General features: G+C 47.2%; 2 protein-coding genes and 1 long non-coding RNA gene across 3 annotated transcripts; 1 reads left to right on the top strand and 2 right to left on the bottom strand.

The window, feature by feature from the left end:
- Positions 1-16747: 16747 nt before the first annotated feature.
- Positions 16748-18242, bottom strand: LOC102715529. The gene is made up of 4 exons (XM_006663945.3): positions 18200-18242; positions 17917-18111; positions 17191-17364; positions 16748-16994 (listed from the first exon to the last, which is right to left on the bottom strand). Exons 1-4 carry the CDS (start codon positions 18203-18205, stop codon positions 16938-16940), a joined length of 432 nt encoding a protein of 143 aa, XP_006664008.1. The 5' UTR covers positions 18206-18242; the 3' UTR covers positions 16748-16937.
- Positions 18243-50759: 32517 nt separating this feature from the next.
- LOC121056042 lies at positions 50760-52212 on the top strand. Its single transcript, XR_005812963.1, has 3 exons — positions 50760-51047; positions 51515-51758; positions 51865-52212. It is a non-coding gene; the product is annotated as an uncharacterized LOC121056042 (long non-coding RNA).
- Positions 52213-52532: 320 nt separating this feature from the next.
- LOC102716094 (max-binding protein MNT-like) lies at positions 52533-54182 on the bottom strand. Its single transcript, XM_040529404.1, has 2 exons — positions 53553-54182; positions 52533-53282 (listed from the first exon to the last, which is right to left on the bottom strand). The coding sequence occupies exons 1-2, from the start codon at positions 54180-54182 to the stop codon at positions 52533-52535; spliced, it is 1380 nt and encodes a 459-aa protein (XP_040385338.1).
- Positions 54183-72089: the final 17907 nt, after the last annotated feature.

Here is a 72089-nt window from a genome sequence, read left to right as displayed (position 1 = left end):
ACTGCCTCGTGCCCGTATACTAGTTGATAAGGTGGGACCTGGATGGATCCGTGCCATGACATCCGATAAGCCCAAAGCGACTCGGCTAGCAAAGTATGCCATCTCCTAGGTTGCTCGGCTATCTTTCTTTTTATCAGCTTGATCAAACTCTTGTTTAAAGCTTCTGCCTGTCCATTAGCCTGAGCGTAGTAGGGAGATGAATTAAGTAGTTTGATTCCCATACCAGTGACGAATTGTTGGAACTCCTCTGAGATAAATACCGATCCTTGGTCTGTGGTTATTGCCTGAGGAATCCCGAATCAGTATATGATGTGTTCTTTTATAAAATTTATCACATCGGCCGAAGTTACCCTCTTCAATGGTATGGCTTCGACCCACTTGGTAAAATAATCCGTCGCAGCCAGTATGAACTTATGCCCTTTGCTAGACAGGGGATATATTTGTCCGATCGTATCGATGCCCTAGCCTCTGAACGGCCAAAGTTTGATGATTGGGTTCATAGCCGATGCTGGGGATCTCTGTATGTTTCCGAATCTTTGATAGTCTTGACAACTCTTGTAGTATGTGAAGCAGTCCTCCAGCATAGTTGGCCAATAGTACGCCACTCTCCGCAGCAACCACTTCATCTTGTAGGCCGATTGATGAGTGCCGCATATGCCATCGTGCACCTCGCACATTACCACTTTGGCCTCTTCTTTGTTTAGGCATCTCAGCAACACGCCATCAATCGTCTTGTAATATAGCAGATATTCGAGTAGTACATATTTGAGCGCTTTATACTTAACTTTTCGGTTGGCCGATGACGACGGCTCTTTCAGATAATCGATAATTACTTGTCGCCAGTCATCGGCCTCTGCGCACGATATGCTTGCTTCTTCTACCAGCTCTATTTGTGTTATTTCTGCTTCGGTTTCTAAATTCATTGGCTGGTTACCCGATGCCCATTGCGCGAGGGAGTTTTCTTCAGTGTTTTGCTCTCGAGGAATATGGGTCAATGTGATTTGCTTGAAATCTTCTAGTAGTTCCTTAGCTGCTTCATGGTAGGTTTTAAAGACGTCATCTCTGTACTCGTATTCCCTAGATAGTTGTTTGATTACCAACTGGGAATCTCCCATGACTTCGACTGCCTCGGCACCTATTTCTTTCAGCAGCTTCAGCCCTTTGATTAGTGCTTCATTTGTCCGATATGGGAATCTCCCATGACTTCGAATGCCTCGTCCTGGTTATTTGTCCGATATGGCTTGATTCTGTACACAAACTCGAAGCATGCCCCCTGAGGCGAGATTATCATCAGGCTGATGCAGCATCCAGGCCTGCAAACCAATCCTTCGAAGAATACCATCCAAGGCGCGACTTTGACGTAATTGGCTTCCTTGTGGTGCTCGACTATGAAGTCGGCCATTAAATGTCCTTTTACTGCCTTGGCCGACTCGTATTTTAGGTCATATTCTGTTAGTGCCAAGATCCATTTACCCATCCTTCCTTTTAGGACCGGGGCCGCTAGCATGTATTTTATCACGTCGGCTTTACACACGACTGTGCATTCGGCCGCCGGCAGATAATGCCTTAGCTTGGTGCATGAAAAATACAAGCACAAGCATAGTCTCTCGACTTCTGGGTATCTGGTTTCGGCATCCAACAACTTTCTGCTCAAGTAATATACCACTCTTTCTCTGCCCTCTACCTCTTGGATCAGTACCGAGTCGATAGTTCTGTGATCGGCTGACAAATAAAGCTTGAAGGGTACCCTTTTTTGGGTGGCATAATAACTGGAGGGTTCTTCAAGTATTCTTTGATCTTGTCGAACACCTTCTGGTGACTCTCCCCCCACGAGAATTCTTGATCGGCTTTTAATTTTAGCAAAGGAGAGAAGGGTTCGATTCTTCCGGACAGATGTGATATGAATCTCCGGATGAAATTAATCTTGTCGATCAAGGATTGTAATTTTGTTTTGTTTTTCAGGGTTGAGTGTCGTTTATCCCTTGGAGGCATCCTTGGGTTATCTCGATTCCTTTCTCGTGTACCATGAACCCTAGCAATTCTCCTGCCGAGACGGCAAAGGCACACTTGGTAGGATTCATCTTCAGCGCGTATTGCCTTGTTCTTTCTACCACGCGCCGAAGGTTGCCCAGGTGTTCTTCCACTGTTCCGGATTTGACCACGACATCGTCTATGTAGATTTCTACTAGGGAACTGATCAGATCATGGAAGATGTAGTTCATGGCTCTCTGGTAGGTTGCTCCGGCGCTCTTAAGTCCAAACGTCATTACGACCCATTCGAATAAGCCGATTGCCCTCGGGCATCTGAAGGCTGTCCTATGGATGTCTTCTTTTGTCATGAATAATATATGGTTATAGCCAGCGTTGTCATCCATAATGCTTATCATCTTGTGCCCTGAGGCTACGTCCACCAATTGATCGGCCACCAGCATCGGGTATTTGTCCTTTGGGGTCGCTTTGTTCAGATCTCTGAAATCCACGCAGACCTGTAGTTTGCCGTTTTTCTTGAGTACTGGGACGATGTTGGATACTCATTCTGCATACCAACAAGGCCGGATGAATTTGGCATCATATAGCCTAGTGATTTATGCCTTGATCGGTTCATACATGTCGGGTTTAAACCTTCTCGGTGGTTGGTTGAAGGGCCGATAACTTGGATTAATCGGCAGCCGATGTTCAACGATCAATCAGTTTAGACCTGGCATCTCATGATACTCCCATGCAAAACAATCCACGTACTCTTTCAATAATTTTATTAGTTCTTCCGGGAATTCTGGGGTCAGGTTTGCACTTATGTATGTCGGCCTCGGCCTGTCTCCAGGTCCTATGTCTATTTCTTCTAACTTATCGGCCGACATAAATCCCTGGCCTAGCTTGCCATCTAGGTCATCAACCAAACCAGTTAGGGTGTTCACTGGGACTCCTGATCGCGTATCGGTTGGATCCCAGTGTCCGATATGCTCAGGAATTCCCCCGACCAGGGCTTTCCGGAGATGCATTCATAGCCTTCGGCTTCCCATGTGGGAAGTTCTGTTGTGGCTATGTTCACCGATCGATCAGCTGTGACTGTTTCCACTTGATCTCCATGCCATTCTATTAGCCTTTGGTGCATGGTAGAGGGAATGCAGCAGTTGGCGTGGATCCAATGCCGGCCGAGCAGCAGACTATAAGATCTTTTTCCGTCGATGACGAAGAACATAGTCGGCAGGGTTTTGCTTCCGACTGTAAGTTCCACGTTAAGGCACCCCTTGGCCTCTGAAGAATTGCCCCTGAAGTCTTTGAGCGTCATGTTAGTTTTGACAAGATCTTCGGGGGTCTTGCCCAGCTTTCTATAGGTAGAGTACGGCATTAAATTCACCGTCGTGCCGCCATCGACTAGCATCTTTGCCATCGGCTTTCCATCGACATGCCCTTGGATATAGAGCGATCGAAGGTGCGGATGGTCCTTCTCTACCGGCTTCTCGAAGACAGTTGGTTGTGAGGGTAGTATGAGCTGGGCTGTTACTTCTTCTACTTCTTCATCAGACCAATTAGCCCTGAACTCTGCTGGTAGGATAACCACCATGTTTACGTTGGCCGATGGTTTGTGGACCTCCAAGTTGATGTGCCACTCTTTGCGTGTCTTCTTGGGTGCCGGCGGCTGCTCTTCATCTTGCTGCTGTTGAAGCTCGCGTTGGTGGAGAAGCTGCAGCCGTCTTTTCTGATTCTTCGTGAACAGGCCGCTGGGACACCATTGGTTAGGCCTCATCGGTGGTGGCTGCTCTTGATCATCGTAGTACTGGCCGATGTCCTCTTCATCATAATTCTCGTAGTTCTGTTCTTGAGGACCCAGCCTATCATGCATTGGTATGTGGCATCGTGGTTGTGTTCTTGATCTCCTGGGGCGCGACTGTCGGCTGGTGTAGTCTTGTTCCTCTGGGTTGCATTCAGGGCAGTCTTCTTTGGATGGCAGTCGTATCCTTTCCTCCCAGCAGTACTGGAAGAACGGACAGTTCCAATGATCATCATATAGGGACGGCCTGTCACGCCTCAGGCTCCTCTCGAAGCGGTGGTGGTACCTATTCATCATCGAGGTGGAGGTAATGTTATTCGTATCTGGACGCCTCCTTGAACTGCTACCTGTCCTATAGCCGATGTCAGGGTAGACCATGTTGACGGGAAACAGATGTTTGTCAATCTTCATAGGCTTCTTGGTTTCTTCAAACTTGATGCGGCCATGCTCGACTGCCACTTGGATTTGCTGTCGGAAGATCTGGCAGTCGTTCGTGTGGTGAGAGACAGAGTTATTCCATTTGCAGTACTTCTACTTTTTTAGTTCTTCGGTTGATGGTATGACATGTCCCGCTGGTAGCTGGATGTGCTTTTCTTGTAGCAAGATGTCGAAGATTTTATCGACCTTGTTGACGTCGAAGTCAAAATTCTCTGTCTCCTTTGCCCTCTTGACCAAAGGGCAATTCACCGGCTTTTTGTTCCTGGTCCACTATGCCCGTCCTATGTCAGATTCTTCAACATCAGAGTCCGATGATTCTTCCGCCAGGTTGGCGACGCGGCATTGGAACTTATCCTTCCTGGCCTCTTGGTATTGGACCTCATGGGCCGACACTTTCTGCATGAGATGAGCTAAACTCTCGAATTCTTGTGTCAAGAATTTCTCCCTGATTTGGCCGAGCAAGCCCTGAATGCTAGCTCGGCGAGCTGTTGATCGCTTAAGTTTAGCTGATAGCATCGGCTTCTCACGTTGCGGAATCTCTGGACGTAATCATGGACCGATTCGTCTATCTTCTGTCTAACTGTGGTGAGATCGGTCAGCGTCATCTCCTACACCCCCGGAAAGAAATACTTGTGGAACTATTTCTCGAGATCGACCCAGTTCCTGACTGAATTGGGTGGTATGGATTAGAACCAGGTGAAGGCCGACCCGAACGGCGAGAGTGGAAAGAAGCGCACTTTCAGCGCATCTTTAGCCGATGCTTCGCCACACTAGGCTAGAAATCGGCTAACATGCTCAATAGTTGATGTGTTGTCTTGTCCCAAAAATTTGGAGAAAACCGGTAGCCTGTACCGGTGCGGCAACGGCACCCTCTCAAACCACTCTAGGTATGGGCGTCGATACATAGTTTTTTATTCTTTCGGCCTTAGGCCGAAGCGCTCCTGCATGACCTCTGCTATGTGGTTATCCCGATAGTATGGATCGGCGTGCCGAGCGTTCCTTGGTGGAGTCCTCTCCTGTTAGGGTTGCCTTGGCCTCTCTGGTATGTATCTCTTCCAAGTGAACACGGGGATGTTGCGATATCGGCTCTTCCTCCCTCGGATCTCTTTCATCTCTGTTTTTGCCGATACTTAGGCCTTTCCCCATCTGGGAAGTATCTAGGCCCCCTCTGGTGTGATTCTCCATCGAGAGCTCCATCGGCTACCTGCCAAATCAATCCCGATAGAGTATTCACTAGCACCCCCGATTGGTTGATGAGTGCATGGTGTACTGCCGAATCCACCATGTCCTGTAGGTTCGGCTGGTTTTCTAGGAGAGTATCGCTGCCTTTTCCCGTGTCACCTCCTTTTCGTCACTCTAAACTCGGCGTCGGAAGCTAAGATTTCTGCACCGGGCAGCCCCGAGTCATGTTGAAGGACTCGATGCATAGCTTCTGGAACTTGTCCATGTGGCGCTGCACCAGAGCCCGTTGTTCGTCGGTGAGGCTCTCCCAGGTGATGGGGAGAATATTCTCAGCGCTGACTTCCTTGCGGCCATTGATGTTGTCTCGTCCTGTCGTGCGCTTGGATGGCTTGCTGCTGAGCTGGGTTCTTGACACTGACCCACTAGGCATGCCAAAAATGTGCTGACGCTGAAAATAACAATCAATGATCACACACGTAGGCCTGGGAAATCAATCTTAGACTATTCTAGTGCAGGACCTAATTCTTAGAAATACTAGGCGTGGCAGTCAATTTGATCATGTAATACAAGATATAACATAGAAAATGGTTAACCCCAAAATCGTTATCGGCCGTACAGCCGATACTGTTCCAGGACCCTAGCTGATAGACTGAACGATCGGCTTTACAGGAATTTCACGATCTCAATTATAAACATGTCCAATCGGCTAGGTCAGAGGAAGGATAAACACTAAATAATCCAACCAGCCAATTAATCTTAAACGATCAGACCTAACCGAGACAGACTTAAGATTAATCAGCCAAACGGACTGCTCCAGTACTCATCCCAGGCGAAATTATTAGCTGACATTAGACTAATCATGGAATAATACGTATACTGGAATGCTACACTAATTAGTAGCATAAAACAATAAACACTAATAACATACGTGCCCAATCCAGATATAGAAGATCGAATCTGACCAAGATAGTACATACCTAAATATAACCACGCATGATGTCACGCATGATGTCAGATGAATATTATAGCGTGCAAATAACGAGATAGCACAGCTGCGTAATCCACCAACAAAGTCATTAACCTCAGCCGATCGGACATACTCCTATGGACAGATCGCACCAAACATAAATAGATCAGACCTAACCGAGACAGTATGCAATCTAGTACAATATGACCACAAGAATATGAAGATCGATGAGGCTAATAAAGTAATCAATAGACTACTTGAGATAATGCCGGCTAGAACTCCAACAATAAACCCTAACAAGCCCTCCAATCCAATCTGATAACATGAACTTAGCAAACCCAATTGCTCGGACCGAACCAAGACAGAATCAGATCAACCAAGCTCGTGTGAATAGATTGGACAGAAGAACTCATGAGAACTTGATCGAGAACTACTATTGCCTTAAACTAAAACAGATTAAAACAATGATAGAGCTCATCCCGCCGATCAACCAGGCAGAAGATCGAACTTAACCGAGATAATTCTGTCTTAGTTGATCAACGGGTTTTGACGAACTAGAACTTACATTGCGAAGCTGACAAACTCCGCACCGAAAGCTCAAGCAAGTCGAAGATTTGAGGCGATGCGCCAAGTTGAATTGATCTTGAGATCATTTACAAGGACCTCAGGCACTTATATTTATAGCCTCGAGAAATAACTAATCCGGATAAGAATCCGCTACTACCTAACTTTACACTGTTCGGACTCTAATTAAATAATAGAATCCTAAACAAACTCCAAGATAAATCCTAACTAACCTACACGGACTCACGGTTAGATACCGAACCTATCTTCACGTTTTGGGCCCAATCGGACTTCCGACCTTGTCCAATCTAGACTCTATCGGCTGCAACCACATCGCACCCAGTTCCCTGTCTCTAGCCGATTCGAGCCTTATTATCTGATTCGGTCTTCAACCGTGTTTCAATCCATAACGACTATTTGCCAAAATCTGCCCAGATTGCTAAGAATAATCATAGAAGATCGAACCCAATCGAGACAGTTCAAGATTAAACCTAGCATTGTTAGGACAGATACTAAACAGATCTAGATTGCTATCAGGCCAATGAGCCGATGACTGGTAACTTATCGGCTGGTACTCCGATAAAACAATGAATAAAATACATTGATCTGATATAACCATATGACAAACGCAATCTACTAGATCAGACCGAACCGAGACAGTACTAGATTAAATATGTTAACCAGCAAATATCAAACCCACGTAGATCGCCCATAATGGTCTACCAAATCAACTCAAAATACGAAAGTGATCTAAGTTAAAACTGATACGATAACTAGCAATCGCATAACTAGATTAGAACATCGGATCTAACCGAGAGTCATAATCTAGCCGATGCGATTACCGTGGTCCGGCGGAACGTAGGACTTACCCCTCCGCCGAAAATCGAAGCAATGTGAGCCCGCGGCAGGTGCCAAGTTCCGTCGAAATTGAAAACCTTGGACAAGAGGGTGGCGATGCGCCGAAATTTGGTTGATCTGATTGTAGATGAGTTACAATAACCCCGGGCATACATATTTATACCCTCAGGTGGATGCTAATCTGTGTCGAACATGACTCCTAATAGATAAAAAATATAAAAAACTCTATCTATAACACGACACAGTTTCTAATAGATTAAAGAAAACAAACCAGTCTCGATCGGACTCTAATCTCTTGGAGATAAAATCCTAACTAGCTCTAACTAGTAGATAAAATTACACCGCCAAGCCTTGGTCTTCACGATTCCCGGTTGAATTCCAACTCTTCCGGATAAAATTTTTTATCGGTGATTGTACCTTTTCTTATCCGAATCCGATAAGGAAATTTACCAAATTTTGGTGTTAACATGAAGATGCTCTAAGGCCTTGTTTAGTTGCCAAAAATTTTTGGCAAAAGGGTCACATCGAGTGTTTGACCGGATGTCGGAGGGGTTTTTAGACACGAATGAAAAAACGAATTTCAGATTCTACCTGAAAACCGCAAAACGAATCTTTTGAGTCAAATTATTCCGTCATTAGCACATGTTAGTTACTGTAGTACTTATGGCTAATCATATACTAATTAGGCTCAAAAGATTCGTCTTTCGATTTCCCATAATTATATAATTAGTTTTAATGTTCATTTATATTATTGCTTTATTTAAATATCTAATATTCGATTTGATGTTTTTGAAAATTTTTGGAACTAAACGGGACTTAAACAAGGCCAAAGTCACATCTCGTTTTCGTCTACGTCGTTTTCATAGACTCGTAGTGCTTCCCAGGACGCTGGGACGCTGCGACTTGTGATTTGATGCGATATTCGTAGACTTTATTTTCTTTGATTTGATGTAAATTTGCAGACCTTTTTGTTTTTCCAGGACTAACCCAGCAAAACAATTCGTAGGAGTTAGACCCTTTTTAGTCCTAAAAATTTTCCCAAAAACATTACATCGAGTATTTAGACATCTAAATAAAGCATTAAATATATATGAACATTAAAAATAATTACACAATTATGAGAGAAATCATGAGACGAATCTTTTGAGCCTAATCAGAACATGATTAGTCATAAGTGCTACAGTAACCCACATGTATTAATGACGGATTAATTAGACTCAAAAGATTCGTCTCGCGGTTTCTAAGTGAAATCTGAAATTTGGGTTATAATTAGACTATGTTTAATACTTTAAATGTGTGTCCAAAAACTTAATGTGATGTTTTTGTAAAAATTTTTTGCAAACCAAACAACTTACTATCTAGACGATCTCATTTGATATATTTAAATTGGATGACAAAAGAAAAGCTAAAATCAACCCCAGAAAACATTACTCGGTAATTTTAATTTTTGACTTACAACCAATGAGGCCTCAGCAGAGTAATTAACTAGCTCTGCAACCGCAAACATTCAATCTCACAAAGTCATTGCAACCCCTGTACTTCAATTTGGAATTTCCAAAGTTTAATAGAAGAAACCCAAAGTCAGATCAGTGAACAGGCCCAATCCTGGGCAAAAGCACTTCAATGCCCTCCCTCATTTATGACGACCTTGGCCTGCAGTAGCAAGTATGGCAGCGTGCATGCCACCACGACTACGAACAACGACGGTTGCTGCAGCACCAGCAACAACACTACTAATACAGTAAGATGATCAGACTTTGCTAAATTTTAAATTTTAAATATGAAGTTGATTTTATTGTTTATTCACTGCAGATTATTTTTGAGAATTAAATCACTGAAAATACATATATATAAAAAATTTATTAACAAATTATTTTTCTCTTATAAGTATGTCGTTTTTTTTATAAAACGCCAAAAGATCACCGTTGATGCTTGGATGGATCGGCTTGCCATGTGCTGCATGCAGTTACAGCACAGTAGCCCTGCATGGGCCGGCCGGCCAGGACGTACGTGAGCTCGCCGGCCAGGTCGCTGTTCACTTGCTAGCTCCGGTACATCCGGCCGGACGGCCATGGACTGCGGCGATCAGAACGGAACGAGAGACCAGAGGTCGTGCGCGTCCACAGCGAGCGAGCGATCGATCGATCAGTGTGTCCTTTCCCATTTGGATGGAGGATTTATGGCCGGCCTGCCTGCCATTCTGCCCCTCTCTCTCTCGCTCGCAAGCATCCATCGATCGCAAGCAGCATGGCAGCTAGCGCGGCACGCGAGGCCATTAACTTCTTCTTCTTCTTCTTCTTCTCTCGATCTGCACGCGCTGCAGCGGCGTGGCACTGTGGGTGAGTGCATGCATGCATTGCAGTAGTAGATCTCCCAGTGCTAGAAGCTGTAGAGCTCTGCATGCGGCCATACATGCTTTGTTTTTCTCTTTTTGTTTTTTTTACCCCTTATAATAGTGGTTACATTTACTCTCACCGTTTTACACGATAGGTCTTTTTAAGATTTATCTATTTATTAACACATATATATATATATATTAGTAATCTATATGAATCTAGCTAATTTTAGAAAGTCTTATGTTATGAATATGAAAATAAAATATGTTAGCTCTCATGTCAGGACTAGCTCTATACCTGTTCTAAGATATATGCATTAAATAAATAAACGAAAGAAAGAGAAATAAAAAAATATTAGAGTTAATCTTATTGGGTATCTTTTGGGTTTTTAAAAGAAAAAGATAAACGACATATTTGCAAAGAGAAAATAATTTACGAATAAAACTTTTATTTATATATTCGTAGCGATCTAAAAGTCAACGCTGTAAAATAAACTATAATAAAAAAACCTCAAAATTGATTCTAAATTTAAAATTAAAAATTTAAATTCTGGCTTTTAAGCATAAACAAAAGGAAAAAATAGGAGTGATAACTAACTATTGTATATGTTATTTCTACTATAAACGTATGTCTAATAGTTGGCTCTTCTGTTAAATTCGCTCTCGGCCAATCGATCGATGGCTGTACTAATGTCTGATGATCCGTGTGCAACGCTACATGCATGCCTTGACTTGTGGAAAGTTTGTAGGGCAAGACGATCGAGATGGGCTCGTAATTCCGTCTGGTTGAGGCAGGAGGCCGGGCTAGCTAGCTGGGCATAGGTTGCACTGACGAGCAAAAAGAAGATGCAGGGCTCGGACCATGATACAGTGTGTAGGGGCCGGTGTGTGTGTGTGCACAATACTACTACACTTTCTACTGTAATTCAATGGCAGCACATGAAACAGTTAATGCAGCTCGTTTTATTTTTATTTTCTTTCGGTTAGGACCACACGCACCGGCACGGCCGGCGCCATGGCCGTGCTGGACGTCATACCATCGTGTAGGAAGGAACAAGAAACTGGACAGCCTTCGTGATATGCTAATCATAGGCAGCCTCCAAGAGTAATCGATGTTCCTCGTACTTTCGCTCGTGCTTATGATAAATATGGTAAATTTAAATTTAAAATATAACTTTAAGTTGATTTTAGGTTTTCTAGTTTAGTTTATTTTCTAGCATATATATATATATGTAAATATATATATATATATATAAACATGTGTGTAAAAGCTTTACGTACGAATCATTTATTACTTGTTAATAAGTTATTTTGCTTATATGCTCAAAAAAGAATTAAAAGATGAGGCCAAACACATTTCTGAAGGCTACCCAGTATGAAAGACCACATCAACAGAATCATCAACTGTTTTAGCTTTGATAATACTTCCATGAGATCTGAATCCTGCAAGGGCGCGTTAGACACTAGCTGGACTGTTTTGATGTCGCTCACCCGGTACTGCCAATTGCCATATCTCTCGATCGGCGACATCGATCCTTCTTTTTTGCCATTGGGTTCACACTTACGTACTTTAGTCACAGTGTAAATGTGTAATTGGCACTAATTGCCACTGTACTTTGTAAGAATCATCTCATCAATCACTGTTCTTGCTGCAAAAGTCAGGAACACGTACGGAACGATCGAATGCAAATGAATTCTGCCACTACGACCGATACATGCATCCATGTGTTAGCTTGATGCTCCGATCCAACTATGGGCGTGTTGGTTTGTGGGGAGGAGTGTTAGTCATCCGGCACGGAAGACGTACTAATAGATTAGTATGCGATTAATTAATTAAAAAATATATAATAGATTACTATGATTTTTTAAAACAACTTTCCTATAGATAATTTTCGTAAAAATACACCGTTTAGTAAAGCGTGCGTGCGAAAAACGAGAGGTATAAGATAACTTAGCGACCTTACCGAACACCTATATTTAGGGAAGGAGTGAGTATTACATATAGGGTCATCCAAAGTTACAATGATATGCCACTGTATATCTTAATAGATGACAACTTAACTTTTTGCCATACAGTTTTATCATTTCTTTTATTAAAAAACTTACTAATAACTATTCATTTTATTGTTATTGGATTTACTACTAAGTTATCTTAACTATGCATTATATTTTTCATATAAAATTAAATAAGACCAACAATCGGACTTTTTAAAAAAAGTCAAAGGCATCATCACTTAAAATACTACCCCTGTCCCTGAATGTTTGACGCTGTTGATTTTTTTATACACGTCATCTATTCGTCTTATTAAAAAAATTTACATAAGTATTAATTATTTTATATTATTTTATTTATTATTAAATATACTTTTATGCATATCTATAGCTTTACATATTTGATAAATAAAATTAAATAAAACGAATTGTTAAAAAAAAAGTAACGGCGTCCGTCGAACAGGGAGTATATACCGACCGGTGGAGCAGTAATTTTGAAGGTGGCGACATGAATGCGTGCACGATCCTGTGTGACTGTGACTGCGTCGATCGGCCTCCGCGTGCAGTGCAGGGCCATAAATTCTGGCATGGAACCGGCCGCATGCATCACGCACCATGCACCGCCCGTGACCGTCGTCCGTCGTACGCGCGTCGTCCATCCCAACGCAGGTCAGAAAAGAGACCACATGTGAAGAGAAGTCGTCATGTATATGTCCGTCTCCCCAGCGACCGAATGTGTTGTATGGATCGGCTGCGTCAGTGCGTTCTTCTGCACAACTCTTTTGCACAGCTTTTATGAATAAATTTCCTGTATTTTTTTTAAAAAATGTTTCTATAAAAAATTCAACAACGAGCATTTTAAAAGTATACTTTTAACTTTATTATAGCCAATTTTATTGTTTATATTATTAAATAGCGATTAAAAACTTAAATAAAATCTCATTTTTCATTTTTATCTACGAAATGAGTGTAGTTGCAAACGCATTGCCTGCACCGCTAACATATACATTATGGAGTACTCCTACGCTAGGGATGAAAACGGTCAGAACCGGTCAGAAACGATATCATATTTTAATAATATTTTTGGAAACGGTATTGGTACAGTCAGAAAATTTTCATATTTATAAAAATTTATGAATTGCACTACTTAGTGTGAAATTCAATAAAGTTTAGATAGAAATTGAAAATGTTAAATTTTAAAAATAGTAATGGTCAATAAGATTCCATATTTATATTATTATTTTCGGAAACGCTACGTCAGTATCGGTACATTTTCATCCTATTTTCACCCTATCCTGCGCTGCTAGAGCAAACCGCTCTCTCTTGTGGGCGGAAGGCATGCATGGGCCGGGACGAATGCAGTCAAAACAACCCTTTTGCTTTTTGTCTGGGCTTGTGTTTGACCTCTCTGACGAGCAGTAGAGAGTAGTACACCACGTGCTACTGGGCGATCCATCGAGATGGGGTGGGCAGGGCATGCTGTAACTGCATACCGGAAAGGGACAAAAAAGACATACTCATGCCGCTCATCAGCGACCGTGGACATGCGCCCAGCATGAGTTTTTTTTAGACTCTCCCTGGCGTACGAGAGTAGTAAGCGTGAATTCTAATGTGGCAGATCCAACTCTCTATCTGCAGGGCCAAATCAATAATTCAAGTAACACACTCCCATAATTCGCCTTATTTTCTTTCGTAAAATTCACTTCAACTATTTGTATTATTTGTATCAAAATAGTTCAGAGTTGAAGAGAAGTCTCTAAATGACATGTCTTATTTTACAATAACCCATGTTTGTAGCAATGAAATAACACAACCTACCCGATATGATATATGAGAATTAGAATTCTATATGATATGCCTTCCCTATAAAGGGCCCGAAATACCTTGCTTATGTATCATTAGAAAGTGCATTAGCATATTTTAAAGAGATAAAAGAAGAGAAGAGAGATGTGCTACTAATTTGTAGCCAGCTACACACGAGTTCTACGACAAAATATATATATGACATATGAGACCATGTATTGATGTTTTATAGATAACTATTGTATGAGTTAGATATTAGATTGACTATAGATGAATTAAAGCTAGTAGTTGGCTATACTATTTAACTTGCTCTAATACGTATACCACGCACGCCGGTAAATAGGTAGGATACCATTTTTTTGGTTACTGGACCTTTGGATTTTCTGCCTTAACTGATTTTATAATAGCTATTTAAGTTTATCAATAGTTCAATTAACTAATACAAAATGAAATGTTGGCTTTATACAGGTTAGGTGAGGAGTCTGTCTTATATATGAATTTCTGAACAAAGCAAATTGTTTACCAGCTTAGAAAACAAAAGAACATGGTCTAATAGTCAAAACATATTTAGCCCGCCTTCGTTCGTATGGGGATGGGGATAAGTTAACTTACCCCGGTAGATTAGTACATGATTTATTAATTATTAAAAAATATAAAATAGATTAATATGATTTTTTAAAACAACTTTTCTATAAAAATATTTTGCAAAAAATGTTTAGTAGTTCGGAAAGCGTGCGTACGGAAAACAAGACGGATAAGTTAACTTAGGCATGTGAACGAACGGCGACTTAGTATACTGCATTACGTCTCATCTCAGTAACTTTCTAAGTACTCTTCTGTCCATTGAAAACATACACCCCACCTCTTTTTTTTTCTATTTATATTTATAAGCCAAAATTTAAATTTTAAACATTTGACTTATAGTTGATTTAAGTGTTTTTTCACTGAAGTTTGTTTTCTAGTCTTGTCTTTTAGATTACTAAAAATACATATATAAAAATTTTATTCATAGATTATTTGTTTATTTATAAATTTGGTGTTTGACTTTTTTCAAAAAAGAAATAAAAAATCACAGTAAACTAAGGTGGTGTTTAAGGTAGCTAAGATTAAAGATCAAATAATTATCTATTTTTTATATCTGTTTGAGGATATAAACAAATGATTTAACTACTGCAAATCTAAAAGTTTGCTATACAAGATGAGGTGAGAAACTACAGAAATTTTTTACATGAAACATATCATCTAGAAGCATGTTAAGCATGCTACCGAAATCCAAAGTCCAAAATTGAAACTAAAGAGGCCTCAAAGAGAAAGAAAACTACAATGGCCGTGTTCGGCATAGAGAATATGTGGCCAGTTATCCCGACATGTAAAATATAGTAATAGATTAGTATATAATTAATTAATTATTAATTATTAAAAAAATTATAAAATAGATTAATATGATTTTTTAAAACAACTTTCTATATAAAAAATTTTGTAAAAAATAAACCGTTTTAACAATTTTGAAAGTGTGCACGTGGAAAAAGAGATAATCTGTGGTAAATAAGGATGGTGGCGAACACAGCCAAAGATGAAGGAGAAAACTCAACCGTCATCTCCCATCGCGATCAACACCCGAGAAATAGATGCGTTTTCCTTTCCATTCATTCAACAAAAATCACTCTCAGATATATACTCCATGGTCAGACCTCAGTACCGCCGGTACTCTACAATCCTCGACTTAAGTGGACGTCCATACGTATGCAGGCAGGTGTGGCTTCAACGGCCCAGCATACTATCTGGGCCACGCTAGCCCGCCACAGTAGCCAGCAGAGAGAATAGCTGGTTCAGCCCAAACATGAAAGCAGCCCACCGCGAAACAAATACTCCTACTGACAAAGCTTTGGCTAGGTACGTATGCTGTGTTCTGCTACCTCCGTCTAAGTATTACTTATAAATTTTTATATTTGCACTAAATTTTTGAATAAGACGAATAGTTTAAAAATTACAAGTGAATAGTTCGAATCCCATATAATATGGGACTGAGGGAGAATTTTGGGCGAGAAGATAGAAAGATTATCTGATTCTTTGATAGTTAATGGTATAAGTGATGAATTAATTAGTACAAAGTTAAAAATCTACTCTAAAAATATGAGACGACGAATTTCTATGAAATTTTTCAAAAAACACACATTGTTTAGCAATTTGGTAAGTGTGAGTGCAGAATCCGATGAATAATCTGGGAATAATCTGAGAGAAGCGACAACCATAGTCCCTCTATTTTTTTTATTTAACGCATTTGACTTTTAAATCTACATTTGATTATTTATTTTATTAATTTTTTTTGCAAATAAGCAAAATTATAAGTTATGCTTAAAGTATATTTATTAATTAATCAAATCATAGCCAAATCTATACTGCACTCATTGGCACTTTGTAGGAGCTTCTACGTTACCCAGAAAAATCTAACCGTTAATTAGATGCTTCCTCTAGTTTTTTATTTAAAATTCACTTGAATATGAATACGTGTTACTTAGAGCATATATATTATGTATATAGAATCATGTTATTAATTTTATAGTTATTACCGATTTACTAAAATAGTTTTATCAAATTGTATATGATAATTTTTAGACGAACATAGCATTAGTTAAAATCCGAGATTCGTCACTGGGTGCATTGCCGTCGCACAAGCCTGAGAGAGTGGAACAGGAGCTGCAACAAGATGGGCAGCAGGGCTCTACCACGGCTGATGAAGGTCCATGTCGGTATTCGAGAAAGAGAGAGATAGAGGTAAAGAAACTTCCAAATTAAGATTAGGATAATATCATCTACCATAATTCATTTCCTAGATAATTTACATATATGGTGGGTAGCACAATGCAAGTAGGTGCATGCAAATGCAACAGATGCTTTGCAGTTAGCGCCGCAGATATATAGACCACAAAACAAAAGGCAATTTGTTCCTCATATCTTCAGGCTTCTCGGAACAAACCAAGCCATGTTTCCATGCGTGGCCTTCTAGATTTCCTCTTCTTGCAATTTCAGGCGACGCAATTGAGCCCTACACAGCCCATCCATAAGCTTCTCACATGCTTCCTCTGATACATTAAAAAAAGGTACATATAGTGAGTAACAACGATTATTAGGAGTCAAAATTTTCCTAGTGAAAACATGAAAGAATTAAACATCTTAAATTACTCCAAGGATCAACACAATTAAAATGGTTTGTCAATGATCCTTTGGAAGCTACTCAGTAGATAGTTAAAATTAATTAGGGAAATTGCAGTGTAGTACCCCTTTTGCCTTCTTGCGGAGGAGTTCAGAGGGGACTTTGTACAAGTCCTCGTCTACTGCCCTAACAACCCTAGGCCTCCTCGATCCATGGACAACTACACAGCCATCACACACAACAGATGGCCCTTCCCTCCTCCCTGCTTGGTTCTCCATCCCGTTTCTTGTGCTCCTCACCTGAGAAACGCAGAAATGGAAACCACCATCACGTCAAAGAATAAAACAAGATAGAGATATTTTCTATTGTCTTTGTGCATCCGGCCGGTGTGGTGCCTCATATTAATATTTCTCATTAACTAAAAAAATTTCTACATATGATATTTTACTTGCGAGTTACGGAGCATAAGAAATTTTAAAATCTCTGATAAAGTACTTAAATATACTTAGAATTTCACACTAAATATTTTTAAAGGTACCTAGTTTTCTCAGGATCTTCTCAATAATGGTAAAAATTCCCATGAAGTATATAGCATCATATCAGAGGTTACAAAATATTAACGATTATTAAGATGTTCCATACAAACTGCAAATTAAATGTACTGAAGATACTTCACTTTAAGGAGGTCAACAACTGGCATCTTTTTAAGGCAGTGGACGTATCTTTATTAATTGTTACTACCATGATCACTGGAGTTATGTTTATTCAGTGAATAAGCACAATTTTTTAAAAGTATTTTTCAGATAGTGAGCAAGTAGTGCAGGCCTAACAAAGAATATACATATGCTTGCCTTCTTGGGTGGCTTCTGCGGCGGCGGCGACCCGGCGGCCTTGAAGAGCAAGTCGCCGGCGGCGGCGTGGTAGTAGTGCCCGGCCCTGACGAGTCCGGCGTGCATCGCCGACTCGAAATACTGCGTGATTGGCAGCTCCTCGTACTGCTGGTTCCACTCGCCGAACGCCGGGACAATGTGCCGCCTCCTCCCCTTCTGCAGCATCACAGAGAGCATCGATTAATCAACTACTCATGCATTAGTCATTAACTAAAAAAATCACTACATATGCTGGTTTATTTACCTCCATTTTGACCTGTAGACGAGCTGTATGTATGGTCAGCAGCCGATCTAGATGAGGAGGAGGATATGATGTGCACCGAGAAGAAGAATTAGGTGCTTCTACAAGACAAGAAGTGTGCTTCTGATGGTAAAATCGAAGAAGCAGGAGGAAACCTGAGCAGAAAGGCCCCTTTTTGGGTGCCTTTTTATTGGGTCACACTCTTGTTTGCATGCATCAGGACCGAGGCATCAAGCATCTATTAATTACAGACATGACAGTTTTTTTATTTTTCCAAGTCTGTCCTTTTTTTTTTTCAGAACCAACTCTGTCCTTTTAAAAAAAACGTATCAGTTTCATGTGTCGGCTATGTTCCAGGGGTTATTGAGATGAGGGTAAATTTAGCTCCATATCACATCATAGGCACTAATTTGAAGCAGTAAACATAGACTAATAAAAAAACTAATTTTATAAATGAGAGCTAATCTGCGAGACGATTTTTTTAACCTAATTAATCCATAATTAGTAAATGTATACTATAGCATCACATATACTAATTATGGATTAATTAGGCTCATTAGATTCGTTTCGTGAATTAGTCTAAGATTATGGATGAGTTTTATTAATAGTCTATGTTTACTATTTATAATAAGTGTTCAAACATCCGAATGACTAGGAACTAAACTTTAGTCTCAGTTTTTAAAAAAATTCACGTTCATCTGTCACATTGAATCTTTGGAGACATGTATAAAATATTTAATATAGTTTTTTTTAAAAATAATTGATTGCATAGTTTTAAAAGAAATTTACGAGACGAACCTTTTGAGCATAATTAGTCCACGATTAGTCATAACTGTTACAGTACCTCACATATACTAATGATGGATTAATTAGACTAAAAAATTTAACTCCTGGTTTCATGACACCCTAAGTAATTACTTTTTTAATTAGTCGCCGAAATAGGCTTCCGACGTTCGGTCAAATATTCGATGTGATACCAACACAAAAATTTTTACGAACTAAACAAGCCCTTAGGGCATGCACAATGCATGGATCTTCATGGAGTGGCTCAAGAGAAAAAAATACATGCCATATAGGATGAAGCTACATATAGGACACTATCCTTACCGTGCATGGTGCTTCACATGGGTCCCAAGAAAAAATTTTCTTTTCTTTTTACTCCTTTTCCTTTCCTTCTCTCTCCCTCTCCTTGTTCTCTCTCCTCTACCTCTTCTCGCCCGGTTTTCTCTCCCTCTCTCTTCGCTCTCCTATCCGGCGTCTCCTCTCCCTCTCCGGTACGGCTGCAGAGCTCGGCGTCCGTGGTGGCCACGTCATAGGCGGTGCGGAAGAGCTTGGCGCTGGCGGCGGCGCGTCGGAGGCTGTCTTCGGCCTCGCAGATCTGGTGGCTGGGGGCGGGCCTTGACGACCGGCGGATCTAGGCGGCGACGCTCGTCGGGGCGGCGGCACGCGTCGGGGCGACGGAGCTCGCCGGTGACCGCGTCCGGGGCGGCAGATCTCGACGCGGACGACGCTCAGGAGCGGCGCGACAGCGCTCCACGTGGATCTGGCCGGCTTTTTTCAATAGAAAAGCTTGGTCTCTCTCCTCCCTCTCTCCTTTTTTGGTAGAGCACCCGTGCCCTCTGCAAGTTACATGGAGCTTCATGAGGGCACGGTGCATGTGTATGTGGCAAGGAAGCGCCAACGTGTTGAGCTAGAGTTCCTCGCCACGTCAGCGCACTATGCGTGCCCTTACTCCCCCGCTCCCGCTCATGCGCAGCACAAGTGACAAGTGCATCGAAAACAGTGGACCACTAAGTACATAACGATTCCGAGAGAAAAAAAACTAACTGTGATAAACTATACTCCCCCGTCCCAAAAAAGATAATCTTTAGGTTTCCGTGTTGAGTGTTTGACCATCCGTTTTATTTAAAAAATTTAAAAGAATTTTAAAAAAATTAGTCATACATAAAGTGTTGTTCATGTTTTATCATCTAATAAAAAACAAAAGTATTAATCATGATTTTTTAAATAAGATGAAGAGTGAAACATTGTATCCAAATGCTGAAAAAAATGATTTGTCGTGACACGGAGGGAGTATACAAGTACCTCGCTATATGATATTTTCCCTCGGTGATGCACACATACTAATAGCGAGGAGAACATGAAGTCCAAACTTCAAAAGAACAGTTAGTTTTTAAGAGGGGCGTGGAATGTAAAATATCCAAGTTTAGAAAATAAATTGGTGATAAAAATCAAGTTTAGAAAATAAATTTGTATTAATAAGCAAGTTCAGAAAATAAAGGGTAAATAAAAGGTCTAGTAAATGAAAGGGTAAATACAGAGATGCAAGATATCGGATGTTTAGATACTTATTATAAATAGTAAACGTACTCTATTAGTAAAACTCATTCATAATCTTAGACTAATTCGCGAGACGAATCTAATGAGCCTAATTAATTTATAATTAGCCTATATGATGCTACAGTAAACATTTGCTAATTATGGATTAACTAGGCTCAAAAAATTCGTCTTGCGGATTAGCTCTCATTTATAAAATTAGTTTTTTTATTAGTCTATGTTTAATACATCAAATTAGTGTCAAACATCCGATGTGGCATGAGTTTAGCCCCATCTAAACAACCCCTAATATATTTGTAGTAATAGCTATTTGAGAGAGTATGAATGAATGAATTCACTAATAGGAAGTTTTCACGCAAACTCATAACTATCATGATGTGGGTGGATTCATTTATACGTATTTATAAGTAATTAAAATCTCGTATTAAAATTGTGTGTTTAAGCTTGAAAAAGTACAAACGAAAATCCACAAGAAGAATAAAAGAACAGGGATACTCATTCGCTGTAGCTTGCGTTCTTTTTTGTTAGATGAATATGAAAAATAAAAATACCTAATTTTTACGATAGCTATTTTATGGCATAAACAATGTAATTAATTACTACAAATTTAGAAATTTACTTTAAAAGTATGATATGATCAGCTTCAATATAGAATTCTTACGCAAAATCCGCAGTTTAAAAAGCATGCGTTTAAAAGATAAGTAATAATAAACCTAAAAAAATGCAGCCGTAGCTAGCTGCGCAGGTCTGTGGTCAAAAGGAATCGTACTGGTATTTGTTAGTTATTTGACCACCTGCATAGGACGACGACCTCAGCTCAGGGGGTGGTAGTTTGCAAAAAAAATTTTTACAAAAACATCGCATCAAGTATTAAATGTAATCTAATTACAAAATAAATTTCAGAGTCTAATTAATTCATCATTAGGACATGTTGGTTAGTGTAGCACTTATGGCTAATTATGCACTAATTAGTCTTAAAAAATTCATCTCGTGATTTCTTACATAACTGTGTGATTAGTTTTTTGATTCATCTATATTTAATACTTTATTTAGATATTCAAATATTCGTTATGATGCTTTTGAAGAAATTTTTTGGGAACAAGGCCTCAGCTAGCGATCACGCACGGAGGCAGAGAGAGAGACAGAGAGCCGTTTTGGCCGTGGCGTGGCGTGGCGTTGTCGCAACGCAGAAGAATCCTCGTCGCGCGCGCATGCATTGGCATGGGGGAGAGACCCGCGCCGCTCGACGCGCGGAACATGTTTTCTTTTTCTCCCCTAGACGACTGCTACCTCCATCTCAAAAAGACGAGTTTTTAGGTTCAATATTTGATCATCCGTCTTATTTAAAAAACTTTTAAAAAATTAAAAAAAATTAGTCACATATCAAGTACTATTCATGATTTATCATCTAATAAAAACAAAAATATTAATTGTAATTTTTTTAAAATAAGATGAAGAGTTAAAAATTAAAAGTAAAAGATGAAAAATTGGTTTATTTTGAGACGGACGGAGTAGTAGAGCATTGGAGGTGCCATCATCCCCACATGGCCAGACGGCGTAGCGTTGAATTTACCCCGCGACGCCACACACACACGCACAGCCCTCGTCCTCGTCCCGAATCCGCGCCGAGCCATGTCGGCACTCCACCCACGGTCTCCCACCCACGGCGAGCGATTAACGGGTAAGTATCATGAACATTACACATTAATTTAAAGCGCACGTATCATGAATATTAGAAACGAAATAGTGATGGATCACAATAGCCAGTATAAATAGAGATCTAGATGTGCTTAGTGAGCTGGTGTCTCGTTCCAACTTAGCTAAAATTGAAAATAAATATAGTGATATGAACTCATTAGATATCATGACTTATAAGAATATGTAATTAAAGGAGACAAACAATTGATCAACTCGTTATTTGTTATTGTCATTTAAAACACTAACCTCATTGACCAAGTGCCATACTACAGCGACTGCTAAATTGAATTATGGACTTAGCGGCCCGCTACGTCAAACCACGGCCGCTAGGTTTCAAACCGTTACGGTGCACACTATTTATTATCTTTTTATACGTTTACGTAAACGGATCAACTATTTTTACTATTGACTATGATACAAAGCTGACAGAATTTAGATAAATTAACTTCTAGATATGACTATAAAGAGAAACGGTAGAAAACGTAACATGTTTATAGAATTTGTATGTCCGGTTTTACCCCCGTACCCAGGGTGGACTCCGAGGGCTGTTCGCAGTAGCTTCCACCGTTTTTGTCCCTCTATATTTTTGAAACGGGAATCCAATCAGGATCCGGCCGATCAAGCTAGTTGAAAAAAAGGCTAGCTAGCAGCGGGGTCAGGGTCAGGATGGTACGTTGCTGTCGTTTTTTCTTCTTGGTTTCGCAAACACGAGCTGCTGCAGTGCGGGTGCGTGCGTCCGTCCCCAAGTCAAAATGGTCTCGGGAGATGCAGTTTTATTTCGCGAGAGATTAGGAGGCTGATCGAGCTATAAATAAGATGCGTTTGGGTTGGGCAACACGAAAAAGTTGTCTTCTCATGAGTATACCTGAATCGGATAAATCAACTCATTGTGTGTGTGTGGCTGAGACATCACATATTTCTCCTTTTTTTCTTTTAGCGCTACCTGAAGTCTAGATAACCCTTTGAGATTTGATACCTGGTTAATCAACCCTCCAAGCTTTAAAACCGTCTAAATAACACCTTAACAAAACCGTTCAAAAAAACCCCATGGCCGGTTTTTGGGGTCGTTTTGCTTAGAAAAAAAAGCCCCTCCCTCCAGCACTCTCCGCCGACCTTTCTGAGTATAGTTAAAACATCTCTTCCTTAGTTCTAATTCTATTGGCAGCAATTTAAGAATTTTCCAAAACGTGCGTCGCATAATATACATGGTGAACTTGGTCATGGTTTTTTTATTAGGTTTGGTTCTTTACGAATTTCGTCTAGTATTTATGTTAACGTCAGATTTTGGCAAATAGCCGTTATGGATTAAATGGATTAATGTGTGATTAGAGACCAGATCGGATAAGAAAAAGGGAATCGACTGAGAGAAATAGGTTGAAAGCGATACAAATTCAGCCGATAAAATTTGAATCAGAAAATAATTTGAGTCCAATTGGGTCCAGAAGCTTAGAGATAGATCTGGTACTAATCAGAGTCCGTGTAAATTAGTTTTATTTTTATCTTAGAGTTTGTTTATGATTTTATATCTAATTAGAGCCTGAGTGTAATAGGTTAGTTATTAACAATGATCCATATCCGTTTAGGTTAGTCAGATTTTAAGGTACAAATAGACTATCCCGCAACTCTGTAAAAACAACAATTAGTTCACCAAATTCAACTTCAGCGCATTGACAACCTTTTCGATAGAGCGAGCTCGCGACGCGAGGTTTGTCAGCTTTGCAATATAAGTTCGTTTATGTCAACCCGTCGATCGGCTAGAACTGGACTGCCTCAATTAAGTTGTTGACGTAAAAAATGTGATCTGACATGTCACGCACGAAGGCCTGGAAGTCAATCTTAGATAGCTCCAGCGTAGGACCTAAATTCTTATATTGCGGTGATGTGCTAGTCAATTTGATCCTGCAACTGACAAGATAAACAATAAAGAAAGCCGATCGGCTATCGAGCCAAAAGGTGACTAATAATCCAGCCGATCAGACGTTGATGCTGCAACAGGTAGCCGATAGGATGAATGATCGGCTTTAAAAAGCTTGGATCGGCTAGACACTTGATAGAAATAGACTTAAATTAAATATTAGACTAATGTAATCCGCCAAGTTACTTATTGTCACACCCAGAAATTTACACCAAATTTCTGAACAATAGCATGTATTAAATCTCGGTCCAGGCATCAGCCCGAGTACACACTATGACAAATTAATACACAGTTCCACGTCTTAAAAACAAATAAAAACAATTATATATCAAAATGCAGCGGAAAAGGAAAACAAGACTAGACCATCTAATCTTCAACTTCAGCGGGCGATGACGGCTCCACACCAAAGGCATTCTTGACGGCGGACTGAACCTTACTTCAACCTTCGAAACAACCTTCTTCTGACACAGGCTCTGGCACTTGCTCTGGTGGGGGAAAAATTAAGCAAGGCTAAGTACAAACCACCGTACTCAACAAGTAACACCCAAGAGAGAAGAATAATGAATGCAACAGGGTATCAAGGGATAGGCTAAGGTTAAATTGCACAAAGCTGCAGTAATTTAGCAAAACAATAGATAAAATAGACTGAAATAAAAGTAAAGTAACATTTAAAATAATCATCCACTGTCCAACATTACACCACGTTGCAACAGGCCCAAACCACTGTCGAACATTACACCATGTAGCGACAGGGTCAACCCTCTGCCCAACGATAAACCACGTTGCGACAGACCCAAACCACTGCCAACGTTACACCACATTACGCAGGGTCAAACCAGTTCCAAGATTAAATAAAAAAGGGGTTCAACTAATCCCAGTGAGTCTGTCAGTTCGCCCAATAACCGCGGGCACGGCTATTCGAATAGTTTTACTCTACAGAGGTGTACAACTTTACCCACAAGACATGGCTGCCAAGCATGTTACCATGCCCAACGTATCACCACGATACCTCAGTACGGAAACCATGATAAGACCTTTCACCTAGCCCTCCCTAGACAATCGCACCACACTTCAGGTTTCACCCCCTCCTTTACACCAAGTCGGGCAGTCCCCTCTTGTGCCTTGGTAGATCCGGAAGCAGCAGAGGCTTTCGTTACACCACGATTGCCCGTCCATACTCCATCACGCCTACCCTTGCCTGGGTACGTCGAATAGGGACAAGCTAGATTACGAGTCTCACCGTTGCCCATTCTGGCTTGTGGTTAGTACGTGTAAGACCTTCAGGGTTTCCTGAGAACCGGTCCTTAATTGCCATGGGCACGACTCTCAAAACCATGCACCCACAGCCCACCATAAGCAATATTTTAGTTGTATTAATCCACCTCGGGAAATGAATAATGATAACAACCATTGAAGGTGTACCAAAGTGCAACAATAATTAAATAATAATTGGTGAGCTAGTTGAACTAAGCATGGCTAAGCATTGCCTAACCCTAAGTCTAGTCAAATTAACCCTGGGATGATAATAATAATGAATGGGAATCAACGGATATATTGGTAATTGCCCAATAGATAAATACAATAAATAGATTTGCATAAAACAATGCATGTTTGAATGTAAAAGCGGGGGTTTTATAATCATAGGTTCAATATGATCAAAGAAGGGTGCCACTTGCCTTGCTTAGACCCACGAGGAACTTCGGCGACAACTTCGGGAGCGAACGGCGCTGCGACGGGGTCAAAACCTACGACAAACAAGGCAAAACCAACAAAACAGGCTATAAAACTACTGAAACAGAGAAAGAAACTATTTTTAATGGATTCTTGGCAATTTTATGAATTTAATGAAATTTGAATGGACCTAAACGGAGACTAGATGAATTACTTATGAATTTTAGAAGTTTTCTGGGTTTTTAAACTAAACAGAAAAACCTTATTGATTTATTGCGCAATTAATGGGGCTGCTGACGTCAGCGAGGAGAGAGGAAGCTGACGGCTGACAGGTGGGGACCACCTGTCGGTGAGAGAGAGGGGGAGGGAGAGACTGACACGCGGGCCCGGGGAGGAGAGAGAGAGGAGGCGGGCGCGGGGACGACTGACGGGTGGGACCCACTCGTCAGCGAGAGGGGAACAGAGAGGAGGGGACAGACCGTGCGCTCGGGCGGACGGCGGCAACCGATGGGAGCTGCGGGCGACGCGGCGGCGGCGGCGCACGGCGGCGGCGGGACGACGGCGACGGTGCGACGGCGACGGCCGGCGAGCGACGACGGCGCGACGGCGACGACGGCCGAGGCGGCGACGCACGGGCGCAACCAGCAGAACAGCGGTGACGGCTGGCACGGCGACGACCGGCGAGCGGCGAGCGCAGACACGCGCGGGCGCAAGCGACGGCGGCTGGACGTCGGCGATACGAAGGCGACGACGACCACGGCGGCCGGCGGGACGGACGAGCTTCGCACTCGTCCGGCGACGGCGCGCGACTAGACGGCGGTCGGCCGGAAAGGGGGAGAAAGAGGGGAGGAGGGTGCGGGTGCTCACCGGCGGCGGCGAGAGCGCGGGCGGGTCGGCGAGGCCGAGGCAGAGGTGGCGACGCGGGTGAGAGCGGAAGATCGGCGGTGGCGGCGGAGATCGATTGGTGGCGGTGAGGCGACCGGGCGCAACGGCGACCGGGCGGCGAAGGAATGCGCGGCGCGGGGGACGCTCACCGGTGACGACGAGGGTGGCAACCGGTCGGCGACGGCGGCGCGGAGGCGATGACGCGGCTGGACAGCGGCGAAGGCGTCCGGCAGCGGGATTAAACGGCGACGGCGAACTGCGGCGGCGACTAGAGTTGAGAGGGAAAGCAGACGACGGCGCGGCGGCGGTGGGGATTTATAGGGTGGCGGCGCCGGCTAGGGCGGGGCGGAGGTTGGAGACCGTGTCGGGCACGACGCGGTCTCGGCGGCGGCGGTTGCGGCGGCGGCGGTTGCGGCGCGGCGGCGGACTCGGACTCGGCCGGCGCGGGCGCGGCGCGGGCTGGCGAAACGGTCACTGACAGGTGGGCCCCACCTGTCAGTGGCGCGAGAGCGAGGAGGGAGGCGGCGCGGACTCGCGGGCGCGGGCGAGCGGGCAAGCGCAGGAGCTAGGCCGAAGCCGCGGCCCAGGCGGGGGCGCGCGCGAAGGGGGAGGGAGGCCGGTCGGCTGGGCCGGCCGAGGAGGAGGCTGTGGGCCGGCTCGGCTGGGCTGGCCCGGGAAGGAAGGAGAAGAAAAAGAAAAAGGAAAAAGAAAAGGAAGGGAGGAAAATTGGACTTCGGCCCAATTTGGGAAGGAAGGGAAAAAGAAAGGAAAAAGGAGGAAAAAAGGAAAACCCCACTTTTTCCGAATTTTAAATTAAATTTGTTTGGTCGAATTTTATACTTCTGCAATTTGAATTTAAATCCAGTTAGTCGATTTGCGAGCCTCGATTTAATTGAATTAATTTCTTTTAGAGGGATTTTTCCTGAGTTAATTAAACCAATTGTTATTTACGAATTTCTTTTTACGATTTTAGGCTTGGGATAAAACTCCGGGCGTGACACGCGGGCACGGCGCAGCTAGCAGCGCGCGACGCGGTGGCGACGGCCATGCCGAGGCGGTTCAGCGAGACGGAGGCGGGGAGGATGCGAAGGGCGGCGGCCAGCGGTTGTGCGTGGCGGTTAGCGGCGCGGGAAAAGCGGCGGCCGGTGCGCGCGGCGGTTCTGTGGCATGAACATGACGCGGTGAGGCGAGGTGGCGCGGCTCAACGTGGCGAGCCAAGGGCGGCCGGCGCGACGGCAGAGCACCACGACCGCAAGGTGAGGGCGCGACGGTGCTAGCGCGGGCGAGGCACGGCCGTGCGTGGCGAGCGGCTCGGCGGCGGCGCATGTCACGCCCAGAAATTCCTCACACGAATTTCTGAACTTAATTGTGTATTAAATCCCTGTCCAGGACCAGCCAGGGTACACAAAAAGACAATGTTGATTACATAACCATCGTTCTTAGAAACAACTGAAAATTACACTTATTCTAGCGGAAATGCAGCGGAAAGAAAAACAAAGGGGTAGACTAGCTCCAGCGGGTACGGCTCCAGTCCACAGGCAACACTTCGACGGCGGAACAGCTCACTCCTGAGAGGCACCTCCATCGGACTCTGCTTCTAGCTCTGGGTTGGGAAAGTTAAGCAAGGATGAGTACAAACCACCGTACTCAACAAGTAACACGGACAAGGGGAAAATAAATGATGCAATGGGATTAACAAGGACAGGCTCGGGTTAGTTGCGACAAAGCAGCAGTTTAAATAAATAACAGAGATTAAAAGAATAAAGGTAATTTAAATACAGTAAAGCATAAATAGGTAAACAGTTGTAAAATACCACAACACTGTCCAACGTTACACCACGTTGCAACAGGCCCAACCACTACTCAACGTTACACCACGTTGCAGTAGTCCCAAGTGATAACAGATTTTACTCAAGTTATTAGGGTTCACTAATCACAGTGAAGCTGGGTGTTCGCCCGTAACCGTGGGCACGGCTATTCGAATAGTTTATACTCTGATCAGAGGTGTACTACTGTACCCACAAGACACGACTCCACTACACTTGAACGTGCGCCGACATACCACCACGACATACCGGAAAGGAGACCGTGATAGGACCCGTTACACAACCCTCCCTATTTAATCGTACCACACTTCAGGTTTCACCCCCTCCTTTACACCAAGTCGGGCAGTCCCCTCTTGTGCCTCGGTAGATCCGGAAGCAGGAGAAGCTTTCGTTACACCACGATTGCCCGTCCATACTCCATCACGCCTACCCTTGCCTGGGTATGTCAAATAGTTCGAAGTCATGCTCCAAATCCCACCTTACCCATTTCGGCATGTGGTTAGCACTTAATTACTTCCAGGGTTTCCCGTGAACCGGTTCTTAATTACCATGGGTGCGACTCTCAAAACCATGCACCCACAGCCCACCATTATCTATATTTTAGTTGACCTTAACCCGAACCGGGTAGTGAATCAATATCTCAGCTAAACAGAACTAAGCATAATTATATGAGATCCCATGAGCTATTTGTTCTAAGCATGGCTAAGCATTAACCTAGGCCTGACTCTAATCAAGTTACCCCTGGTCCAGCAATGAATAAAGTTGGATAAACAACGGTATAATAATAAGGTTTACCCGAAAATAGCATAAAGTAAGTTCTTTAATTAAAACAATGCATATTTGAAGTCATAAAGCGGGGAATTTGCAATAAGGGTTCAATATGTTCAAGGATGAGTGTCACTTGCCTTGCTCTGGCCCTTGGGGAACTTCGGCGACGATCTCGAAGTAAACCGGCTCTTCGGCGGGGTCCGAATCTAAGCGACAAAGCACAAAAATAAATAAAACAGGCACAAACTCTACTGGAACAGCAAAAGAAACTATTTTTAATAGATTCTTGATAATTTTATGAATTTAATGAAATTTGAATGGACCTAAACGGAGACTAGATGAATTACTTATGAATTTTAGAAGATTTCTGGGTTTCTTAACTAAACAGAAAAGTCCTAAATCAATTATTGCGCAATTAATGGGGCTGCTGACGTCAGCGAGGAGAGAGGTACTGACGGCTGACAGGTGGGGACCACCTGTCGGTGAGAGAGAGAGGGAGAGAGGCGCTGACAGCTTGGCCCGGGAGGAGAGAGAGAAGGCGGGCGCGGGGAGCGACTGACGAGTGGGACCCACTCGTCAGTGAGAGGGAACAGAGAGATGGGGACCGAACGCGCGGTCGGGCGGACGGCGGCGACCGGCTGGAGCGGCGGGCGACGCGGCGGCGGCGGTGCACGGCGACGGCGACGCGACGGCGACGGCGCGACGGCGACGACCGGCGAGCGGCGACGGCGCGACGGCGACGACGGCCGGGGCGGCGACGCACGGGCGGCGGTGGAAGAACAGCGGCGACGGCGACTGGCAAGCGGCGACGACGCGGCACGCGCGGGCGCAAGCGACGGCGGCTAGACGTCGGCGACGCGGAGGCGACGACGACCACGGCGGCCGGCGGGAGCGGCGGGCTTCGGCCTCGTCCGGCGACGGCACGCGACTCGGCGGCGGTCGGCCGGAAAGGGGGAGAAAGAGGGGAGGAGGGTGCGAGGGCTCACCGGTGGCGGCGAGAGCGCGGACGGGTCGGCGAAACCGAGGCGAAGGTGGCGACGCGGGCGGGTGCGGGAGATCGGCGATGGCGGTGGAGATCGATCGGCGGCGGCGACGGGCGAGACGCGGTGGCGGCCGGGCGACGAGGGAACGCGCGGCGCCGAGGAGGCTCCCTGGCGACGGCGAGGGCGGCAACAAGTCGGCGACAGTGGGACGGAGGTGGTGACGCAACAGAGCTGCGACGACCGGCGACGGGCGACGAGATTGCGCGGCGGCGGCGAGAGGCAGCAGCGCGGCGGCGACACGAGCGACGGCGGAAAGTGGGCGACGGCGCGGCGGCGGAGGGGATTTATAGGGTGGCGGCGACCGGCTAGGGCGGGCGGAGGTTGGAGACCGAGTCGGCGACGACGCGGTCTCGGCGGCGGCCGTTGCGGCGGCGGCGGTTGCGGCGCGGCGGCGCGGAGTCCGGCTCGGACGCGGCGCGGCGCGGGCGAGCGGCGAAGCAGTCACTGACAGGTGGGCCCCACCTGTCAGTGGCACGAGAGGGGAGGGAGCGGCGATGGACTTCGCGGCGCGGGCGACGGGCGAGCGGGCGAGCTGGGCCGGAGCCGCGGCCCAGGCGGGAGCGCGCGCGAAGGGAGGGAATCGGCCGGCGCGGCTGGGCCGGCCGAGCGGGAAGACGGGCCGGCTCGGCTGGGCCGGCCCGGGAAGGAAAAGAAAAAGAAAAAGAAAAAGGAAAAAGAGAGAGGGAGGAAAATTGGACTTCGGCCCAATTTGAGAAGGAAGGGAAAAAGAAAGGAAAAAGGAGGGAAAAAAGAAAACCCCCACTTTTGCCGAGTTTTAAATTAATTTCTTTGGCCAAATTTTATACTTCTGCAATTTGAATTTAAATCCTGTTAGTCGATTTGCGAGCCTCGATTTAATTGAATTAATTCCTTTTAGAGGGATTTTTCCTGAGTTAATTAAGCCAATTGTTATTTACGGATTTCTTTTACGATTTAGGCTTAGGACGAAACTCCGGGTGTGACAGCGCACATGCGGCATGCCTCAGCGAGGAGGTGCGCGGCGGCGGCACGTGCGCGGCCGGAGGAGGACAACGGGCAGGCAACGGCGCACGCACGGCCACGAGGACGAAGAGGCGGTGGGGCGCGGCGATAGCGATGAGGGGAGGCCGGCAGCGCGGCATGGAGGGGCGCACGAGCGCTGCAGCGGCGAGGCGCGCGACGAGGCAGCAGCCACGGCGAGTAAGCGCGGCACAACGTGGCACGAGCGCGAGGGTTCGGTGCGACTGGGGGAGGAAGACGGGACTGACAGGTGGGGTCCATCCGTCAGTGTCCCGGGAGGAGAGGGGAGGCAGCCTGGACCTTGGGGCGCCAGTGGGCTACCGCCTTGGCTGGGCTTTGCCTTGGTCGGCCCAACGCGAGAGGAGACAGGCCGAGCGAAGGAAGTGGGCCGGCTGACTGGGCTGGCGGCCTGCTGGCTGCGAGGAGAGGGAAAAGGAGTAGTGGGCCGAGGGAGGCGATGGAGACTTCGTGTGCGGGTTGGGCCACGACTCGGGAAATTGCAGACAGTACACGCATTCACACGACAGAACCAATTCATGCACGAATTAGAGATTCGTACGACAAATTAGATCCGATACGTGAAACCGTGAACTGTTAGCGGGACAACGGCAGGAGTTAACGGCCCGTTAAATTGAGATTTAACGACTCGCTAAACTAGAATTAGACGACTTTAACGTTAAACCAATCTACGTGTACGAAATAGAATTCCGCACCGTAGATCAATCTCACGCTAGTTAATAGATTGGAAAACCTAAGCAATTACACGGTAGATTAACGATAGACTGATTTGCATGAATAAAACGTATGCAAACCTGAGGTTTGGTGGAGAGATCAGTGACGGATTGCGGTTGTTCCTCGCTGTTAGGCTAGAAAACCTGAACAATTAAACGGTAGATTAATTTAGATTGATTCGCAAGAATAAAATAGATGCGAACCTGAGATTTGGTGGAGAGAGACCAGCCGGCGACGTGCTGCGAACAAAGATGCAGCAGGGCTGCTAGCGGCTTGCTGCGCAGCTGCTGGATAGGGGCGGCACAGCTGTAGCGGAGGCGGAAGAGGCGACTGGAGATGCACGGGAGAGGAAGACGAGGGAAAGAGGCCAGGCTGTAGGGGGGGTATTTATAGGGGGAAGCTAGAGATAGATCTTGTTATCCATCTCCTATTAACATAGAATAGATAAAGTTTCAAGGGGATAAGATTTAGAATTCTAATTAATTGGAATTGATTTTTTTTGGTGGAGATAGGGATGAGGCTGCATGGCTTGGAGAGGAGGAGAGGATCTTACAGGGAGGAGAGGAGGTGCGACCAGGAGAGAAAAAGAAAGGAAAAGAGAAAATGAAAAAGGAAAAGGGAAAAAAAAGGGAGAAGGGAAAAAGAAAAGAAAAAGGAAGGAGGGAAAAAAAAGAAATTGCCTCCAATTTTGCCGATTTTTATTAAGTTGATTTAAGCAAATTTTATTTACTGCAATTCACATTTAAATCTTGTTAATCATTTAAAATGCTCTCGGGACATTTTAGAACATCCGAAAAGCTTCCAGTTAAATTAAATTAATTAATTACACTAAGTTTTCTCCTGAACTTTAATTAACAAATTATTTTTAATGCATTATTTACATATTTCTTGGCTAGGGTAAAACTCAGGGCGTGACACTTATTAATCTTAGTTGATCGGACGAGCCCCTACAACCAGATCGAACCAAACGTACATAGATTGGGCTTAACCAAGACAATATGCAGTCGAGTACGATATGATTATAGCAAACATGAAGATCGATAAGGCTAATAAATAAACCGACAAAAAACTTGGAATAAACAATGAATCATGTGTTACAATCGGCTAAAACCAATTTACATGTAATCCTCCTAAGACGATGCAACATAAATAACTGCCGATCTAACTAAATCAAGTCGATTGGTATAAAAATAATGCAGTAAAGCAATTGACTGCTCTATTGATGTAAATGTAAGGAACATGAAGATCGACAAATATCAGCAGCTATAAACGACTAACAAACAACCAAGATCTATAAAAAATCTAGCCCAGATCGCTAAGGATAATCATAGAAAATCGGACCTCACCGAGACAGTTCAAGATTACACCTAGCAATGTTAGAATAGATACTAAACAGATCTAGATTGCTATCAAGCCGATAACTGATAACTTATTGGCTGGTACTCCGATAAAACAATGAACAAGATATATCAATCTGATATAAACTATCTAATAAACGCAATCTACTATATCGGAGCGAACCGAGAAAGTACTAGATTGAATATGTCAAACAAAAAATATCAAATCGACATAAATTACCCAAAGTGGTTGATCAGATCAACCCGAGATATAGAAGTAACTCAAGTTAAAACCGATCCGGTAACTAGCAATCGCACAACCAGATTAGAAGATCAGATCGAACTGAGACAGTCCTAATCTAGCCTATGCGATTACCGTGATTCGGCGAAACGTAGCACTTACCCCTCCGCCGGAGATCGAAGCGATGCAACCCCACGTCAGGTGCCAAGTTCCGCCGGAGTTGAAACCTTGGTTAAGAGGGCAGTGATGCGTCGAAGGTAATTGATCTAATTGATGTGTAATAGTTTACAATGATCCCGGGCATACATATTTATACCTCGGGTGAAAGCTAGTCCATGCCGAACACGACTCCTAATAGATAAAAAGAAATAACAAACTCTATCTCTAACACGACACGGTTTCTAATAAATAAAAAAAACAAGTCCCGATTGGACTCTAACTATATTAGAGATAAAATAAAAATCTTAACTAACTCTAATAGATAAATTTGTGCCGCCATACCTTGGTCTTCACGATTCCCTATTGAATTCGAACTCTTCCAGATAAAATTTCTATCGGCGATTGCGCCTTTTCTTATCCAAATCCAACACGGAAATTTACCAAATTAGTTTTGAAGTATGAGAACTCATGCTTCAAAATTATCTTCTCTGCTCCGGATCTAGCGACTCCAAAATTTTCCCCTTCTGCCTCTTGTAATCGGCTTTCATGAACCGATATTGCTTGAATGAGATGGGCCAAACTTGCAAACTCGTGACAAAAGAATTTGTCTTTGATAGGTTCTAGCAGTCCTCCGAATGCAAGCTCTGCCAACTATCTATCATTTAAGCTCAAACCATAGCATCGGCTGCGAACATTACAAAACCTTTGTATGTACTTCATAGCTGATTCCCCTTCCTGCTGCTTAACTAGAATTAATTATGTAAGTCTCATCTCATCCACACTAGCAAAGAAGTCATGTGAAACTATTTCTCCAGATCGGCCCAGCTTCTGATAGAATCTGGAGGTAATGATGCAAACCATGAGAATAAGTGACAGTGGGAACAACCTAACCTTCAGGTTATCATGAGCCGATGCCTCTCCACACTGTGCTAGGAATCGACTGACATGTTCAATTGTAGACACATTGTCTTGCCCTGACAATAAGGAGAACTCCGGTATCCTATATCGGCGTGGCAATGGAACCCTATCGAACCACTAAGGATACAGTCGACGATACAGATCTATGTCTTTTTTGTCTGATCCCAAATTGCTCCCTCATTATCTCAATAACTCTATCGCCCATCTCATCTTTCGTTGCATTGTACTTACCATGCCGATATTGATCAGGTTCTTTTGGCTGATATTGCCCCCCGAGTCGAATTCCTTGAGCAGTGTATTCATCAATTGTTGTCTTGATCAAATCTTGCAATGTGTTCATCAAAAACATCAGATTGATCAAACAAGGCATGACAAATGGATTCATTAACTGTATCTTGAAGTGTCTTGACCATCGGCTTGGGGAATTGAATCTTCTGAACTGGCCCTTCTGGTTTCATCGCCTTTGTTTCTCTGTAAAGTCTTCTATTGTGACCAAGTTCTTGGTATTAATATCTTTGGAAGACATCTTCGACTTCTACTCAGACGATCACTTGGAGTAAAATATCACGTAGTCCCACCGGGCGTGCCAAAAATGTGTTGACATCAAAAATGTGATCTGACATGTCACACACGAAGGCTTGGGAGTCAATCTTAAACAGCTCCAATGCAGGACCTAAATTCTTAGATTGCGCAGACGTGCCAGTCAGTTTGATCCTACAACTGACAAGATAAACAATAAAGCAAGCCGATCGGCTATCGAGCCGACAGGTGACTAATAATCCAGCCGATCATACATTGATATTGCAACGGTTAGCCGATAGGATGAACGATCGAGTGTCAAAAGCTTGGATCGGCAAGACACTTGATAGAAAGACTTAAATTAAATATTAGACGAACGTAATCCCCCAAGTTACTTATTAATCTTAGTCGATCGGATGAGCCCCTATAACCAGATCGAACCAAACGTACATAGATTGGACTTAACCAAGACAGTATGCAGTCGAGTACGATATGATTATAGGAAACATGAAGATTGATAAGGATAATAATAAACCGATGAATTACTTGGAATAAACAATGAAACATGTGTTACAATCGGCTAAAACCAATTTGCATGTAATCCTCCTAAGACGATGCAACATAAATAACTGCCGATCTAACTAAATCAAACCGATTGATATAAAAATAATGCAATAAAGCAATCGGCTGCTCTATTGTCACGCCCGGAGTTTCATCCCAAGCCTAAATATGTAAAAGAAATTCGTAAATAACAATTGGCTTAATTAACTCAGGAAAAATCCCTCTAAAGGAATTAATTTAATTAAATCGAGGTTCGCAAATCGACTAACTGGATTTAAATTCAAATTGCAGAAGTATAAAATTTGGCCAAACAAATTAATTTAAAACTCGGCAAAAATGGGGTTTTCCTTTTTCCCTCCTTTTTCCTTTCTTTTTCCCTTCCTTCTCAAATTGGGCTGAAGTCCAATTTTTCTCCCTTCCTTTTCTTTTTCCTTTTTCTTTTTCCTCCCCTCCTTCCCGGGCCGGCCCAGCCGAGCCGGCCCACCTTCCCTCGGCCGGCCCAGCCGACCGGTCTCCCGCTCCTCCCCGCACGCGCGCCTCAGCCTGGGCCACCGCCTCGGCCCAGCTCGCGCCCGTGCTCGCAACGAAGTCCGCCTCGCCTCCCTCCTTCCTTGCGCCACTGACAGGCGGGTCCCACCTGTCAGCGGCCAAGCTTCGCTAGCGCCCGCGCCCGCGCCGCGCCGCGCCAGCCGAGTCCGCCGCCGCCCCGACTCCTCCGCTCGCCGCGCCGCCACCGCAACCGCCGCCGCCGAGTTCGCCGCGTCGTCGACTCGGTCTCCACCGGCCGCTCCGCCCTAGCCGGTGCCGCCACCCTATAAAATCCCCGTGCCTCTGCCCCGCCGCCACTTTCCCCCTCTCCGCCCGAAGCATCCCTCCGTCGCCGTCAGCCGCCGATCTCCTCGTCGGCCGTCGGATGTCACCACCCACCCGCGTCACCACCGCCGCCTCTACCTCGCTGACCTCCCGCCGGCCTCCGTCGCTGCCGGTGTGCACCCGAGCATCGTCGCCGCCCCTTCGTCCCTTCCGCCGCCGTGCCCCATTGTCTCGACGCCGTCGGCCGATCTCACCACCAAACATCGCAAGCCGCCGCTCGTCCGTGTCCCCACCTCCGCCTCACCCTCGCCGACGCGCCGCGGTCTCCGTCGCCGCTGGTGAGCGCTCCGCTCCTCTCTCCCTCTTTCTTCCCTCTTCGCCGCCGCTGCCGACCTCCCCGTGCCATCGGTAAGGGCCAGTCGCCGTCCGCCGCGCCGCCCGCTTGTCGCCGCCCGCCGTCGTCGCCGTCACGCCGTCGTTGCTGTGTCGTTCGCCGTCACCGCCATGCGCCACTGCTCCGGTTGCGCCGTCGCCGTGCGCCGCCGCTCCGGTCGCGTCCGCCGCTCGGCCGCCAAGCTGCGTCGCTGCTTGGCCGACGCCTCCTCGCTCCTCCCTCGTGCTCCCGTCTAGCTCCTCTGGCCACACCCGCCACGCCACCTCCTCCCGCGCGCAACCATCGCTCCGCTTTCCCCGGTCGCGCCGTCGCTGGGTGTCGTGCGCTGCCGGCGCTCGCCGTCGCATCTCCGCCCTTCGTCACCGTCGTCGCACGGTCGCCAAGCCCCCGCTGCCGGCGTCCGTCATCGTCTCTCCCTCCCGCCGCTCGTCGCCGCTCCGAGCCGCGCCACCCCGTCGCTGTCTCCGCCTCCTCCACGCCGACTCGTCGTCGCCGTTCACGTCGTCATCCCTTCTCCCGTCACCACCTTCTCCGTCGCCGCCACCCCTCCGCTCGCCGTGACCCCTACCTCGCCGTGCGCCGCCCCCCGTCGCCTCGCGCTAGTGCTCGCCGACGCCGTCGTCGCCCTCCGGTCACCGCTCGATGTCGCCGACGTCGACGCTCTCGCGCCCGGCCGTCGTCGTCGCGCCAGTCCGCTGCTGCCGCCTTCCTCGGCTGCGCCGCATGCGCCGCCGTCTCGGTTGTCCGCCGCGTGTCGTCGCTGGTCGCCGGTCGTCGCCGTCACGCCGTCGTCGCCGTGCCATGCGCCGCCGTCGTGCGACGCCGCTCCCGCCGCCGCCCGCTCCCGCCGCCGGCCGCGCTCTCCCTTCCCCCTCTGTTCCCCTCTCGCTGACCGACGGGGCCCACCCGTCAGCCACCCCGCACCCTCCCTTCCTCTCTCCTCCCCGGGCCCGCGTGTCAGCCGCCCACTTCCCCTCTCTCCCACCGACAGGTGGCCCCCACCTGTCAGCCGTCAGCCTCCTCTCTCCTCGCTGACGTCAGCAGCCCCATTAATTGCGCAATAATTGATTTAGGACTTTTCTGTTTAGCTAAAAACCCAGAAAACTTCTAAAATTCATAAGTAATTCATCTAGTCTCCGTTTAGGTCCATTCAAGTTTCATTAAATCCAGAAAAATGCCAAGAATCCATTAAAAATAGTTTCTTTCTCTGTTTCAGTAGTTCTATAGCCTGTTTTGTTTGTTTTGCCTTGTTTGTCGTAGGTTTTTCCCCCGTCGCAGCGCCGTTTGTTCTCGAAGTCGTCGCCGAAGTTCCTCGTGGGTCTAAGCAAGGCAAGTGGCACCCTTCTTTGATCATATTGAACCTATGTTTATAAAATTCCTCGCTTTACATTCAAACATGCATTGTATTCAAATGTGTTTACTTTATTTATCTATTGGGCACTTACCAATATATCCGTTGATCCCCATTCATTATTATTGTCATCCCAGGGTTAATTTGACTAGAATTAGGGTTAGTCAATGCTTAGCCATGCTTAGTTCAACTAGCTCACCAATTCTTATTTAATTACTGTTACACTTTGATAGACCTTTAATGGTTGTAATCATTATTAATCTCCCGATGTGGATTAATACAATTAAAATATTGCTTATGGTGGGCTGTGGGTGCATGGTTTTGAGAGTCGCACCCATGGCAATTAAGGACCGGTTCTCAGGAAACCCTGAAGGTCTTACACGTACTAACCACAAGCCAGAATGGGCAACGGTGAGACTCGTAATCTAGCTTGTCCCTATTCGACGTACCCAGGTAAGGGTAGGCGTGATGGAGTATGGACGGGCAATCGTGGTGTAACGAAAGCCTCTGCTGCTTCCGGATCTACCAAGGCACAAGAGGGGACTGCCCGACTTGGTGTAAAGGAGGGGGTGAAACCTGAAGTGTGGTGCGATTGTCTAGGGAGGGTTAGCTGAAAGGTCTTATCATGGTTTCCGTACTAAGGTATCGTGGTGATACGTTGGGGCATGGTAACATGCTTGGGAGCCATGTCTTGTGGGTAAAGTTGTACATCTCTGCAGAGTAAAACTATTCGAATAGCCGTGCCCGCGGTTATTGGGCGAACTGACAGACTCACTGGGATTAGTTGAACCCCTTTAATAATTTTCTTAATCTTGGAACTGGTTTGACCCTGCGCAATGTGGTGTAACGTTGGCAGTGGTTTGGGTCTGTCGCAACGTGGTTTAACGTTGGGTAGAGGGTTGACCTTGTCGCTACGTGGTGTAACGTTCGACAGTGGTTTGGGCCTGTTGCAACGTGGTGTAACGTTGGACAGTGGATGATTATTTTAAATGTTACTTTACTTTTATTTCAGTTTATTCTATTTACTATTTTGCTAAATTACTGTAGCTTTGTGCAATTTAACCTTAGCCTATCCTTGATACCCTCTTGCATTCTTATTCTCCTCTCTCGGGTGTTACTTGTTGAGTACGGTGGTTTGTATTCAGCCTTGCTTAATTTTTTCCCCCACCAGAGCAAGTGTCAGAGCCTGTGTCAGAAGAAGGTTGTTCCGAAGGTTGAAGTGAGGTTCAGTCCGTCGTCGAGAATGCCTGTGGTGTGGAGCCGTCTTCGCCAGCTGAAGCTGAAGATTAGATGGTCTAGTCTTGTTTTTCTTTTCCGCTGCATTTCGATAGATAATTGTTTTTATTTGTTTTTAAGTCGTGGAACTGTGTATTAATTTGTCATAGTGTGTACTCGGGCTGATGCCTGGACCGAGATTTAATACATGCTATTGTTCAGAAATTTGGTGTAAATTTCTGGGCGTGACATCTATTGATGTAAATGTAATGAAAATGTAGATCGACGAATATCACTAGCTACAAGCAACCAAGATCTATAAAATATCTAGCCCAGATCGCTAAGGATAATCATAAAAGATCAGATCCAACTGAGATTGTTCAAGATTACGCCTAGCAATGTCAGGATAGATACTAAACAGATCTAGATTTTGTCACGCCCAGAAATTCCTCACACGAATTTCTGAACTTAATTGTGTACTAAATCCCTGTCCAGGACCAGCCAGGGTACATAAAAAGACAATGTTGATTACATAACCATCGTTGTTAGAAACAACTGAAAATTACACTTATTCTAGCGGAAATGCGGCGGAAATTAAAAGGTAGACTAGCTCTAGCGGGTACGGCTCCAGTCCACAGGCAAAGCTTCGACGGCGAATCGGCTCACTCCTGAGAGGCACCTCCATCGGACTCAACTTCTAGCTCTGGGGTGGGAAAGTTAAGCAAGGCTGAGTACAAACCACCGTACTCAACAAGTAACACGAACAATGGGGAAATGGATGATGCATAGGGATTAACAAGGGCAGGCTAGGGTTAGTTGCAATAAAGCAGCAGTTAAAAAAATAACAGAGATTAAAAGAATAACAGTAATTGAATATAGTAAAGCATAAGTAAATAGCAGTTGTAAAAGTACCACAACACTGTCCAACGTTACACCACGTTGCGACAGGCCCAACCACCACTCAACGTTACACCACGTTGCAGTAGTCCCGAGTGAACAACCAATTACTCAAGTTATTAAAGGTTCACTAATCACAGTGAGGCTGGGAGCTCGCCCGTAACCGTGGGCACGGCTATTCGAATAGTTTATACTCTGATCAGAGGTGTACTACTGTACCCACAAGACACGACTCCACTACACTTGAACATGCGCCGACATACCACCATGGTATAGCGGAAAGGAGACCGTGATAGGACCCGTCACATAACCCTCCCTATTTAATCGCACCACACTTCAGGTTTCACCCCCTCCTTTACACCAAGTCGGGCAGTCCCCTCTTGTGTCTTGGTAGATCCGAAAGCAGCAGAGGCTTTCGTTACACCACGATTGCCCGTCCATACTCCGTCACGCCTACCCTTGCCACGGTACGTCAAATAGTTCGAAGTCATGCTTCAAATCCCACCTTACCCATTTCGGCATGTGGTTAGCACTTAATTACTTCCAGGGTTTCCCGTGAACCGGTCCTTAATTACCATTGGTTCGACTCTCAAAACCATGCACCCACAGCCCACCATTATCAATATTTTAGTTGACATTAACCCGAACCGGGTAATGAACTAATATCTCAGCTATTCAGAACTAGGCATGATTAAATGTGATCCCATGAGCTATTTGTTCTAAGCAGGGCTAAGCATTAACCTAGGCCTAACTCTAATCAAATTACCCCTGGTCCAGCAGTGAATGAAGTTGGATAAACAATGGCATAATAATAAGGTTTACCCGAGAAATGACATACAGTAAATACTTTAATTAAAACAATGCTTGTTTGAATAAATAAAGCGGGAATTTGCAATAATGGGTTCAATATGATCAAAGATGAGTGTCACTTGCCTTGCTCTGGCCCTTGGGGAACTTCGGCTACGATCTCGAAGTAAACCGGCTCTTCGGCGGGGTCCGAATCTAAGCGACAAAGCACAAAAATAAATAAAACAGGCAAACTCTACTGAAACAGCAAAAGAAAGTATTTTTAATGGATTCTTGACAATTTTATGAATTTAATGAAATTTGAATGGACCTAAATGGAGACTAGATGAATTACTTATGAATTTTAGAAGTTTTGTGGGTTTTTAACTAAACAGAAAAGTCCTAAAATCAATTATTGCGCAATTAATGGGGCTGCTGACGTCAGCGAGAAGACAGGAGGCGCTGACGGGTGCGGTCCACTTGTCAGCGGGAGAGAGGGGAGAGGAGAGACTGACAGCTGGGTCCCACGGGAGGAGAGAGAGGAGAGAGGCGCGGGGTGACTGACGGGTGGGCCCCGTCGGTCGGTGAGAGGGGAATAGAGAGGGGAGCGGGGAGCGGCTCGGGCGGACGGCGGCAGCCGGCGGCGGGAGCTGCGGGCGGCGCGGCGGCGGCCGAGGGACGGCGATGCGGCGACGGCCGCGCACGAACCGGCGACGCAAGGGCGCGGCCGAGAGGGGAGACGGTGGCCGGCCAACACGGCGGCGACGAGCGCGCGACGCGCGCACGGCGGCGAGAGGTAGAGAAGGGTGCCGGCAGCGGCGGCACAGCGACGGCGAAGACGACGCGACGGCGACGACCGGCGTGTGGCGACGGCGCGTGGTGCGCGACCGAGGCGGCGACGCACGAGGCACAACCGGACAAAGCAGCGGCGACGGGCTGGCGACGACCGGGCGACGAGCGCGGACGCGGACGGGCGCGGGTGGCGGCGGCTTGACGACGGCGTCACGAAGGTGACGACGGCAGCAGCGAGCGGCGGCGAGGACGTGCTCCGCACGCATCCGGCGACGGCGTGCGGCTCGGCGGCGGTCGGCCGGGAAGGGGGAGAGAGAGGGGAAGAGGAAGGGGACTCTCACCGGCGGCGGCGACCGTGCGGACGAGTCGGCGAGATCGAGGCGGAGGTGGCGACGCAGGTAGGAGCGGAAGCTCGGCGGTGGCGGCTGTCACGCCCAGAAATTTACACCAAATTTCTGAACAATAGCATGTATTAAATCTCGGTCCAGGCATCAGCCCGAGTACACACTATGACAAATTAATACACGGTTCCACGTCTTAAAAACAAATAAAAACAAGTATCTATCGAAATGCAGCGGAAAAGGAAAACAAACTAAACCATCTAATCTTCAGCTTCAGCTAGCGAAGACGGCTCCACACCACAGGCACTCTCGACGACGGACTGAACCTTACTTCAACCTTCGGAACAACCTTCTTCTGACACTGGCTCTGGCACTTGCTCTGGTGGGGGAAAATTAAGCAAGGCTGAGTACAAACCACCGTACTCAACAAGTAACACCCAAGAGGGGGAGAATAATGAATGCAATAGGGTAACAAGGATAGGCTAAGGTTAAATTGCACAAAAGCTGCAGTAATTTAGCAAAACAGTAAATAAAATAGACTGAAATAAAAGTAAAGTAAACATTTAAAATAATCATCCACTGTCCAACGTTACACCACGTTGCAACAGGCCCAGACCGCTGTCGAACGTTACACCACGTAGCGACAGGGTCAACCCTCTGTCCAACGTTAAACCACGTTGCGACAGACCCAAACCACTGCCAACGTTACACCACATTGCGCAGGGTCAAACCAGTTCCAAGATTAATAAAATTATTAAAGGGGTTCAACTAATCCCAGTGAGTCTGTCGGTTCGCCCAATAACCGCGGGCACGGCTATTCGAATAGTTTTACTCTGCAGAGGTGTACAACTTTACCCACAAGACATGGCTCCCAAGCATGTTACCATGCCCCAACGTATCACCACGATACCTCAGTACGGAAACCATGATAAGACCTTTCACCCAGCCCTCCCTAGACAATCGCACCACACTTCAGGTTTCACCCCCTCCTTTACACCAAGTCGGGCAGTCCCCTCTTGTGCCTTGGTAGATCCGGAAGCAGGAGAAGCTTTCGTTACACCACGATTGCCCGTCCATACTCCATCACGCCTACCCTTGCCTGGGTACGTCGAATAGGGACAAGCTAGATTACGAGTCTCACCGTTGCCCATTCTGGCTTGTGGTTAGTACGTGTAAGACCATCAGGGTTTCCCGAGAACCGGTCCTTAATTGCCATGGGCACGACTCTCAAAACCATGCACCCACAGCCCACCATAAGCAATATTTTAGTTGTATTAAACCACATCGGGAAATGAATAATGATAACAACCATTGAAGGTGTACCAAAGTGCAACAATAATTAAATAATAATTGGTGAGCTAGTTGAACTAAGCATGGCTAAGCATTGACTAACCCTAATTCTAGTCAAATTAACCCTGGGATGACAATAATAAATGGGAATCAACGGATATAAAGGTAAATGCCCAATAGATAAATACAATAAATAGATTTGCATAAAACAATGCATGTTTGAATGTAAAAGCGGGGGATTTTATAATCATGGGTTCAATATGATCAAAGAAGGGTGCCACTTGCCTTGCTTAGACCCACGAGGAACTTCGGCGACGACTTCGGGAACGAACGGCGCTGCGACGGGGTCAAAACCTACGACAAACAAGGCAAAACAAACAAAACAGGCTAAAAAACTACTGAAACAGAGAAAGAAACTATTTTTAATGGATTCTTGGCATTTTTCTGGATTTAATGAAACTTGAATGGACCTAAACGGAGACTAGATGAATTACTTATGAATTTTAGAAGTTTTCTGGGTTTTTTAGCTAAACAGAAAAGTCCTAAATCAATTATTGCGCAATTAATGGGGCTGCTGACGTCAGCGAGGAGAGAGGGTACTGACGGCTGACAGGTGGGGACCACCTGTCGGTGAGAGAAGGGGAGAGGGAGAGACTGACACGCGGGCCCGGGGAGGAGAGAGAGGAAGCGGCCGGCGGGGAACGGCTGACGGGTGGGGCCCACTCGTCAGCGAGAGGGGAACAGAGAGGAGGGGATAGAGCCCGCGGCTCGTGGCTCGCGGCGCGACGGCGCGGCGGGCGGCGACCGGCGGACGGCGGCGCGGACCGGCGGGTATGCGACGGGCGGCGGCGACCCGGTGGGTGGCCACGCGAGAGCTGGCGACGGTGCTAGGAGCGGCGACGCCGAAGGGAGAACAGCGGCGGCTCGGGGAGGACGACGACGACAGCGCGACCGGAGGGCGATGACGGCGTCGGCGAGCGCTGGCGCGAGGCGACGAGGAAGGCGACGATGGCGAAGGTGGTGACGAGGACGGCGACGACGAGTCGACGCGGAGGAGGCGGAGACAGCGACGGGGTGCCGCGGCTCGGAGCGGCGACGAGCGGCGGGAGGGAAAGACGGTGACGGACGCCGGCAGCGGGGCTTGGCGACCGTGCGACGATAGTGACGAAGGGCGGAGGTGCGACGACGAGCGCCGGCAGCGCACGACACCCAGTGACGGCGCGAGGGATCGGGTGGCGGCGGAGCAGAGCGGAGGAGGGAGCTCAGCGACGGCGTCGCGAGGGAGAGGGGGATGAGATGCGGCGTTCAGCCGGGGAGGCAGCGACGGCGCAGCAACGACGGCGTCGGCGACGACGTCGGGCGGTGACAAGCGGGCGGCGACGGCGACGACGGCGCGACAACGACGACGGCGCGACGACGACGACCGGCGTCCGACGACAGCGCGTGGCGCGCGACCGAGCGCGGCGCACGGGGACGACGGCAGAGCGGCACGGCGACGGCGGGCGGGCGCGGGAAGCGGCCATGCGGGAAGGCGTGGGTGGCGCGAGGACAGCGTGACGACGGCGGAGCTGGGCGACGGTCTGGCAGGGGCCGCTGGCGACCGGCGGAGTCCAACGACGACGGCGCGGGGGTGAGCTCAGGGGTGATGATGAGGGAAACGGGAGAGGGAGAGGAGAAACGCTCACCGGCGGCGACAAAGAAGGCGGCGCGTCGGCGAGGGCGAGGCGGCGGTGATGACGCAGACGCGCGGCGGCTGACGACGCGGTGACGAGATCGGCCGACGGCGTCGAGACGACGAGCACGGCGGCGGGAGGGACGAAGGGGCGGCGACGACGCTCGGGTGCACACCGGCAGCGACGGAGGCCGGCGGGAGATCAGCGAAGACGAGGCGGGGGTGGTGACGCGGGTGGGTGGCGACGTCCGACGGCCGACAAGAAGATCGGCGGCTGACGGCGACGGAGGGGAGCTTCGGGCGGAGAGGGGAAAGTGGCGGCGGGGCGGCGGTGTGAGGATTTTATAGGTGGTGGCGCCGGCTAGGGCGGAGCGGCCGGTGGAGACCGAGTCGACGACGCGGCGAACTCGGCGGCGGCGGTTGCGGCGGTGGTTGCAGCGGCGGCGCGGCGGAGGACTCGGGGCGGCGGCGGACTCGGCTGGCGCGACGCGGAGGCGGGGGCGCTGGCGAAACCTGGTCGCTGACAGGTGGGCCCCACCTGTCAGTGGCGCGAGGGGAGGAGGGAGGCGAGACGGACTTCGCCGCGGCGCGGGCGGACGAGCGGGCGAGCTGGGCCGAGGCGGCCCAGGCGGGAGGAGCGCGCGCGCGCGGGGACGGAGCGGAAGGCCGGCTCGGCTGGGCCGGCCGGGCAGGGAGAGGTGGGCCGGCTCGGCTGGGCCGGCCCGGGAAGGAGGAGAGGAAAAAGAAAAAGGAAAAAGAAAAGAAAGGGAGGAAAATTGGACTTCGGCCCAATTTGAGAAGGAAGGGAAAAAGAAAGGAAAAAGGAGGGAAAAAGGAAAACCCCACTTTTGCCGAGTTTTAAATTAATTTGTTTGGCCAAATTTTATACTTCTGCAATTTAAATTCAAATCCTGTTAGTCGATTTGCGAGCCTCGATTTAATTGAATTAATTCCTTTTAGAGGGATTTTTCCTGAGTTAATTAAGCCAATTGTTATTTACGGATTTCTTTTTACGATTTAGGCTTGGGATAAAACTCCGGGCGTGACAGCGGCGGAGATCGGTTGGCGACGGTGAGGAGGCCGGGCGTGACGGCGACCGGGCAGCGAAGGAATGCGCGGCGCTGGGGTACTCGTATGAGTCTATTCAACTTGATTCTGTCTCGGTTTAGTCCGATCAATCTAGTTGACCAGATTCGTATCGTCAAGTTGGACTGGGTACTCGTGAGGGCTTATCGTTGGAGTTCTTGCCAGCATTATCTCCAGTAATCAATCGGTTTATTTATTAAACTTATCGATCTTCGTGTTTCCTATAATTATATCATGCTTAACTGCATACTGTCTCGGTTATGTCCGATCTATGTACGTTTGGTTCGATCAAGCTATAGGAACTTGTCTGATCAGCTAATATTAGTGAATAAATTGATGGATTATGTTGGTTTGATATTCGATTAGACATACAATGCAATGTTTACTTATTTCATGCAATGATTACGTTTAGATCTGAACTGTCTTGGTTTAGTCCGATCTTCTAGGTCTAGCGCGAGCATGTATATGTTTAGTTACTATTGTTTCATATCAGTAATTGTTATAGCAATCCAGTTTACCTCAAATTCCATGCTTAGTCTCCTATCGGCTGCTGATTGTGTGTGCAATAAGCATCAGATTGGTCTGATCGGTTGATGAACCTTAAAACTGTCTCAGTTAAGTCCGATTTTTTAAGATTAATTGGTTGGTCTGGCTATTTGGTAATTAACCTGCTCCTGATTTAGCCGATTGAGTATATTTTTATTCATTATCATGAAATTACTGTAGAGTCGATCGTCTAGCTCATCGGCTAAGGTCCTAAAACGGTATCGGCTGTTCGACCGATAACGGTTTAGGTTTAACTGTTTTTTCCATATTATATCTTATTAGTTACATGATCAAACTAACTGACATGTCCAGCAACCTATGGATTTAGGTTCTACACTGAAGTGGTCTTATAGTAACTTCCATGCCTTCGTGTGTGACACGTCGTTGTTATTTTTAGCGTCAACAAACTATAATTAATAATTATACTATAGTTATATTTGTGCGATTTAAGAAAAAAATCAACAAGTGTTGTAGAGTCACTTAAAAAAAAAGAACATTGCAATCCATATGTAACATCTCAAATAAAGCAACGCTGCTACACGTATGACGATTTTTGTATGATGAAACATTCCTCTTTATTAATCTTTTGGGTCTATGAATGTCATTACGTTTCTTCCTTGCCGTCCTAGTTGTTATGTTTGGTCGTAAGCATTTTCATAAATAAAGGAAAAAAGTCTACTTCATACCCTGGACTATTAGGGTTGGCCTACTTAACCTCTAATGTATGAAACTGGATATTCTACCCTCTGAAATACAAAATCAGATCAAATAACCTCCTGAAACAATTTTATAGGTGGTTTTGTCATGTAGATGCTAACGTGATAGCGTTATTGCTTGCATGGCATAAAGATTGACCCATTAAACTTGAAGTTGAACCAAATGTTTCTTTTCACTCATTGATCAACAATCTTAAAAATCACATATTATCACTAATGTTTATCATTCTCAAGCTGGTTCACTTATGGAAAAAAAAACATACTAAACTGGCTACCACCATGTCACTGCCTCTTCTATATTCCACATGCCTAAAACCACCCCTATGTCATCATGTTATCAGCAAAATCACTTATGAAACCACTTTAGAGAGGTATTTGAACTGGTTTCGTATTTTAAAGGTTGGATAATCTAGTTTCATACATTAAGAGATTAAGTAGCCCAACTCTGATAATTCAAAGGGTGAAGTAGCCTTTGTCTTTTTCTATAGTAGAGGTGTGGACATCAAGGTCTAGAGTCCAGACCCACCTGTCCGGGACTGCTCGGGGGCAGAGGGGGTTTTGGATAGCCGCGAACACCGCGGGGGAGGGGGAGGGCGGGGGGCCAAATCCCCATCTCCGATGCTCTCGAGCACACACCAAGCCAACGCTCTCGCTGCCGCCGAAGAAGCCACCGAGCCAGCTCCATTTCCCGCCCAGCGACTGCTTAATCTCTCGGGCATTTCTCTTCGTCCTCTCCTCGTTCTCTCTCCGCTGCTTCCAGGTGATGCACCATCCTTCTGTTATTGTTCTCAAAGATTGCCTGAGGTTTAAGCTGGTTGGTAGAGAGGTTTCGTGGCCTTAGTGCTTTCAGTTAACTGGCTTGTAATCGAATTTTTTGCAGGTTTTAGCCGATGTGAACTGTTTGACATGTTTTCTTTTCCCTTTTGTTAGATAGAAAACCGAGGTCCGACTATTGAAAGTTTAGAACAAAGTTACAAATGTTTCATATGCCCAATTTTTTACTCCATGCATTTCATATTATTAGAGATTTTGGGGTTGTCCTAAGTTAAACCTCTTTAATTTGGGCCATGTTTATAGAAAAAATTACTAAAACCCACAGCACAAAATCAGTTTCATTAAATCCATCGTTTGATACAGATTTATAGTATTTTTTTTTAATTTTTGTGTTAAAAGTTAAAACATGTTGGTATCGAATTTCTATAGAATCGGTCAAATTTGAATATGTTTGACTTATGATAAACCAAAGTGACATGATTTGAAAACAGCACAACTGACCAATATCACAATACAAAATATATCAGTACCCTGAACAGAATCCTGCAAACAACTATTTCAGAAGATTAGACTGTTGAATCCCAGGTTAGTATTTCTCCTTCAATCGTTTAGCTTAGGCCTTCACAGCTTCAGTGCTGTATCCAGCTTTACTTGCTCCTTTGCCTTCAGGGCTTGGCGGCTTGCCACCACCATTGTAGAAAAAAAATGACATCTTAGAGCAACCACCTGGTGAGAAATTGAGACCTATATGGTGCCATTCTGTTCCATATAGTCCATAAAGACAACAAAAATAGCAGTTAGTCCTAGTCATCTGTAGTAAGATAGTAAGAACCTCACCTTTCATACAACCTTTATCTATTACAGCCAAAGGCTAGTTTCTCCAGAGTTCAGAGTAGTGTTAGGAGCAGCAACCATAGTTTGTGGCTGGTAATAAAGACATTTTCTTTATGTTAAATTTTGTTAGTTATTTAATGAAGCACAACCAGTTTTCCAATTGAGCACTTTCATACTGTTCAAACTATTTGGATGTTACATACTCAGCAACAATTTTTTTTTACCAAACATCATTTACGACACAAGGAGAGCATAATGATATCTGTGAAATTTGTACAACGATATGATCAACAACTTTCCAATTTGGCTATCAGTGATCAAACAAAAGCAGTGTTACGATGGGGGCAGCCCATTGACATCAGTCACTGTATTGTATTTTTTTCGCATATATCTAGAATAATTAGAATTTGTAGATGCCTACGGGTTCCTTATCTTGTTCTGTTTTTGCATTATTGCTGGATACAAGCTAAATTCTATATAATTTTGTAAATGTTTGATGTGTATATAGATTGTATACCATAACAAATAAATACTGAACTTGCTGGTGCCATAATAAGTAAACTGATTCTAACAGATACAAAATAAGAATGGTCTGATTTTCAGCCTGATTAGAATCTTCCAAGAGTTATGAATTTCACTACTCCCTCCAGTTACATAATATCTGTTGTTTTGGACAATGTTGAGATCAAACTTTTATAATTTTGACTAAGAATAACTTTTAAAATATTTACCTTAGAAGCATGGTGACTATATGAATCGACTAATATTGGAAGATGGTTCAACAAACTCATATATTTATTAGTATTTCTATATGTCTTGTAATGGAAAATACTTGTCAAAGATGTTTTGTGGATACCGTGTCCTTATCCAAAATAACAAATATTATGGAATAGGAGGGAGTATGTGGCAATGAAAAAATACCCTACATTAATGTGAATCCAGTATAAATTATTAATGCCAGTTTCAATTCATCGAGCCTGCAATCTTTGATCCAACAGTTGCTGGTCTGCTCCAGAACCTTGATTGTTGAGGTTATACACATATATTGAAATTGAATGTATATAGAGAGTTTCATTGTATAGAATTGTCTACCTTTGTGTCAACTAGGCATATTATTAGATTGGATTTTCTCAAGTATAGTGTTATCCGGTTCAACAACTGAATTTGGGTGCCTAGTTCTTCCTAATTTGGTGTTTTTTTTTATCCAATTCCAACAACATTTTTCTGACATCATCTGCTTCACTGTATAATTGGCTAATGCATTCTATATGATAGCATGGCATGGTGCATGACCTGACGTGATCTATTTCAAATAATCCTTAGTAATAGTCACTTGAATTCTTCGGTGGCTCAAAGCTCTGGTATTTTTCAATTTTTATCAGAATAACCCTGGAGCAGATTGCTTGTGGTAACTTGTTATGCTGATGTGCTACGAGCCTGCAAACAACATAAGCCCTTTTGTCAATGATTATGGGTTATTGTGGATCATAGAAGATGCGCTCTTTGGAAGACATTCCTGATTGACAGGACAAGCAGGCTGGTTCACTGGTTATGATTTTATTTCATTTCGGACGAGACAAATAGTAAAGGTCTTTGCATTCGATGGAAGGATGGTCCAGCCATCCGTTTGATTGGAAACCACGAGCATAAGAACTGCTAAGACCAAAATAGGAGCTCTGAGACTTGAGCTGATAAATCATGGCCCACACGCCATTATATTACAATGCAATTCCAGGTATGTATCACATAGGGGTGCTACTAAAATTTGTATCCTGCTCAAGCTGATTAAAATTTGCGGCAATCAATCAATTGACCCACACTACCTCTGTTTTCATGTGCTTATTTCGAGAATAGCCTGTTTTGATTGATGGAATTCTGGCTAGTTTCACACTTTGTAGAATTTTTCATACTGCATTTTTCTTGTTAGAAAATTCAGAAGCACACTTCATAAATTTAATTGGAATGATTTATTAATTAAGCACCTTGGACGAATCTCTTAGCTAAAGTTCAATGTATCTCAGTTTAAGACATCAACTCTGGATGTCTTCTGGAACATATTTATGCTTTTCTTTGCATTTTTATCTGCATCTCATGGGATGCCATCTGGAACTGTTGCAGTACTGGCAAGAGCAACCTCACAATTGTTATTTAAACTTTGTTTATTTGAACAGATTCTCATGTTCAGTGATTTTCATGCTGCAGAGGTATTGCCAAAGGAGGAAATTAGTGCCAGGATGAATCTGATGCATACATTATGAGGAGCAAATTGCAAGTCTCCCAACCATTCCTCCCTGGGGCTGATAACACTGTCACCTGGCCATGGCATGGCCACATCTGTCCACACCCTGAGATAGTGCGGACCTACAATTTAGAGACAACGGTGTGTTCTTCTTGGCCTGGTCAATGCAATTTCACGAGACTAGTTACAAGTTAAAAGTTTTACTCGGTATGAATAATCACATTGAAGAAATAGATGTTTATATTTGGTGCATATTCTTGCAGTTAGCTATATTCAGTCATGTTAATGCAGGTTCTCTGTTGATTGCTTGCAGGATATGTGCAGAATTGTGCTGGGAGAGAATGCCCAGACTGGAATCGATCCAGCCTGAATATGTATAAGTTTACCTAGGTTTCTACTTGCTATGGAGGGAGAGTTCAGGGTGTATGAACTCTACGACTCTGCGGTCTGCGCACATTTATTTGGTGTACAATTACGAATGTTTGGGATTGGTTGGAATCATGTTGATCAGGGATACATTCAGGAAACCAATAGCCGTCTAGTTCTATTCCGTCAAATGCATTTTAATCTTGTTGTTGCCGAGTGATTGGATCAGCAGATTTTTGCCTAATTTCAGCGTGGCTCTTCTTTGTTCAAGCTGTAAGAAAGCCGAGATGCAAAATGTGCCCGCATTCTCAACTTGCTCTCAAGTTTTTAACAATTGTTATATGGCACATGGTTCGACATCGCGTCGAAAATTCATGAAACTACTACAAAGCAAACTGAAACATACGTTCATATAGACTCATATATAATACATATATTCCTGTGCCATGATAATACATAAAACAATTGCACTCTGTACGACAAAACTTTCAAACCTACTACAAGCTACAACTGTTCGTAACTACTTGTGCCATGATATAAATACAAAGTTGGCACGTGTTCTCTTCGACAAAATCTCTCCAGCCTACGAATTCACAGCGTATTGAGGCATAATAACTACATGAAGAGCTTGTCTTCGTAGTCCTTCAACGGGATCTTGAGATACTCCTCATCCAATCCATCAGCATCGATACTGTCAAGCACATCAAACGCCTCCTGCATCTCCTTCTCTTCTTTGTCTTCGTCTTCTTCTTGTGTGGAACGACAGAGCATGCCTAGATCCACGCTATCAAGTGCCTTTTGTGGCTCGTCACCGCCGTCAGCCTCCTCTAGCTCGTCTTCCAGGGATTTCGTGAACTCATCCATGAGCTCGTCGTCGGTCTTGTCGTCTGCACTGATGATTTCGTTGGCGCCGTCAGCTTGGTCGAGCTCAGGTCCCAGTAGTTTCTTGAGGTCGTCGAGGTCTTCCTCGCTCCAGTGATTGTGCGAAGACGCGTCGTCGTTTAGCTGCTTTTGGTTCATCTCTTGTTCTCCCTGACTGCGCAAGATCTCCTCGTCCAATGATCTCAAGAACTCGTCGTGTAGGTTCTTGGCATCGCCATTGCTGAGAGCTGCGGGTGGTTCAAGAATCGGAGGCGGCACAGGCGGCTCTGGTGAGCATGGCGTCGACGGTGGTGGCTCGAATGGATCCTTCGGATAGGTCGTCTGGATAGGTGGCGCCATGGCGCGTCGAGACGGCGGTTGTGGCGGCGGTGAGGGCGCCACCGGGATTGCCGAGACGGAGCCTCTCATCTTCTTGGCACACGGCGGCTGCGCCACCGGCGTGGGCCTCTTCAGGGGCTCCTGCTGCTTCTTGATCACGGCCACCTGACGTGGCGGCGCAATCGCCGCCGGTCGAGCAGCAAGCGGCGGTGCGGGTGGTGGAATGCGGTGTCGTCCTCCGGCCAGCGATGCGGTTGGCGGCGGCGGCGCCTGTCGTTGTGGTGCACATGGCGGCCGTGGTTGCTGGGACGCACCCGGCGGGTAGGTCTGGATGGGTGGACGAGGCGGCGCGGGAGCCGTCGCGCAACTCTCGTGCAGCGCCGGGCGTGCCGAGACCGCACCGCCCATTTTCCCGGCGCACGGCAGGGGGCCAACCGGCGGGGGCCTCGTCTGGGCCGCCTGCGGCTGCGTGATCACCGCGGGCGCTTCTTGATTCGGCAGCGGCGGCGGCGGGGCTGGGCGCAGCGGGAGCGGGTGTCCTCGCCTCGGAACCGGCGGCGGATGGGCGGCGGATTCTTGGCGCGCCGCCGAGTCCTGCGGCGCCCTCGGGGAGACGTACATCCGGCAGACGACGGGCTCGACATCGCCGGCTTCCTCGCCGCCGCAGACGTGGTACTCCTCTATCAACCAATCCGTGTTCTTGCCGTCCTTCTTCTTGAACCGGAAGTTCTTGGATTCCCCGATCTTGGCCCCCTGCGGGTTCTTGATAGCCCTGCTGGATTGCGAGACCCAGGTGCCGCCACCGGCCTTGCGCGAGAACCTCCCTCTGATCCTCCTGCACTGGGTGAAGAAGAACCGGTCGCCATTGGTGCTCCTGGCGACCGGGGCGAACTCGGCGGCGAGGTCCTTGGGCTCGGCGCCGTACACGTCGGCGCGGTGGATGCACTCCTCCGTGTCGCTGGGCTGCTGGCCGGCGATGAGCCTTGGCAGGTAGAAGGCGACCACTTCCTCCGGCGACGGGTTGAAGCGAAACCCTATCCCGAGGAAAAAACTGAGGTCCGCCATGGGGGAGGGCGGGATCGATCGAGAGCGGTGGCGGTGGCGGTGGGAGACGCGCGTGCAGAGTGGCAAGAAGAAGCGAGGGAGGGAGGGGGCGCTCTGGTTTTGAAGGCAGCCGTGGGATCCGAATCCGATGCGGATCCATTTCACGCTTCTACTTGATGTTCACGCTTCTCCTAATTCGACCACTTCCTAATCCTACCAACAACAAGAAGAAAAAATTGCAAAAATACCCCCTTTTATAATACTGTGTTGCATCTATGTGTGCCTCCGTAGTCAGGGTGCCATTAATTAAGTGAAGTAACCGTGTCATTACAACTTTAGCTTTTTTGAAAAGAGTTTTTTTATTATCATTGAAAACGTACCTCAAGTTACCATATACTTTTTAGTGTAAAAATTATGATACCTTGAGGTATTGTACCTTAAGATACTAAAAATTTATACTAAAATTCTCGATACATTGAGGAACTTTTTAAGGATGGTAAAAATCAGAGCGAGAGTTTGGGCGTACGCGCTAGGACGAGAGTGAGGGTAGTGAGAGGGTGAGGTCGAGTGACGGTGACGGGCGATAGGCGAGGCGGCGGACATTGCCGGAGGGGTGGAGGACTCGGTCGTCCCTCCCGTTGTTGGCGAGAAGTGGCTACGGGCGGCGCGGGGTGTGGACGCGTGGGACGAGGCAGGATGGGGGAGAGCAGGCGTGTCGAGCAATTGGCAGTTGCCTAGCCCGAGCGTCGCAATAAGAGGTGGGGGATGACAAGTGGGCCCCACCTATCATCTACACCAGGAGGAGGGGGAGGCCGGGTAGACACGGCGGTCGGCTGGGGGAGGGGGAGAGGTTGGAGAATATGTGATGCCGACAAGCTGCGTGAGGGAATGGGCCAAAGCTGGCCCATTCGGTCTTCGACCCATTTGGCAAAGGGACGTGAAAAGAAAGAAAGAAAGGAAAACGGAAAAGGAAAAAAAAGATTTAATCTTCCATCCCTAATGTTTTATTTATTCATAATTTTGTTTTATTTATTTCCACTAATTGAAGTTTCACTTGAAGTCTTCTTAGCCCCGGTACTTTTTAAGAATGGTAAAAACGAAACCACGCCTTGTTGCCGTTGGTATTTCTTCAAAATTGAAATCGTGCCATTGTGAATACGGACCCACAAATCAGAATCCAAGCTCATTTTTCTCATACTGTATTTTTCAAAATTGAAATTATCCTTGATGCTCCTCGCCGTGTACGACGACGCATCCGAGGGGCTTAGGCGAGCACAGCGGCCGAAGAGTTATGGCGGTTCATCTACCCAGGCTCACCGGGGCTGGACGACCCGCTCTCCAACCCATTCTTAGCCACTGCCGCCGGCAGCGCCACCCGCGCCAAGAGTTGGGGATCTATTCGGCGGCGACGGAGCTAGAGAAGCCAGGACGCATGCATGTCAGTCGTCGGTGCTGCGGCGGTCGGAAGGGAGAAGAGCTGGAACTCTTCTAGAAAGGTTGCTCGTGCTAGGGACGTATCCGGCGGCGGTTCACGACCATGTTGCTCGTGCTGCTACTCTGCTAGAAAGGGAACATGGACGGGAGGAGCCCTGGGAGTTCTTCACGTCCATGGGGGACGCGCGGATCCACGGCTGCAGTGGGGCTCGACAAGAATGGCGGCGGCGGCGGCGGCGACCTGATGCTGGCATTTAAGGACTTCATGCGGATCGTGGAGCGGAAGGGCGGGAATGAGGAGGAGCGGGAGGAACTACAGCGCGCGTTCGGGGCGTCGAGGCGGTGAAGAGGTTTGGGAGGATCTCTCCGCGCGGGGCTGCTGTCACGCCCCCAAATTTTCTTACCAGCCCAATTAACCAATATAAATTGTTAAAAACAATTCGTTTAAATCTAATTATGAGCAAACCCCAAATAAAATTATTTAAATAATTAGAAGCCACTTGTAGGGGTATTTTAAAATATTCCGCAAGCATCCAAATACGCTAACAAGACTTCAAGTGAAACTTCAATTAGTGGAAATAAATAAAATAATTATTAAAATAAGGAATGGAAGATTAAATCCCCTTTTTTTTTCAATTTCCTTTCTCATTTCTTTCTTTCTTTTCATATCCCTTTGCCAAATGGGCTAGCTTTGGCCCATTCCATCGCACGGCCTGCCGACATCCCTACCTCTCCTCCCCCTCCCCCTTCCCTCCCGCTGGGCTGGCCCAAGGCCATGGCCCAATTGGCCGCTGAGTCTACCTAGGCTTCCCCTCCTCCTAGAGTGGATGACAGGTCGGATCCACCTGTCATTTCCCACCTCTCGTCTCCACGCTCGGTCTAGGCAACCACCAACCACACAGCCTGATCGCACTCCCCCATCCCACTTCGTCCCACACGCCCACACCCCGCGTCGCCTGTACTCATCGCCCCGCCCACTCCTTACCAACAACGAGAGGAAGGACCAAGTCCTCCACCCCTCCAGCCATGTTCGCCGCCTTCCCCCTCCCCTTTAAATTGGTCACCTGCCACCCGTCACTGCCACTCGACCTCACCCTCTCACTGCCCTCGCTCTTGCTTGTGCGCGCACGCCTAAACCACCATCGCCTCCTCTCCTTTCTTTTTTTTTCTCTTCCAACGTCCATGCATTGGCCGTCGTGACGCCCGTCGCATCACTGTCGCCCGTGTTATTCGTGTCGCCGCCACACCGCTCGCCGTGCGCCGCCTATGCCACCGCCCACTGCACCTTTCCATCGCATCACGTGTGTCGCATCACCCGTCGACGCATGCGCGTCATCGCTCATCGGTCGTTGCTTGCACCGATGTGTGTCGTGCCGCCGCCGTTGCGCTCCTGCCGTCGGCTCTATTGTGCCGAGTCACTCCACGCGCCGTGTCACGCCCAGAAATTCCTCACACGAATTTCTGAACTTAATTGTGTATTAAATCCCTGTCCAGGACCAGCCAGGGTACACAAAAAGACAATGTTGATTACATAACCATCGTTCTTAGAAACAACTGAAAATTACACTTATTCTATCGGAAATGCAGCGGAAAGAAAAACAAAGGGGTAGACTAGCTCCAGCGGGTACGGCTCCGGTCCACAGGCAACACTTCGACGGCGGAACAGCTCACTCCTGAGAGGCACCTCCATCGGACTCTGCTTCTAGCTCTGGGTTGGGGAAAGTTAAGCAGGGCTGAGTACAAACCACCGTACTCAACAAGTAACACGGACAAGGGGGAAAAAAAATAAATGATGCATAGGGATTAACAAGGACAGGCTAAGGTTAGTTGCGACAAAGCAGCAGTTTAAACAAATAACAGAGATTAAAAGAATAAAGGTAATTTAAATACAGTAAAGCATAAATAGATAAACAATTGTAAAGTACCACAACACTGTTCAACGTTACACCATGTTGCAACAGGCCCAACCACTACTCAACGTTACACCACGTTGCAATAGTCCCAAGTAATAACAGATTTTACTCAAGTTATTAGGGTTCACTAATCACAGTGAAGCTGGGAGTTCGCCCGTAACCGTGGGCACGGCTATTCGAATAGTTTATACTCTCATCAGAGGTGTACTACTATACCCACAAGACACGACTCCACTACACTTGAACGTGCGCCGACATACCACCATGGTATACCGGAAAGGAGACCGTGATAGGACCCGTTACACAACCCTCCCTATTTAATCGTACCACACTTCAGGTTTCACCCCCTCCTTTACACCAAGTCGGGCAGTCCCCTCTTGTGCCTTGGTAGATCCGGAAGCAGGAGAAGCTTTCGTTACACCACGATTGCCCGTCCATACTCCATCACGCCTACCCTTGCCTGGGTACGTCAAATAGTTCGAAGTCATGCTCCAAATCCCACCTTACCCATTTCGGCATGTGGTTAGCACTTAACGACTTCCAGGGTTTCCCGTGAACCGGTCCTTAACCGCCATGGGTGCGACTCTCAAAACCATGCACCCATAGCCCACCATTATCAATATTTTAGTTGACATTAACCCGAACCGGGTAGTGAATCACTATCTCGGCTATTCAGAACTAAGCACAATTATATGTGATCCCATGAGCTATTTGTTCTAAGCATGGCTAAGCATTAACCTAGGCCTGACTCTAATCAAGTTACCCCTGGTCCAGCAACGAATAAAGTTGGATAAACAACGGCATACTGATAAGGTTTACCCGAAAATAGCATAAAGTAAGTACTTTGATTAAAACAATGCATATTTGAAGTCAAAAAGCGGGGAATTTGCAATAATGGGTTCAATATGTTCAAGGATGAGTGTCACTTGCCTTGCTCTAGCCCTTGGGGAACTTCGGCGACGATCTCGAAGTAAACCGGCTCTTCGGCGGGGTCCGAATCTAAGGGACAAAGCACAAAAATAAATAAAACAGGCACAAACTCTACTGAAACAGCAAAAGAAACTATTTTTAATGGATTCTTGATAATTTTATGAATTTAATGAAATTTGAATGGACCTAAACGGAGACTAGATGAATTACTTATGAATTTTAGAAGTTTTCTGGGTTTTTTAAACTAAACAGAAAAGTCCTAAATCAATTATTGCGCAATTAATGGGGCTGCTGACGTCAGCGAGGAGAGAGGTACTGACGGCTGACCGGTGGGGACCACCTGTCGATGAGAGAGAGGGGGAGAGAGGCGCTGACAGCTGGGCCCGGGAGGTGAGAGAAGGCGGGCGCGGAGAGCGACTGACGAGTGGGACCCACTCGTCAGCGAGAGGGAACAGAGAGATGGGGACCGAACGCGCGGTCGGGCGGACGGCGGCGACCGGCGGGAGCGGCGGGCGACGCGGCGGCGGCGGCGCACGGCGACGGCGACGCGACGGCGACGGCGCGACGGCGACGACCGGCGAGCGGCGACGGCGCGACGGCGACGACGGCCACGGCGGCGACGCACGGGCGGCGGTGGAAGAACAGCGGCGACGGCGACTGGCAAGCAGCGACGACGCGGCATGCGCGGGCGCAAGCGACGGCGGCCAGACGTCGGCGACGCGGAGGCAACGACGACCACGGCGGCCGGCGGGAGCGGCGGGCTTCGGCCTCGTCCGGCGACGGCACGCGACTCGGCGGCGGTCGGCCGGAAAGGGGGAGAAAGAGGGGAGGAGGGTGCGGGGGCTCACCGGCGGCGAGAGCGCGGACGGGTCGGCGAAACCGAGGCGAAGGTGGCGACGCGGGCGGGCGCGGGAGATCGACGGTGGCGGTGGAGATCGATCGGCGGCGGCGACGGGCGAGACGCGGCGGCGGCCGGGCGACGAGGGAACGCGCGGCGCCGAGGAGGCTCCCTGGCGACGGCGAGGGCGGCAACAAGTCGGCGACAGAGGGACGGAGGTGGTGACGCAACAGAGCGGCGACGACCGGCGACGGGCGATGAGATTGCGTGGCGGCGGCGAGAGGCAGCAGCGCGGCGACGACACGAGCGACGGCGGAAAGTGGGCGACGGCGCGGCGGCGGAGGGGATTTATAGGGTGGCGGCGACCGGCTAGGGCGGGCGGAGGTTGGAGACCGAGTCAGCGACGACGCGGTCTCGGCGGCGGCCGTTGCGGCGGCGGCGGTTGCGGCGCGGCGGCGCAGAGTCCGGCTCGGACGCGGCGCGGCGCGGGCGAGCGGCGAAGCAGTCACTGACAGGTGGGCCCTACCTATCAGTGGCGCGAGAGGGGAGGGAGCGGCGATGGACTTCGCGGCGCGGGCGACGGGCGAGCGGGCGAGCTGGGCCGGAGCCGCGGCCCAGGCGGGAGCGCGCGCGAAGGGAGGGAAGCGGCCGGCGGGGCTGGGCCGGCCGAGCGGGAAGACGGGCCGGCTCGGCTGGGCCGGCCCGGGAAGGAAAAGAAAAAGAAAAAGAAAAAGGAAAAAGAGAGAGGGAGGAAAATTGGACTTCGGCCCAATTTGAGAAGGAAGGGAGAAAGAAAGGAAAAAGGAGGGAAAAAGGAAAACCCCACTTTTGCCGAGTTTTAAATTAATTTGTTTGGCCAAATTTTATACTTCTGCAATTTGAATTTAAATCCTGTTAGTCGATTTGCGAGCCTCGATTTAATTGAATTAATTCCTTTTAGAGGGATTTTTCCTGAGTTAATTAAGCCAACTGTTATTTACGGATTCCTTTTTACGATTTAGGCTTAGGACGAAACTCCGGGTGTGACAAACCTACCCCCCTTAAACGGAATCTCGACCCCGAGATTCGGAGGCACTGGCGAAGAGGCGCGGATGGGCGGCCTTGAGCTCATCTTCTCTTTCCCATGTCGCTTCTTCTTCTGAGTGGTGACTCCACTGGACTCTGCAGAATCTGATCACACGGTTCGGAGTCTTCCTTTCACTGGTTTCTAGAATCCGTGCTGGTTTCTCTACATAAGTCATATCTTCCTGTAGATCGATGTGCTCGGAGTTGGTCTGTTCTTCAGGCACACGCAGGCACTTCTTGAGCTGCGACACATGGAACACGTCATGGATTCCAGCCATGTTAGCAGGGAGCTCTAACTGATACGCAACTTCTCCCCTGCGTTCCACTATCCGGTATGGTCCCACAAAACATGGTGCCAATTTTCCTTTGGTCTGACACCGGTGTACTCCTCGCAAAGGTGTGACGCGGAGGTACACATAGTCTCCTGCTTCGAAGGCTAAGTCCCTTCGACGATTATCTGCATAACTCTTCTGTCGGGTTTGAGCTGTTTTCAACCTTCCACAGATTATTCTGACCTTCTCTTCGGCCTGGCTTAGAACTTCAGTCCCAAAAACTTGACGTTCTCCTGTTTGATCCCAGAAGAGGGGTGTGCGACACTTTCGCCCATACAATGCTTCAAAAGGCGCCATTTGCAGACTGGCTTGGTAACTGTTGTTGTATGAGAACTCTGCATACGGTAGATTCTTATCCCACATTCCACCAAAGTCGAGAGCGCAAGCTCTGAGCATATCTTCAAGAATCTGGTTTACCCTCTCTGTCTGACCATCTGTCTGAGGATGATAGGCTGTACTGAAGTTCAGTCGGGTTCCCAATTCTTCCTGTAGCTTCTGCCAAAACTTTGAAGTAAACTGACTCCCACGGTCAGAAACGATCTTCTTCGGTACTCCATGTAAACACATGATCCTAGCCAAGTAAATCTCGGCTAATCTTTTCCCTGAGTAGGTAGTGTGAACTGGTATGAAATGAGCGACCTTCGTCAGTCGATCAACAATTACCCAAATCGAGTCATGACCAGCAGCAGTCCTTGGTAAACCAGTGATGAAATCCATCCCGATTTCTTCCCATTTCCATTCTGGAATCTGGAGAGGTTGCAATAGTCCTGCTGGCCTTTGGTGTTCTGCTTTGACTCGTTGACAAACATCGCACAAGGCGACGTATTCTGCAATTTCCCTCTTCATACTAACCCATCAAAACTTTTCTTTGAGGTCCTGATACATCTTAGTACTCCCAGGATGAATGGAGTACTGGGTTTGATGAGCTTCTTGGAGTATCAACTCCTTCAACTCCTTGTTATCTGGTACGCACAACCTGTTTCCCATCCAGATTGTTCCATGTTCATCTTCTGAAAAATCTCGAGCTTTACCAACTCGCATATTTTTCTTTAGTTCGGCTATCTCCGGATCATTTGCTTGGGATTGGCGTACTTGATCCACCAAAGTGGGCTGCGCTTCTAGGGCTGCCACAAAACCTTCTTCGACTAAACCCAAATTTAGTCGTTCAAACTCCTGTTGCAACTGCTTGCAAACTTCTGTTGACATCGCAGCGTTGCAGTAATTCTTCCGGCTCAAGGCATCTGTAACTACATTTGCTTTGCCTGGATGGTAATGGATACTTATATCATAATCCTTGATCAATTCCAACCATCTTCGCTGACGGAGGTTCAAATCTGGTTGTGTAAAGATATACTTTAAACTCTTATGATCCGTATATACTTCACACTTGTTTCCGATCAAGTAGTGTCGCGAAATCTTTAGGGCATGCACCACAGCTGCTAATTCCAAATCGTGAGTCGGGTAGTTACCCTCATGTGGTCTCAATTGACGAGAGGCGTAAGCAACCACCTTTCCTTCTTGCATTAGCACACATCCCAGTCCTGTTCTGGATGCGTCACAGTAAACCTGGAAGTCCTTCGTTTGATCCGGCAAAACCAACACGGGTGCCGAAACCAACCTTTGCTTGAGCTCTTCAAAACTCCTACCGCACTCACTTGACCACTTGAACTTCTCTTCCTTTTTCAACAACTGTGTCATTGGCTTGGCTATCTTCGAGAAATTCTCAATGAACCGGCGGTAATAGCCCGCAAGTCCTAAGAAACTCCTGATTTGGGAAACTGTCTTAGGCGGGGTCCACTTGATCACTGACTCCACATTACTGGGGTCCACTGCTACACCTTGGGCATTGATCACATGGCCAAAGAACTTCACCTCATGCAGCCAAAAATCACACTTACTGAACTTGGCATACAACTGGTGTTCTCTTAGCTTCTCTAGCACAATCCGCAAATGTTGCTCGTGCTCTTCTTCTGACTTGGAGTAGATAAGAATGTCGTCGATGAAGACAACCACAAACTTATCCAGGTATTCCATGAACACCTTATTCATGAGATTCATGAAGAATGCCGGGGCATTAGTAAGTCCAAACGACATTACCGTACACTCATACAAGCCATAGCGAGTAGTGAATGCCGTCTTAGGGATATCTTCTTCCCGAATTCTCAACTGGTGATACCCTGATCTCAAATCGATCTTGGAGAAAACTCTGGCTCCCTTCAACTGATCAAATAGGTCATCAATCCTTGGCAGGGGATACTTATTCTTGATGGTAACATCGTTCAAAGCACGATAGTCCACACACATTCTCTTAGTTTTGTCCTTCTTCTCAACAAAAATAACCGGGGCACCCCAAGGCGAGGTACTCGGTCGGATATAACCTTTCTGAAGCTGTTCATCCACTTGCTTCTTCACTTCTGCCATCTCATTGGCGGCCATCCTGTAGGGTCTCTTATAGATCGGTGCGGTTCCGGGTACCAAGTCGATACGGAACTCGATCTCTCTTTCTGGCGGCATCGTTGTGAGATCATCTGGAAACACCTCCGGATACTCGCAAACCACTGGTATGTCTTCCAACTTCTTTGGGTCTTTGTCTTTTTCCGAGGGCTGTTCTTCGGCTTCCATCTGATTCAAACAAGTCCTGGTTGACACTGACTCCAGCGACTGATAAGTCACCACTTTACCTTCTTCGCTGGTCAAGGTGATTGTACGCTTGGCACAATCAATCACTCCTTGATGCTTGGTAAGCCAGTCCATTCCCAAAATGACATCTAGGTCTTTAGATTCGAGAAGGATGAGATTGGCTAGAAAGGGTGTCCCTTGGATTTCTATGGGCACAACAGGGCTATAAAGGTCCGAGAACATACTATGCCCTGGAGTGTTAACCCGCATCGGGTCTCTTAACTTTTCCCTTTTTAACCCAAGCATTCCCACAAACTTCCTTGAAATAAAAGAGTGTGTAGCACCAGAATCAAAAAGTACTGTAGCAGGTACGGAGTTGACAGGAAACGTACCCAGTATTACTTCTGGCGCAGCCTGTACTTCTTTGGCGGTGACGTGATTCACGCGAGCTTGCACGAACCTTTGCCCACTGCGCTTCGGCTTCGGGCACTTGTCAGCAAAGTGACCTGGGTCGCCACAGTTGTAGCACACCCTAGGCTTTGCACCTGCATCCTTCCTGGCTGGAGGAGGTTGAGCTGTCAGTGGAGGAGCATTCTGTTGCCGGGGAGCTGGTGCAGGAGGAGCACGCTGAGGTGGAGCACGTTGGGACGAAGCACTGGTGAAGTTGTTGGGATTGTAAGGACGATGCTGGCGGACAATGAAGGTTGATTGCCCGTGTTGCTGATTCGGAGGATAGGGGCCGGTGTGGAATCGGGGCTTCTGAGGAGGCGGCTGGTTAGACCTGAACTGCGAAGCCTTCCTCTTCTTGTCCATCTGGAGGTGCTGGTCCTCTTGGCGGATGGCCTTGTCTACTAGTTTCTCAAAATCAGCATAGTCGCCCGAAAGCAACTGCTTCTTCAGCTCATCATCCAAGCCTCCGAGGAACTTTTCTTGCCTTCCGGCGTCGGTGCGGACATCCTCGGGAGCGTATCGCGCTAGGCGATTGAACTCATGAAGGTACTCTGTCACTGTCTTGGTACCTTGCTGTAGAGCGCGGAACTCACGCTTCTTCTAGGTGACTATCCCGTCGGGAATATGGGCCTTGCGGAAGTTAAGACAGAATTCCGCCCAAGTTACTTCCGTGGTAGCAGTGCGGGTAACCAGGAAATTATCCCACCAAGCAGAGGCGGGACCCATCAGTTGATGTGCGGCGAAAGAGACTTTCTCTTGGTCAGTGCACTGCAGTAGATTGAGCTTCTTCTCAATGGCATGGAGCCAATCACTTGCCTCCATGGGGTTGGTGGTGCTTGAGAAAGTTGGGGGACGGACGCGGAGAAACTCCGGCAACTTGGACTGAACTGGGGGTGGCCTCTGCTGTTGCTGGTTATTCTGACTTTGATTTAGAAGCTGCTGTAGCAGTTGTTGGTGCTGCTGCTGTTGTTGTTGCATCTGCTGCATCATCCAAGAGAGCATCTGCGTCTGGTTAGCAAGAACCTGGGCAAGCGACGGGGTTCTCTGGTGGGGGCGGCGGGGGCGGCGGGGGCGGTCCTCCGGTGCTGGACTGGTCGGTGTCGCGGTTGCCGTGGCGGGTGTTTACCATCTGCGGGGCGGGAGGAACAGAAAGAGAAAGAAGAAAAAGAAACGGCTAAGCAAACAGGGGCTTTATTTAATTAGTGAACTGTAATTATCTTGCTTAAGAAACACACTTAAAAACCACACAACTCCTGGCGGCACAACCATAACCCCACTACTGCTATGGTTCACCACTAGCCCCAAGCGAAGCAAACCTAACACACCAAAACTAGCACACAACGACTAAAACGAAGCTAAGGGCGGCGTCTAGGGCGCGGAAGGAGAGCGACGATCGACGACGGGAGACGGATCTTCTTCCTCGTCTTCAGAGCGGCTTCTTGAGTTGCTGGGGAGGCCATCTTCATCTTCACCAGAAGCGGACTCACTGCTGCTCGAGACTGTGACGACCCTGTTGGGGTTCCTTGCTGCGTTGAACGGGGAGACACCTTCCTCAGGCACTGGGGTCGGAGAGGTTGGCACCATCTGCATCAGGGGTCCTGGTTCATCCGGGGCACCGGGGTAAGACTGAACTCTTGGCGGCCCACAGGTTCGCTTTCTTGCCGTCGTGCGACACCTTGCACCTCCGGGCTCTGGGAGTCCTTTGAGCCTGGCGTTCTCCTTCTTCAGGCGGTCGACCTCATCTTGCAGGCGAACGATCTGGGTGAGCTTGGCGTCGTTCAGAGCCTTGGACGCTTCGTGGAGGTCATGATGCATCTGGTCGAGACCCTGCAGCACCGTGCACATCCTACCGAAGGTAGGGTCTTGCTCACTTCGGGCAGACCGAAACCTACTGACCATGGAATTGGGTCCACGACCAGGGTGATACCGGTAAGCCGAATGTCGGAACGTCAGGTCATGCCTGGCCCTGAGCGTTGTCATCAGACTGTAGGCAGCTTCCTGGCAGGCATGCTCATGCGAACCTCCAGCTCCTTCTGCTTCCAAGTTAGGGAGGAAACCGGGGATTCCATGTAGCTCCAATCTTACTCGGTGAGGAAACTCGCCTTCTAGAGGATGGATCGTGGTGTACTCCGGCTCATAGGAGTATCCTGCGGTGAATGAGACTCTTGCCAACTCTGCCACGAATCCAGTCATTCCGTTTCCACGATGGTACAAGGGGTGGTCAGCCATCTAAAGAGCACAAGGATTTGGAATCAATAGATGCAAAATTTTATTTCAAGATAAATAAATCATAAAAGAAAGAAAGTAAATAAAGTTTTACCCGTAAATCGACTTACTCATACTTTTCAACCAAAGGGGTTTTATCTTTTTAAATCACTCACACTTTTGAAAAAACACCAACCCATTTTCAAAAACACTCTAACTTTCGCAAACTATGCACAAACATGAAAAGCAGAGGGCTCTTAGGGTTTCCATTGGGCTGATCCTACGGTCAAAGGAGGCTCTGATACCAACTTGTCACGCCCAGAAATTCCTCACACGAATTTCTGAACTTAATTGTGTATTAAATCCCTGTCCAGGACCAGCCAGGGTACACAAAAAGACAATGTTGATTACATAACCATCGTTCCTAGAAACAACTAAAAATTACACTTATTCTATCGGAAATGCAGCGGAAAGAAAAACAAAGGGGTAGACTAGCTCCAGCGGGTACGGCTCCAGTCCACAGGCAACACTTCGACGGCGGAACAGCTCACTCCTGAGAGGCACCTCCATCGGACTCTGCTTCTAGCTCTGGGTTGGGGAAAGTTAAGCAAGGCTGAGTACAAACCACCGTACTTAACAAGTAACACGGACAAGGGGGAAAAAAAATAAATGATGCATAGGGATTAACAAGGACAGGCTAAGGTTAGTTGCGACAAAGCAGCAGTTTAAACAAATAACAGAGATTAAAAGAATAAAGGTAATTTAAATACAGTAAAGCATAAATAGATAAACAGTTGTAAAGTACCACAACACTGTTCAACGTTACACCACGTTGCAACAGGCCCAACCACTACTCAACGTTACACCACGTTGCAATAGTCCCAAGTGATAACAGATTTTACTCAAGTTATTAGGGTTCACTAATCACAGTGAAGCTGGGAGTTCGCCCGTAACCGTGGGCACGGCTATTCGAATAGTTTATACTCTGATCAGAGGTGTACTACTGTACCCACAAGACACGACTCCACTACACTTGAACGTGCGCCGACATACCACCATGGTATACCGGAAAGGAGACCGTGATAGGACCCGTTACACAACCCTCCCTATTTAATCGTACCACACTTCAGGTTTCACCCCCTCCTTTACACCAAGTCGGGCAGTCCCCTCTTGTGCCTTGGTAGATCCGGAAGCAGGAGAAGCTTTCGTTACACCACGATTGCCCGTCCATACTCCATCACGCCTACCCTTGCCTGGGTACGTCAAATAGTTCGAAGTCATGCTCCAAATCCCACCTTACCCATTTCGGCATGTGGTTAGCACTTAACGACTTCCAGGGTTTCCCGTGAACCGGTCCTTAACCGCCATGGGTGCGACTCTCAAAACCATGCACCCATAGCCCACCAATATCAATATTTTAGTTGACATTAACCTGAACCGGGTAGTGAATCACTATCTCGGCTATTCAGAACTAAGCACAATTATATGTGATCCCATGAGCTATTTGTTCTAAGCATGGCTAAGCATTAACCTAGGCCTGACTCTAATCAAGTTACCCCTGGTCCAGCAACGAATAAAGTTGGATAAACAACGGCATACTGATAAGGTTTACCCGAAAATAGCATAAAGTAAGTACTTTGATTAAAACAATGCATATTTGAAGTCAAAAAGCGGAGAATTTGCAATAATGGGTTCAATATGTTCAAGGATGAGTGTCACTTGCCTTGCTCTGGCCCTTGGGGAACTTCGGCGACGATCTCGAAGTAAACCGGCTCTTCGGCGGGGTCCGAATCTAAGCGACAAAGCACAAAAATAAATAAAACAGGCACAAACTCTACTGAAACAGCAAAAGAAACTATTTTTAATGGATTCTTGATAATTTTATGAATTTAATGAAATTTGAATGGACCTAAACGGAGACTAGATGAATTACTTATGAATTTTAGAAGTTTTCTAGGTTTTTTAAACTAAACAGAAAAGTCCTAAATCAATTATTGCGCAATTAATGGGGCTGCTGACGTCAGCGAGGAGAGAGGTACTGACGGCTGACAGGTGGGGACCACCTGTCGGTGAGAGAGAGGGGGAGAGAGGCGCTGACAGCTGGGCCCGGGAGGAGAGAGAAGGCGGGCGCGGGGAGCGACTGACGAGTGGGACCCACTCGTCAGCGAGAGGGAACAGAGAGATGGGGACCGAACGCGCGGTCGGGCGGACGGCGGCGACCGGCGGGAGCGGCGGGCGACGCGGCGACGGCAGCGCACGGCGACGGCGACGCGACGGCGACGGCGCGACGGTGACGACCGGCGAGCGGCGACGGCGCGACGGCGACGACGGCCACGGCGGCGACGCACGGGCGGCGGTGGAAGAACAGCGGCGACGGCGACTGGCAAGCAGCGACGACGCGGCACGCGCGGGCGCAAGCGACGGCGGCCAGACGTCGGCGACGCGGAGGCGACGACGACCACGGCGGCCGGCGGGAGCGGCGGGCTTCGGCCTCGTCCGGCGACGGCACGCGACTCGGCGGCGGTCGGCCGGAAAGGGGGAGAAAGAGGGGAGGAGGGTGCGGGGGCTCACCGGCGGCGGCGAGAGCGCGGACGGGTCGGCGAAACCGAGGCGAAGGTGGCGACGCGGGCGGGCGCGGGAGATCGGCGGTGGCGGTGGCGGTGGAGATCGATCGGCGGCGGCGACGGGCGAGACGCGGCGGCGGCCGGGCGACGAGGGAACGCGCGGCGCCGAGGAGGCTCCCTGGCGACGACGAGGGCGGCAACAAGTCGGCGACAGAGGGACGGAGGTGGTGACGCAACAGAGCGGCGACGACCGGCGACGGGCGATGAGATTGCGCGGCGGCGGCGAGAGGCAGCAGCGCGGCGACGACACGAGCGACGGCGGAAAGTGGGCGACGGCGCGGCGGCGGAGGGGATTTATAGGGTGGCGGCGACCGGCTAGGGCGGGCGGAGGTTGGAGACCGAGTCGGCGACGACGCGGTCTCGGCGGCGGCCGTTGCGTCGGTTGCGGCGCGGCGGCGCAGAGTCCGGCTCGGACGCGGCGCGGCGCGGGCGAGCGGCGAAGCAGTCACTTACAGGTGGGCCCCACCTGTCAGTGGCGCGAGACTGGAGGGAGCGGCGATGGACTTCGCGGCGCGGGCGACGGGCGAGCGGGCGAGCTGGGCCGGAGCCGCGGCCCAGGCGGGAGCGCGCGCGAAGGGAGGGAAGCGGCCGGCGGGGCTGGGCCGGCCGAGCGGGAAGACGGGCCGGCTCGGCTGGGCCGGCCCGGGAAGGAAAAGAAAAAGAAAAAGAAAAAGGAAAAAGAGAGAGGGAGGAAAATTGGAATTCGGCCCAATTTGAGAAGGAAGGGAGAAAGAAAGGAAAAAGGAGGGAAAAAGGAAAACCCCACTTTTGCCGAGTTTTAAATTAATTTGTTTGGCCAAATTTTATACTTGTGCAATTTGAATTTAAATCCTGTTAGTCGATTTGCGAGCCTCGATTTAATTGAATTAATTCCTTTTAGAGGGATTTTTCCTGAGTTAATTAAGCCAACTGTTATTTACGGATTCCTTTTTACGATTTAGGCTTAGGACGAAACTCCGGGTGTGACACGCCGCGGCGGTCTTCGCATCGTTGTTGCTTGCACTAGGGCACCGTGCCCGTCGCTACATCACCTACAGTGTCGTTGTGCACCGCAACACCCACGCATGCCACCGCATCGCCATTGTTGTCGTCTCTAACGCCACACTGGCCGGAGGCATCCCCTCCCTCTGTTTTGGTTCAGCTGTGGACCCTAGCCGTGGTCCCGATCCACGGTGGTCCCATGAGCCATTTCACTGATGGTTGGGGCCCACCTATCGCTGCCCGCTCTCCCTTGGCTGATGTCAGCAGACTTCTTTATCGTGCAATATATATTTAATATTTTCTGTTTAGCTAAGAAAACACAGAGAATTTCTAAAAATCATAGAAAATTCATCTGATCTCCATTTATGTCCATTCAAATTATCGTAAATTCATATCAATTTAATTCATTAAAAAATATATTTTATGTGTTGTAGTAGACTGTATTGCTTATGTGCGTTGTTTGTCGTGTAGAATCCAATCCCGCCTGTACTCTGGTGTATTTTGAGGTTGTCGCAGGGATTCCATCTGGTTTAGAGTAAGCGGGTGGCATACTCTCATTGATCCCATGTTTTTTAATGTCTCGCTTTACTTTCAGAGATGCATGTTTTACTTTACTGTTAGTGTCTATTAATTATCCATCGAACTTTGCTTATTTTACCTTGCCGTACCAGGGATAATTTGACTAGAATTAGAACTAGATTGTGCTTAGTTCAAATAGCTCATGGACAATTCATTAAGTAATGATTAGTCTAATGATAGCTTTTGATCATGATTAATTACCTCACGAGGGCTAACTTAATTAAAACTTGTTTATTTGGAGAGTGGTGGGTGCATGGTTTTGATATTCGCGCCCTTGGAGGGAAACCCTAGAAGAATTTTAGTACTAATCACAAGCCCGAATTGGCAATGATGGTCGGTAGGGCTTTTGGTATAGCTTCGCTCTATCCAACGTACTCATACAAGGGTGAGTGTGATGGGAAATGGATCTGCGATGGCCTATGCTACTTTTGGATTTGCCTAAGTATAAGAAGGAGTTGTTTACCTTGATTTAAGGTAGGGGCGAAATATAAACTCTGGTAAGATTGGATAGCAAGGGTTACACGACAGGTTCTATCATGGTTCCTTTTTAGATGTCTTGGTGGCACATCTAAATATGTTGTGGGCCCATGTCTTGTGGGTAGAGTGGTACACCTCTTATCAAAGTAAAATTATTTAAATAGACATGCCCGGGGTTATGGACAATCTACCAGATTTACCATGATTAGTCTCACCTTTTATAATATGAATTAGATGAAATTGGTGTAGACTTGGTGTTGGGCCGGGTCTATCATAACATGGTGTAATGTTGGGCAGTAGAGAAATTAATTGTTTATTTCATCTTTACTTTATTTAACCACTTGCATCTTTCTATTAATTATTGCCGTTTTGTGCAAAGTAATCCCTAGTCCCCCTTTTATTAATTTGCATTCATACATTGCCGCATTAGGTGCGACTTGCTCATCGAGTATCGTAGTTTGTACTTAACCTTGCTCAATTTTTCTTGACCAGAGTTGGAGTATGAGTGAGATGGAGGCGCTTCGCAGGAGTATGTCAACTTTATCATCTGTATACCGACTAGTCCTGGATGAGTATTTAATGCACATTTAGTTTAGAAATTCCGGTTCAGAATTTTTGGACGTGACAGCTGCAGCGTGCAGCGTGTGCTCAGCCAGCTCTTGCGCCGCCAGGACAGCCATCCACCGCTGATTCCGTCATCGCTGCCAGTGTTTGAGCTAGCCCAGGCAGGGGCGAAACGTCAATACAAAACTACGGTACTAGAAAATCAAGCTGGATTCTGATTTATGTGCCCATAATACCGATGGCATTAAGACGGTTGCGTGAATTATAATGGTATTTTTCCAAATAGCTAAAGTTACAGTGGCATTGGCATGAATCCAATTTATCCTATGGTCTACTCCTTTTGGGCACTATTATTTGTCGCTTTCCACAGCCAAATAACTGCTAGGTGCAAGTCATTTTCACGGTCCAAAACATCAAATAATTCCAAGTGGAGATAGTACATTTGTTTATGGAGTTTCCAGTAATCATAATCATGTCTAGATTGGATTTGGTTTAGTGGGGATAGTCTGGCTTAATTTGTACTACTACCTCCGTTTCATATTGTAGGACTTTATAGCCTTATCTAAATTTATCAATTGATGAATGTATATAATTTATATGTATTTCTAAATTTATTAGCATCCATATAAATCTAGATGAGACTATAAAGTTTTACGTTGTGAAACGGAGGAAGCACCGTTTAACTATGGTCCCTTATTGGTGTCTTTGTTATCGTTTATCTGTATATGTCTGATAATATTGTAAAGCAGAATTAGCATGTAGTGACTTAAATAACCTTCCAGTGGCCAACGACTCCTCAATTGACAAATTACCGTTGTTGGAATTTTTCATGTTTCTGTGAGGAACTCATTGGCATATCTACGATTATAGGATATTGTAGCCTAAAGTTGTAGTTCTGTGATAATTTTATTAAAACT

The sequence above is a fragment of the Oryza brachyantha genome, chromosome 12 (assembly GCF_000231095.2).
Source record: "Oryza brachyantha chromosome 12, ObraRS2, whole genome shotgun sequence".
Lineage (NCBI taxonomy): Eukaryota > Viridiplantae > Streptophyta > Magnoliopsida > Poales > Poaceae > Oryza > Oryza brachyantha.
The sequence above is the reverse complement of the archived record's forward strand: the minus strand, read 5'-3'. Positions and strand labels throughout refer to the sequence as shown.

Bases quoted from the DNA above. Each gene is read 5' to 3' on its own strand.
- LOC102716094 (XM_040529404.1), bottom strand. From the start codon at position 54,182: ATGGCGGACCTCAGTTTTTTCCTCGGGATAGGGTTTCGCTTCAACCCG. The intron at 53,283-53,552 runs GTTGGCCCCCTG...CCGCCACGTCAG, and splicing joins CCCAGACGAGGCCCCCGCCG to GTGGCCGTGATCAAGAAGCA.
- LOC102715529 (XM_006663945.3), bottom strand. The intron at 17,365-17,916 runs GCAAGCATATGT...TGCGTTTCTCAG, and splicing joins CGCAGAAGCCACCCAAGAAG to GTGAGGAGCACAAGAAACGG. The intron at 16,995-17,190 runs GTACTACACTGC...TTAATGTATCAG, and splicing joins TCCGCAAGAAGGCAAAAGGG to AGGAAGCATGTGAGAAGCTT.